Raw genomic sequence first — 72,089 nt, forward strand, 5'->3', positions numbered from 1 at the left:
ATCCGGTAGGCTGTCTGTGTGGCCGATGATGCTGGTGGAGGTCCTGTAGTCTGTGATGTGCTGGACGCCCTGCCACATCCACAGTGGAATAGAAGCCGTCCAGCTTATCTCTGTACTGCTTCTTGGCAGCTGTGATGGCCTTTCTCAGTCCGTACTTCGCAGTTTTGTACTCTGCCTCATCACCTGATCTGAATGTGAGAGAACGAGCACGCAGCATGTGACGTACCTGGCTGTTTATCCAGGGCTTCTGGTTGGGGAACTTCCTCACCTGAAGAACGGGCACGATGTTATCAACACGTGTTGGTGTACCCGGTCACGTAGTCAGCATTGTCCTAGATGCTGACTGAGGAGTCCTCCATTGTGGCAGCAGCTTTAAACACATGACGTCTTGAAGAGAAATGACCAACAGAGGAATGGACATCATGGGTATCAGCGAAATACACTGGAGAGTGGAACTGGCAGAAGGACAAACCATCATCTACTCAGGAAGAGACGAGGACAACCATAGATAAGGTGTAGGCATACTCGTGTCGAAAGCAGCAGCAAGAGCCCTGATTAACTGGACTCCAGTGAACGAAAGAATCATTCAAGCCAGGTACCACTCCCAACACATTAAGTTAACGATTATACACATTTACACACCCACAGAAGATGCAGAAGAGCAAAGAAAGGACGAATTCTACACGAGACTGCAAGATGTACTAGATAGCAGGAACAAACATGACATGTTGATTGTAACAGGAGACATGAATGCCAAAGTAGGAGATGGACACCAAGATTACGACAGGGTCATGGGCAAGCACGGACTCGGAAGGCTGAATAACAACGGAGAAAGGCTGTGCGAAATGTGTGACATGATCGAACTAGTCATAACAGGTACGCTGTTTCCATATAAAGACATTAACAAAGCAACCTGGGTATCTCCAGATGGGAAGACCAGGAATCAGATTGATCACTCACTCATCAATAAATGATTTAGGAACTCAGTGAATGATACAAGACTACACAGGTCTGCAGACATTGGAAGTGACCACTATCTTGTATGTACAACAATTAAGCTAAGAATGAAGAGACGACAAAAAGAAAGGAAAAACACTAGAATCAAGTATGACATTGCAAAATTGAAGAACGAAAATATGTTAAAGACCTTCACTATCATTATTGGGTACACCACGGAAAAAGAAGCCATGGATCAGTGAGGAATCATGGAGCCTCGTAGAGCAAAGAGAATAAATAAATATGAAGATCCTGCAAACACATTCCGAAAGAATCAAGAAGCAGCTAAAAGAGAAGTATGCAGAGAAGAACAAAGAGGTGAAGAGAAGTTTAAAAGCAGACAAAAGGAAATGGATGAAGGACATTGCAAGTGAAACTTTCCACTCTCTTCCCCACCCTGTTTTCTCTCAATAAATACTCTCTTGCAAGAATCCAAAGTCAGACTTCGTTCGAACATCACTGTACGCCCAGTGACGAACATTTTCTCCACTTGCAAGTGTCAAAAGGGCATACTGTCTCCCGTGTGGTTCTTGCAAATAAGTTAGTGAGCACCACTCTAACAACCTCGTTAGTGGAAGGGATGCAATTAAGATGAGATGGACGGAGAAGTGTCAAATAGAACAGAGCCGGAAAATCCAATAACTGAAGAAGACGAATGTGAATTCAGCAACAGAATTAAAGAGATCACGGTAAATGAACCAACACTAAGTGAAGTCAAAGAAACAATAAAAAGACTGCAGAATGGCAAGGCAGCAGTAATTGACTCCATCACAGCCGAATTATATTAAAAGCAGATGTAGAGTTTTCAGCAATGAAGGTACACCAACTGTTACAGAAAACATGAGAAGATCCCAACAAAGTGGAAGAGAGGACTAATCATCAAACTAGCGAAGAAGGAAAATCTCAAAGAATGCAAAAACTCAAGAGGCATAACCCTGCTCTCCATAGTGGGAAAGATACTGGGCAGGATTATAGTAGATCGAATAAAAAATGGAATCGATTGCAGGCTGAGAAAGGAACAAGCAGGTTACAGAACAGGTAGGGGAACAACAGACCAAGTCTTCATATTGAGAAACACAATTGGACAGGTAAATGAGTGGCAAGCAACACTATACTTAAACTTCGTAGACTTTGAAAAAGCCTTCGACTCTGTACATCACGAAAGCCTGTGGATCATAATGAAGAAGTATGGAATTCCGGAGAAGATTGTGAGAATGGTCAGTCTATTTTATGAAAACTTCCAGTGTGCAGTAGAAGACCAAGGGGAAGTATGTGAGTGGTTCAACATCAAAACCGGCATAAAGCAAGGATGCAATAAGTCAGTGTTCTTGTTTTTAATTGTGATGGACTGGATTATGAGAAGAACAGTTCAAGAGGGAGTAAATGGAATTAAATGGAAGCTGACATCAAAACTTGATGATTTGGACTTTGCAGATGATATAGCGTTACTCTGCTCTACAAAACATCATATGCAGAATAAAACAACCTGAATGGATGCAGAAGCCAAGCGGGTAGGACTCAAGATCTATACACAAAAGACAAAAACAATGAGGAGAAATGCAAAAAAACAGGAATATATAAATAACATAAATCAATATTAACGAGCAAGATATTGAAGAAGTAGACCAGTTCTTACTTGGGAGCAATAGTATGTAAAGAGGGAGGCTGTCAGGGTTTTCCAGGTTATCTTTATCGTATGATTATTTTGGAATGCAACCTGTAATAAATAACCTAGCTAGATTAGTTTTATGCTTATGTTGGAATGCAACCTGTAATAAATAACCTAGCTTGTCCCATCCTACACAAAGTCGTAAAACACCCCTTGCTATGTTTTGACTAGAGGTCAAGGGCTTTCTCTATTCAGTCCACTCTTACCCCCACCCTTTTTCTCTTAATAAAAATCCTCTTGCAGAAGCCGAGAGTCAGACCTCCATTCGATCATCGCTGTACGCACAGCGACAAATGGACTCTCCACCTGCAGGTGTCTAAAAGGACTTACTTGTCTCCCGTGTGGTTCTTGCAAAATACGTTGGAGTGAGCACAACTCTAACAAAAGCGGTATGAAAGATCTGAAGAATAGGCTGTCAAAAGCAAGAGGTGCATTTATCAAACTTAAAAAGAACTGGAGCTCCAATGACATATCAAGAAGAACCAAGCTAAATCTTTATAAGACGCTAGTAGTGCCAGTACTGCTGTATGGATGTGAAACATGGAAAATAAATAAAGGAGACAGCAAGGCAGTTGATCCACAACCGATGCCTACGAATAAAACTTCGCATACATTGGCAAGACCACATCAGCACTAAAGACCTACTAGAAAGAGCTGAAATGGAGCCATTGAGTGAGGAAGTTAGGATGAGTAGATAGAAAATGATTGGACACATACTACAGCAGGACCACAACGACTGCAACACAGCCATGACCTGGGCATCAGAAAGAAAAAGAAGGAAAGGAAGACCGAAGACCACCTGGAGGCGTACTGTCGAGAAAGAAAGTAAAGAAGCAGGATGGAAGTCAAGGTCTGAAGTGAGGACTACAGCAGCTGACCGTAACAAGTGGAAGCGCTCTGTGAAGGCTTTATGTGCCACAAGGCACGAAGTGGAATAGACAGATAGACAGACAACAGCCAAATTAAATTACACCACATTCAAAGGCACAGACAGAATGCCATATTTTTTTCAAACAAGACAAAGTTTAGAATGGTTAATTTAAATCTTGCAGCTAACACTTGTTTCATTCTTTGACAGCGGGGATGGTGGAACAAATTGCTAGACATTATGTGACGTTTGGTTTTAATTTGTTTTCAAAAAATATTTGCAGAGCTTGCATGGTGTGCGCTCGACATAATCCGCAGGGAAATTTGCGCCCAAAGCGGGGACAATTTCCTCGGGCTACATATCCGTTCCAACGAATCCATATGGATTTTATTGAATTAAGTAAATGTGAAAGAAAGAAATATTGTCTTGTAATAATAGATGCGTTTTCAAAATGGGTCGAAATATTTCCAACAAAGCAACCAGATACTCTATCAGTAGCAAAATAATTATGCAAAGACATTATACCCAGATACAGGATACCCGAAGCCATTTACAGTGACAATGGGACCCATTTTTTAAACAAAATAATAGATAGAATAGGACAGATGTTTTGCATAAATATTAGGACCCATTGTTCTTACCATCCTCAGTCCATGGGTCTCATGGAGAGGATGAACGGAACAATAAAAAAACAGGTTGAAAGAGTGTATGGAAGAAACTAAGCGGCCATGGGCTCAATGTGTAGATTTGGTCAAATTGTACATTAATATAACAAGTACCTCAGGGTTAACACCCTATGAGGTCTTGTTTGGCAGACCGTTTAAACTGCCTCTCTTTACAACCCAATGGGAATTGGACAATGAGGCAAATCTGGCGGATTATGTGCGGAAAACGTTAGAAAAAAGAGAAGAATTAAAATTACCGGAGGAGGGCGATTGTGTTTCCTCTCAACAGGATTTGGTGTCTCCAGGAGATTGGATCCTGATACGCAGCATAAAAAGAAAGCACTGGCATTCCCCGAAGTGGGAAGGTCCTCATATGGTGCTGCTGACTATGCCAACAGCAGTAAAATTCGACGAAAGAAAGACGTGGATACATCTTGCTCATTGTAAAAAGATCATCTCCGCTGAGTCACCCAAAAAGGAAAGGTGAGCGAAGTCTGACAAGAAGGTGGGAGCAGAATTCTAGATTCTGAAAATACCTGACGGTCAGTGAAATTTTCAAAGACACCCGACCTATTTAGGGGTTTCTCGGTGGACGTGTCTATGTCGGGATATGTTCAATCGTGCACTTATCTGATGTAAGTGACCGGCTCTCCGTTTAAAGGGTAAAATTCTGTACTTTAGCCCCTCTGCAGTAACGCAGTCTGTAGGGGAGACGAGAATTGGTTTAAGCCGGTACGGAAAGAAGATTCGTTCCGAGTCTAACCGCTGTTCAGGTAACTAATCTATTGTTAGATTAATTCCGTCATTTCCGGACGCCAGTCCCGCTGAAATCAAAGAAACCCGAGGGTTGAGTAACTACTTTGTCGAGAACCAGGATCTCCTCGATCGCGGCCGTTTCAGCGGCTCTCCTTTCCTATTAAGATTGTTGCTTTTGTTATCCGCTCGGAATAGTTTAGCTGTCTTCGTTAAGACCGCGGGAACTCGTTTATTTTCATTAGCGTACACTCACACTAGCTGAGCTTAAGTTAACGGTTTCGAACCAGATTCTGACACTCCCTGATGTCAAGGATTAAAGCTGTCTTCATTTAAAAAAGAACTGAACGGTTTAAAGTATGACTATGATAGAGAAACAAAAGAGATTTAAAGCATAAAAGATCAAAATCATCACTAATTGAAATTAAAAGATAATAAAGTAGAAATTTAATGAATAAGCAAGAAAGAGAATTACAAGTTTCAATTGTTCGAGCAACTAACAATAATTTCCACTCACCATTCTCAATAGAGCAAAAATTATTCAGTCTCGAAGTTCTCTCGATTGAAAACTCAAAAATATAGTAAAAAAGGGTAAGAGGCGAGAGGTCTAAAATGCTGTTTGGTGAAAAGTCGAGTGATCAGTTCTCCTTGTTCCAAAATCCGAATTCTGTTTAAAAGAACATGCTGGCCTAAAGAATGGAGATGACGACGCCCTAAAAATGGCTCCTCTCGCCTGCACCGAGGTCTGCATCTCCGAGCCTGTCTTTGAGCTTAAAATTTGACTAAGTCCAATTTGAAGATAGTATAAATTCATTTTAATGGACCTAGGGTTAATCTCATAAAGAATGAAATCTATGTCTAATCTGTGTTCTCGACCCACGGCGGTAGCCGCAGGGGCATACCCCTGACGGGGAGAGCCCACCGGGCGAGAGTGAGTGATGCTCTTTGTCCGAACGAACCTTTTATACCAGTCCAGTTCGTGGGTACTATGCCTGCTTGGTCACGTACCAGTTTTTTTCCATGACGTCATACATTGGCCTCAGATGACACAAATGCTTCCAGAATAGACTGCACCTGCATCTCAACCGGATTCAACCAGATGAGGTTACCATGTTCTCACGGAAGTAACAATTTTCTCAGGGATGCTTCATCCTGTTTCCCACTCCCAAATATTGTCAACTGTCCATCAATGTGACATTTGCAAATGTTTTTTCTCTGACTTGTGTTCCGTCAAGCAGCATTTTGTTTAGGCTTCAACTGGATGAACGTGACCAAGGTCACGCTCATATGTGGAACCTCAGTCTTCCACCACTTAGTATCACCATTAACCCTTTCCGCCCACATTCACACATTCATGTGTAAATGGAACATTAATATTACGTACATGTTTGATACTGATCAAACATCGTGACAATAATAACACATAGAGGCCGCGTCCACACTCCAGATCCGCGAGGAGAAAGTGCGCCAGATGTTCCGGAGACAAAAGATCAGGAAGGCACCCCAGACGGCGTGTCACCTTCCTGCTTGAAAATTTGCGCTGAGCAGCTGGCGCCCATCTTTGCACGGATCTTCAATCGTTCCCTGGAGCTGTGTGAGGTGCCCTCGTGCTTCAAGAGCTCCACCATTGTTCCAGTAGCCAAGAAGCCCGCCATCACAGGTTTGAATGACTATAGACCTGTCACACTGACATCTGTGGTCATGAAATTTTTCGAGAGGTTAGTGCTGAACCACCTGAAGGATGTCACGGGCCCCCTGCTTGACCCCCTCCAGTTTGCCTACCGGGCAAACAGGTCGGTGGATGATGCGGTCAACATGGGACTGCACTACATCCTGCAACACCTGGACACCCCAGGAACGTACGCCAGGATCCTGTTTGTGGACTTCAGCTCGGTGTTCAACACCATCGCTCCGGACATCCTCCAACAGAAGCTCATCCAGCTCGCAGTGCCTGCCTCCACCTGTCAGTGGATCACCAGCTTCCTGAACAACAGGAGACAGTGTGTGAGGCTGGGGAGCATCACATCTAACACCCGGACCACCAATACTGGAGCCCCTCAGGGGTGCGTCCTCTCCCCACTGCTCTTCTCTCTCTACACCAACGATTTCTCCGCAGGTGACTCTCCTGTGAAGCTCCTGAAGTATGCAGACGACACCACTCTCATGGGACTGATCCAGAACGGTGATGAGACTGCGTACAGACAGGAGGTGGAGCGGCCTGTCCACTGGTGCAGCCAAAACCACCTGGAGCTGAACCCGCTCAAGACCGTGGAGATGACAGTGGACTTCAGGCGAGGCCCTTCACCACTTTCACCCCTCACTATCCGCAGTAATACTATTGTCTCCACAGACACCTTCAACCACAATCTCTCAGGACCTGAAATGGACCGGCCACATAGACTCTGTCCGGAAGAAGGCCCAGCAGAGGCTGTACTTCCTGAGACAGCTCAAGAAGTTCAACCTGCCGCGGGAGCTGCTAAAGACGTTCTACGCTGCCATCATCCAGTCTGTCCTCTGCACCTCCATCACTGTCTGGTTTGGATCGGCCTCCAAACAAGACAAACACAGACTGCAACGGACAATAAGGACTGCAGAAAAGATAATTGGAATCAACCTCCCATCTACCCAAGACTTGTATCTGTCCAGGACCAGGAAACGTGCAAGTAACATCTCTACAGACCCTTCTCACCCAGGTTGCAGTCTGTTTGAACTACTCCTCTCCGGACAGCGTTATAGAGCTCTGTGCACTAAAACCAGCAGACACAGAGACAGCTTCATCCCCCAGGCTGTTGCTCTGATGAACTCACACCACTCTTAGAGTCTCAGAGTCATTACTGTGCAATAACATCTTGCTCTCCACATCTTTTTTGAATTGTCTACACTATTTGTACTATGTGTCCTCTCTGCATCCATTGCAGCCTGGTCATCCTAGAAGAGGGACCCTCCCATCTGTGGTCTCTTCTCAAGGTTTCTCATTTCCCCTAGCTGGAGTTTTGAGTTTTTCCTTGCCATCTTGAGAGTTTAAGATCAGGGGATGTTTGAGAATATCTGCCATTTTTCACATGTCCTGAGTGTTGTTGTTAGTCACCTAAATGTTGAACAGAGGCTGTGATTTACCGAAGTCAAATTCCTTGTTTGGCACGCTCAAACATGGCGAATAAAAAACTCTTGAATCTCTTGAATCTTTCACAATAGTCAATTTAACACATAATCATAACTATGATCGTGCATTCTCTTAGTTAGCAAGTTAAAACACTCAAGCATCTTCAAAACGTATTTTGACAAGCTGGTGACCTCTAGGTCAAGCTCAATTGTGGGATTGCAGTCTTCCACCCACGGTACCACTGTCAGCCCCTTGTCCTTACTCAACTCTTAATACATTCATGTGTAAATGAAACATCTGTCACGTCTCGCCCCCAACTGCTCCACTATGTGTCTGTCTTGGTTTCTGTCTGTGTGCTCTCCCCTCCCCTCCTGTGTGCCCATGATCAGTGCGATTGTTCCCACCTGCCTCTCGTTACCTGTCGTGTATAAAAGTCCTGTCTGCCCCTCTCTCCCTGTCGGATCATTGGTTTTGGTTTTGGTTGCTGTTGTTCGGTGTTGTCGTCCTGTCTTGGTGCCGTCATGTCCTGCTGTCTTCTTGTTCCACGTCCCGGTCAGTCAGTCAAGTTATTGTTTAAGTCATGTCAGTTTACCGAGTCTGTATTTTGAGTTGCTTCAATAAACCCTGGTCCAAGCTGCACTTGGTCGTCCTGCTCCATGCTCCACCCCTACCGTGACAGAATGATCCGACCATCACAGCGGCCAGCGCTTGGACCACCCTTCACCACCAGCTCCCGCTGCGACGCCCGATCCACATCCGAGCATGTTCCAGCGCCATGGGCTTGCAGCCGCCATCGGATCTTGCTCCAGCGACGCCGGACTCACGGCCGCCATCGGAATTCCCCCCCGGCGCCATCAGCTCCGCGACCGTCATCGGACTTCGCTCCCGCGACGCCGGACCCGCGGCCGCCATCGGAGTTCCTCCCGGCACCATCGCCTCCGCGACCGTCATCAGACTTTGTTACGGCGAAGCTGGACCCGCGGCCGCCATCGGAGTGCTTCTGGCGCCAGCGGCTTTGCGGCCGCGATCGGACTCTGGTGCCGCGACGCCGGACCCACAGCCGTTGGAGTGCCTCCCGGCATCATCAGACTCACGGCCGCCATCGGGCTCCACCCCAGCGTCGCAGGACCCGCGAACGTCGCCAGACATCCAAGCCAGCTGCGTCGGACCCGCGATCGTCCCTGGCTCCACTCCCACTGCTGCGGCGCGTGATGGCTCTTGCCACCGCGCAGAGCCCCGCCTTCCGAATGTCGCCGATCACTGTACGGACTTTGTGAGTGGCCGCCGATCGCGGTGCAGACTTCCCAAGTCGCCGCCCCAGTGCGGTTGTGTTTCCCCGAGTTTCCGCGGAGTGCGGTTCTGTTTCCCCAAGTCGCCGCCCGTGTGCGGTTGTGTTCCCCAAGTCGCTGCCCGAGCGCGGTTCTGTCCCCGAAGTCGCCACCCAAGTGCGGTTCTGTCCCCGAAGTCGCCGCCCGAGTGCGGTTCTGTTCCCCAAGTCACCGCCAGAGTGCGGCTCTGTCCCCTAAGTCGCCGCCAGAGTGCGGTTCTGTCCCCTAAGTCGCCGCCCGAGTGCGGTTCTGTCCCCCAAGTCACCGCCAGAGTGCGGCTCTGTCCCCTAGGTCGCCGCCGGAGCGCGGTTCGGTCCCCTAGGTCACCGCCAGAGTGCGGATCTGTCCCCGCAGTCGCCGCCCGAGTGCAGTTCTGTCCCCGAAGTCACCGCCAGAGTGCGGATCTGTCCCCGCAGTCGCCGCCCGAGTGCGGATCTGTCCCCGCAGTCGCCGCCAGAGTGCGGATCTGTCCCCGCAGTCGCCGCCCGAGTGCGGATCTGTCGCCGCCAGAGTGCGGATCTGTCCCCGCAGTCGCCGCCAGAGTGCGGATCTGTCCCCTAGGTCGCCGCCAGAGTGCGGCTCTGTCCCCTAGGTCGCCGCCAGAGTGCGGCTCTGTCCCCTAGGTCGCCGCCCGAGTGCGGATCTGTCCCCGCAGTCGCCGCCGGAGTGCGGTTCTGTCCCCTAGGTCGCCGCCGGAGTGCGGTTCGGTTCCCCAAGTCGCCGCCCGAGTGCGGTTCGGTTCCCCAAGTTGCCGCCTGAGTGCGGTTCGGTTCCCCAAGTCGCCGCCCGAGTGCGGTTCGGTTCCCCAAGTCGCCGCCCGAGTGCGGTTCGGTTCCCCAAGTCGCCGCCCGAGTGTGGTGCGGTTCGGTTCCCCAAGTCGCCGCCCGAGTGCGGTGCGGTTCGGTTCCCCAAGTCGCCGCCCGGGTGCGGTGCGGTTCGGTTCCCCAAGTCGCCGCCCGAGTGCGGTGCGGTTCGGTTCCCCAAGTCGCCGCCCGAGTGCGGTGCGGTTCGGTTCCCCAAGTCGCCGCCCGAGTGCGGTGCGGTTCGGTTCCCCAAGTCGCCGCCCGAGTGCGGTGCGGTTCGGTTCCCCTAGTTTTTTTTTTGGGACGTCGGGAGACGTCCCTTGTGGGGGGGGGTTCTGTCACGTCTCGCCCCCAACTGCTCCACTATGTGTCTGTCTTGGTTTCTGTCTGTGTGCTCGCCCCTCCCCTCCTGTGTGCCCATGATCAGTGTGATTGTTCCCACCTGCCTCTCGTTACCTGTCGTGTATAAAAGTCCTGTCTGCCCCTCTCTCCCTGTCGGATCATTGGTTTTGGTTTTGGTTGCTGTTGTTCGGTGTTGTCGTCCTGTCTTGGTGCCGTCATGTCCTGCTGTCTTCTTGTTCCACATCCCGGTCAGTCAGTCAAGTTATTGTTTAAGTCATGTCAGTTTACCGAGTCTGTATTTTGAGTTGCTTCAATAAACCCTGGTCCAAGCTGCACTTGGTCGTCCTGCTCCATGCTCCACCCCTACCGTGACAACATCAGTGCTATGATGCTGCTCAAGTTGTCACTAACTATACAATATTGCAAAGCAGAATAAAATAAAATATATTGCAGCTTACTCTGTGATTAACATGTCTCATTCTCATTACCTAACAATGAGCATGGGCTTCCCTAGTTAGCAAATTGAAATATTCAAGCAGTTTCAAAGTATATTATAGCACAACAAAATAATATAACATAATCCAAAATTGTGTGTTGCTGTGCCTCAGAACAAGTCTTCATCTAATCAATGACTTTTTAAACTATTAATTTACTATGTTAGGTCAATCTGACTTAGGCACCATCTTCTGATGAAATTTGGAACGGGAATGGAGGTTTACTGGTTCAATCAACAAATTCCCCTTTACCAATTAACAATAGTTAATTTTGAAGAAGTAACTTTTAAGTAACCCCTACTCAGGGCCCCTTCTTCAGGTCTTCCATGTCAAGCTTTGAAATTTGGAATTTCATCTTAGCCAATTCGTCTGGGCCAAATCCAATACACACGCACCATCTTTTACCATCCTATCCACCATGTAACTCGACAATATATAAAATTTTCAATACTGGGTTTTTATATCGTTTTGGTGATAAACATCTTGTTGTTCTTTTTCCTACAAGGCTTGGCACCCTTTGAAGCTTTGGCCCCACAAAACCTTACCCATGGGGCAACAGAACAGAACAATGGGGTAACCAAACTTGCTTCTGTTCGGGTCAAGCGCACGGCTCCCATCATGGGTTCACACACGTCAAGACCTGCCCGCTTGCCGACAGAGAAACTGCCAAAATATGGTAATTTCTCAGCCTGTGTGACAAGCGAGGAAAAGGTTAAGATGGGTACTGTGATTTGCCTCCCAAGGGATGACTCAACAACTCTTTTCTTGCCATGGAAACAGATTGTTCTAATGAGCCCGGGGCTGGGGCACTCTGTGTATGCACTGAGTGCTCATAGCGCGCAGTTATGGTCAAAAATATGTGTGGTACTTATTGGCAAAGCATTACCACTGGAGTTCCCTAGTGGCCGAAACAGGACCGGATTGGTCTAGTTGGACCACAGATGAATGTGCTAAAATCCTCCGTCCCCTTATCCAAATGTTTAGAGAACGAAACGGGATTAGACTAACCATCTATACTAAAAAGTGGAATTGCGGGAATGATCTGTTAGGGTTTTTCAAATTATCCTTATCGTATGATTATGTTGGAATGCAACCGGTAATAAATAACCTACCTTGTCTCATCCTACACAAGGTCGTAAAACATCCCCTGATATGTTTTGACTAGAGCACAAGGGCTTCCTATTCAGTCTACTCTTACCCCCACTCTTTCTCTTAATAAATATGTCCTTGCAGTTGGGAGAGTCCCAGACTTCATTCCTGTAGCGAGTGAACTCTCCACCTGCAGGTGTCTAAAAGAACTTGCTTGTCTCCCGTGTGGTTCTTGCAAAATAAGTTGGAGTGAGCAAATCTCTAACATTTTGGTGCCGAAGCCCGGGACCTCTCATACCCATCTGATGGAGGACGACACGCTGTACACCGTCGACGGGCCAGCGTCCACTAGCCGGACCTGGTAAAGAAAGACCTGGGAAGGAAATTCTTCGCTGGGCCAGCATCTTAGGTCTGCCTTCGTCTGACAGAGGTGGATTGACGGGACCCGGCAGTGCAACGAACCAGGGGACAAGTAAGTTAAAGGCCTGAAGTTGTGTGATTGTGTTTGTGAAACGCGTAAAAAAACCACAGGTGCACGAGAGATACGGCTTTGGTTTGTCCGAGCTATGAGATACGGCTTTGGTTTGTCCGAGCTATGAGATACGGCTTTGGTTTGTCTGAGCTATGAGATACGGTTTTGGTTTGTCCGAGCCATGAGAAAAATAAAAAGCGCTTGAGTTTGTGTGGTTGAGAGTGTGACTGGTAGGATAAATTGACTAAATAGCAGTTCTAGCATTGATCCACGGCAATAATACAGGCTAGTAATTTGTTGAAAGGTCAATTTAAACCTGCATTGAGGATCCTCAAAGAGTCAAAGAAATAAATAAGTAATAATAATAATAATAATAATAATAATAATAATAATAATAATATTTTTGAGAAAAAGAAATTGTATAGGGCGGCTCGGTGGCGCACTGGGTAGCACGTCCGCCTCACAGTTAGGAGGGTGCGGGTTCGATTCCACCTCCGGCCCTCCCTGTGTGGAGTTTGCATGTTCTCCCCGGGCCCGCGTGGGTTTTCTCCGGGCACTCCGGTTTCCTCCCACATTCCAAAAACATGCTTGGTAGGCCGATTGATCACTCCAAATTGTCCCTAGGTGTGAGTGTGAGTGCGATTGGTTGTCTGTCTCTGTGTGCCCTGCGATTGGCTGGCAACCAGTTCAGGGTGTCCCCCGCCTACTGCCCGATGACGGCTGGGATAGGCTCCAGCACGCCCGCGACCCCCGTGGGGACTAAGCGGTTCAGAAAATGGATGGATGGATGGAAATTGTATAACCTAAAATTACTAGAATTAAGATGGGAAATAAAAACGGTAAATCTCTACCTCTTGACGGAGATGAGAAGTACATGGCGAGTAGATTTCTTAATTGTATGCAATATATGCCGAAGTGGGGGAAAAAGTATGGAGTAGAAGGGAAGTTGAGAGATGAAGTGTGGAAGATAGTAGTTGATGTTTTAGAAGAGAGTGTGGATAAAAAGAAAAATGGACTGAAAAAGAAAAGAAAAGAGAGAGAATTGGATTGTGCTAAAATGTGGTTGAAAGCTTCACAAGAGAGAAAAGAACAAATTCAAAAGACAAAAGATAGAAAGATGAAAGGTGATGAGGCTGAGACTATGTTTGTCAGGCCGGAAGACAATGCGGCCACGGCTCCAGCCGAAACTGAAGGCGCAGCTCAAGCAGAGGAGCAAGAGGGGCCTTCCGCTCGTACACAAAACTTGTATCCAAGCTTAACAAACCTGCAACCTTTCCAGTCCAAAAGGCCGACAAAATCAATTGGCGAATGATACAAGATTTACGAGCAGTGAATGATGCAGTGCAAACAAGAGCACCCAATGTGCCTGACCCACACACACTTCTGAACACTTTGAAACCTAATCAGAAGTTTTTCACAGTAATTGATCTCAGCAATGCATTTTTCTCAGTGCCAATTCACCCAGACTCACAGTTTTGGTTCGCTTTTACCTTTAAAGGACAAAGCTATACAGATTGCCACAAGGATTTGCTGATAGTCCAACTATTTTCGTTCAAGCTATCATGGCCTTTTTGGCTGATTTTCAGATGTCCAACAAAAGCCAACTTCTAGTTTATGTAGATGATCTCCTGGTAGCCTCTGAAACTGAAGCTGCTTGCAAGGCAGACTCCTTATCATTGTTACACTATCTCTGCAAAACAGGGAATAAAGTGAGCAAAAATAAGTTACAATGGGTCAGACAGGAAGTGAACTATTTAGGTCACACTTTGTCGGCTTCTGGAAGACAGATACAAAGAACCAGAAAGAAATTATTTCAGATACACCAAAACCTGAAACAAAAAAACAAATGATGTCATTTTTGGGGCTCTGCAATTACTGCAGAGCATGGATCCCACATTATGCGGAAAAAACACAACCGCTGCTGGATATTGTGCATGGAGTTCCCATGACAGAAAAAATCATGTGGACACCAGTAGCGGATGATGCTTTTGTAGTGCTGAAACAGGCTCTGATAGAAACCACAACTCTTATCTTGCCAGACTACAATAAAACCTTTGTGCAAACAGCAGACTGCAGGAATGGTTTTATGACCTCAGTGTTGCTGCAGAGTCATGGCAGCAAACTAAGACCAACTGCATTTTATTCAAAAAAAATGGATCCAGTGGCTCTGTCTTTGCCAGACTGTGTCCAAGCAGTATGCGCGGCGGCGCTTGCAGTGAGACAATCTGCAGATGTGGTGCTCTTTCACAAAATGGAGCTGCTGGTTCCACATGCTGTAGATGTGTTGCTGCTGCAAAGCAAAATGAACTTTTTGTCGCCAGCCAGACATCTGTCCTACACTGCTATAATTCTGTCACAACCACACATCGTGATAAAGACGTGCACAATCCTTAACCCGGCAACGTTGATCCCGTTGCCAGGGGATGGAACACCACATAACTGTTTGGATGCTACAGAACATCTACAGCTGCCCAGAGAAGATTTAAGTGACACGCCACTTGACAAGGGGGAAAAGTGGTTTGTGGATGGATCATGTTCAAAGGATCCTAAAGGAAACAATCAAAGTGGTTATGCAATTGTGAAATTGCCAAACCAGATTGTTGAAGCAGAGAAGCTTCCATACACCAGGTCAGCACAGGCGGCTGAGCTAATTGCACTAACAAGAGCTTGTCAATTAGCGGAAGATAAGGAAGTCACTGTATACACAGATAGTCAGTATGCGTTTTCTACTCTGTTCTATTTTGCGAAACAATGGGAGCGCAGAGGGATGACAACATCAACCGGTAAGCCGGTTACCCATGCCTCCTTGTTAAAAGACTTGTTGCAGGCCATTCTTTTAACTGCTAAACTAGCTGTGTGTAAATGTGCTGCTCACACCACTGGCAGAGATGAAGTCTCAAATGGAAACAGATTAGCAGACAAAATTGCAAAAGAAGCAGCTGCAGGGAGACATGGCCATGAATTTTTTTTAATGGGTTCAGAGGACAAACAACTCATAGATAAGACTGTACTGACAGATATGCAGGGCAATGCTCCAATGGTGGAAAAACGAATGTGGACGACAAAAGGTGCAATAGTTGATACAGATAATATCCACCCCATCAATGACAAACCTGTTTTACCAAAATCACTTTTTAAGGCAGCAGCGCTTGCGACACATGGGCCTTGCCATGTGTCGACAGGAGGGATGAAGTCCATCATAGATCAACAATTCACTACCTTTGGTTTAGATGCTTACTTAAAATTTTTTTGTAAAGCATGTCCTGTTTGTGTGAAACATAATCCACAAGGAAACATGAGATCTAAGAGAGGCTCATTTCCAAAACCCTCTTATCCATTTCAAAGCATGCATATGGATTTTATTGAACTCACACAAAGTGGACCTCACAAATACTGCCTAGTGATGATTGATGCATTTTCCAAATGGGTGGAAATAGTTCCATCTAAACACGCAGATGCCTTAACAGTGGCAAAAGCCATCTGCAAAACCATCATACCAACTCATGGCATCCCCCAAACCATTTACAGTGACAATGGTCCACACTTTGTGAACCAAGTTGTGCAGAACATGGCTGTACACCTTGGAATAACGTTAAAAAACCACTGTGCTTGGCATCCTTCGAGCGCAGGCCTGGTTGAACGGGCAAACTTTACCATCAAAAGCAGGTTGAAAAAATGCATGGAAACAACAGGCAGACCTTGGCCAGAGTGCCTCGACTTAGTGAAGCTCTATATGAGAATTACTCCCACTTCCGAAGGACTAACACCTTTTGAAATCATACATGGGAGACCATACAGACTACCAGTGTTCCCTGCAGATTTGCAAAAAGCAGACGAAGAACAGACCTTGGCAGATTATCTAATCAGGACGCTCAAACTGAAAGATGCGTCCAATGCAAATTTACTGCCGCCTGATCTCTCCCCCTCACAGGTGGACAACCCTATCAATCCAGGAGACTGGGTCTACATCAAAGTCATCAAAAGAAAGAACTGGGCCAGCCCACGGTGGGAGGGACCGTTTCAAGTTTTGTTTGCTACTCCCACGGCGGTTAAGATTTCTCAACGGCCCAGTTGGATTCACCTCAGCCACTGCAAGTTGCAGAGAGTGCTGGACCCCTAATTCGGAGTGGTGGGGAAGCCTGACTACAAAGAAGCCCCATCGTTTAGGGTGAGGCGTCTCAATGTTGGTGAAGAATCCATCGATCCCCACTCCGCTAGGCTAGGCTGGTGTCTCTGCCATCCTAGTAGCAACGGGGCTCCATATGCCAGATGGATCCTCTGCTGCGTTGTGGTTGGAGCGTGCTATGGTCTATTGACTCATCTGAACAGACCAAATGACAATGTTGCCCGTGGAAAACGATGGTCGCATGATGAAAACTTTGAGGACTGGTAATGGGACCCCAGAAACCCATACGAAACCAACACTTGGTACCGGTATGTCAAGTTCACTGTGAGACCTCACACACAGGAGGGGTGTTATGTGTGTTCGAAACTCCCCCCTTCCTCCACGCAAGTTCGCTTGGAGGCCAGAGCAATGAATGTCACTGAAGCAAAATGTATGGCATCCATGGGAGGAGTTGGATATCAGCACCGTGCTGTCACAGTCAGTGATGCCGACCCTTACCGCCCTGGACTTGCTGACGGTGCCTGTGATCAGCTATTCTGGACAAATCTCAATGTGACTGTTAGAGGACGAACAATACCACAAGTGGCCTACACAGAGAGACCAGCTGGAGTGAATTACACATGTTACATCCAAGGTAACAGGACCCACGTCTGCATTAACGACGACTGCTTGCCAGGAGGAAACTGGATGGGAGCTTTGGACATCACCGATGAGTGTCAAGATAAGAGAGCCATTTCAGGTGGTGAGGGCTCTCCAACCAACATGGCTACACCATCGAACGGAACATACTTCATACAGAATGGCTGGTGGCTTTGTGGTCACAAGGTTTATCCGATGCTGCCCGCCAACTGGACAGGAGTGTGTGCACCAGTGTGGGTGACAGACCACACCTACAGGATATGACATCATCAGCTGACAGAAGCACACAACTCTTCTGGACGTCGACACAGAGCAGTTGCAACCTTCGACCCTCATGACCCTGTCTGGGGTGCAAACGTTCCAGACGACCATAAAGTATGGTCCGTCGGAGACAAAGTTGTCCTTGCGCTCTTTCCTCAGATTGGGGTTGGGAAACTATCGCTCTTCATCGAGACACTGAACTATCGTTTTCAATCCTTTGTGAATCTCTCACTGCAAATCAACGATGGACAAAATAGAGAGATTCAGGCTATTAGACTGATGGTCTTGCAAAACAGGATGGTTCTGGACTTGTTGACGGCAGCACAAGGTGGTGTGTGCCACATCATTGGGACTTCCTGTTGCACATACATACCAGGAGAAAATGACACCCACATCAACAACGCCATGAATTCACTGAAGAACTTACAGCAGGCCATGTCTAATGACAAGGTCCCACATCAGTTTGATTTCTTTTCGTGGCTATTCTCTGGCAACTGGTGGCAACTGCTTTTGAAATTGCTGTCTCCTGTGCTTGTTGTGCTGGTGGTGTTGTGCTTGTTTACGTCCTGCGTTATCCCATGTTTGAAGTCTGCTGTGTCGAAGTTTGTGTCCTCTACTGTAGCCCAAGTTCATATACAACTTCTTAGACATGATGGATGTGATGACGATAATGAAACGTGGATTGCGTAGATGCTGTTCTGTTGAGCATGTTTTACAGAAACTTGATGATTTGACCATCGAAAATGCTTCGCAAGTGATGGATACTGTTAGAGATTTGCTCACTCCAACTTATTTTGCAAGAACGAAACAGGAGACAAGCAAGTTCTTTTAGACACCTGCAGGTGGAGAGTCCATTCGTCGCTGTCTGAACAGCGATTATCGAATGAAGTCTGAACTCTCCTTCCTGCAAGGGCATATTTATTAGGAAGAACAGAGTGGGGGTGGGAGTGGACAGGTTTGGTGAACCCCCGGCCTCTGATAAGATCAGAGCAGGGGGTGTTTTACACTATAGTGGGAAACAGACTCTGCATTGTGAGGGCCAGACGTGATTGATTCAATTATCACATTGTGAGGGCCAGACGTGATTGATTTAATCATTACAGTCTACATTCCAACATAATCATAGGATCAAACTAACCTGAAAACCCTAACATCTCCCTCCTGATTTATCATATGATTATGCCACCCCAAACAGCAACGATAAGCAAGAAAAAAAACATATATACGTATAATGAAGAAAGTAGAATGGTAAAAATAAAAACAACAAACAATGATAGCAACACTTTCCAGTGAAGATGAGGCATTACCTCAATACCCCAGATCAAACTTATTGTGTAAGCGAAAAACCTGCTGGCCAGATGTCATTAGCAGGAAAATTCTTACACGGCCCCGTTGCCACAGGCGACCAGAATGCTATCAATAAAAAAGAAAAAGAAAAACACAGAAACAGTACATCTGAGGGAAGAGCGCAAGGACAACTTTGTCTCCGACGAACCATACTTTATGGTCATCTGGAACGTTCGCACCCCAGACAGGGTCATGAGGGTCAAAGGTTGCATCTGCTCTGCGTCGAGTCCAGAAGAGTTGTGTGCTCCTGTCAGCTGATGATGTCATATCCTGTAGGTGTGGTCTGTCACCCACACTGGTGCACACACTCCTGTCCAGTTGGCGGGCAGCATCGGATAAACCACCTTGGATGTAACATGTGTAATTCACTCCAGCTGGTCTCTCTGTGTAGGCCACTTGTGGTATTGTTCGTCCTTTAACAGTCACATTGAGATTTGCCCAGAAGTGTTCATCATAGGCACCGTGTTTCGCTTCAGTGACATTCATTGCTCTGGCCTCCAAGCGAACTTGCGTGGAGGAAGGCGGGAGTTTCGAACACACATAGCACGCCTCCTGTGTGTGAGCTCTCACAGTGAACCTGAGGGTTGTCCACCTGTGAGGGGGAGAGATCAGGCGGCAGTAAATTTGCATTGGACACATCTTTCAGTTTGAGCGTCCTGATTAGATAATCTGCCCAGGACTGCTCTTCATCTGTTGCTTGCAACTCTCGTAGTCAATTGTAGTGCCCATTTAACTGGCAAATAGGAGTTTTGTTTTTTTTTTTTGAAACAAGCTCTACAAAAAAAAAATGTTTGTTTTGTTTTGAAAATGTTTTGAATATGAATCAAATCCATATGTTGTATAAAGCTGACTGACCTGCCCCACTATCCCTCCTCTTGAGCCATGTGACGCGCACCATGGCTCAATATTGCAGCCCATTTGCATAGGTTCTTTGGTAGGGTAGGTCATTTATAGATGCCATTCTCTAATCTTGCCCCTGTTTTGACAACTAGCTTAGCAAGTAAATGGATGGCCTCCCCGAATGGGGAGCGACTCAGCTAGCAAATGATTAGACATTTTCACTTTGTTGTAGTTTCTTTAGTTACTTTTCAATCGTTTTCTCATTGTTTATCACAAGAATCTTAGAAATTTGAATACAAATCAAAACGTATGTTTTATTTTACTCAATTGTATGATTTAGAGAATCCATATGTAGTAAAGTTTTGTAGTACTACATATGATTTCATCATCATTTAGTTTGACTTTCTTTCCAAAACGCTTCTTAATTTCTCAGTTCACACATCTTCTACATGTGTTACTGGTTCTCCATTTTTGTCTAGTTAATTATCAATCCAAAAGCTACGTGTTTCTTTCTAACACTCTTTCATCAAAGTCGCTCTAATTTTCCATAGTAGTCGCCAACGACTTCAACCATTCAACCTTTCATTCAGGCAATCATTCATCAATGCTCATCATATGTGTTTCACACAGTCTCCAAAAAGGAGTCTTCCTATCACATCGGTCCCAATTCATCCAAGCTCACCACACAACACTCATATATCACTTTCAACTCAGGTTTCCTGGTAGAACAATCCACCAATTCAAAAAAAAAACTCAACTAAAACAAACAATTGGCAAATTAATCTGAATTTTTCTTTGTTTTTAAATTTGAAGAACTCAATCGCTCAGATTTAGCTTGCAATTAGAATTTTGCATAATCTTATAACACAACCAATCAATTATTCCTATTAAATGTAGCATTGCAAAATCTTAAATTCACAATTTAGCTTCTTCCAATTCCTGAAAGCATGTTCTGTCATTTTTTTTTCTTCGAATTTCTCATGTGGGCTCGACACTTTACATGCACTAGTGTGGATTAGTTTCTGCTTGCAAACAGATTTCTCTCTTTTTCCTCTCATTTTTATCTTTCAAAATCATTTCTGTTCTGCTGTGCAAATTGGATAGACCACAGTCTAGCAAAATTTTTTTTATACTAAAACTTTAGCCAATGTTCATCATTTTAACATACGCACACACATGCACAGCTCTCGCACGCAAAAGGTAGTTCCCAGCACCAATGATTCGTCACAGGCTGGCCATTTCCTGTGGTCGATCATGAGCTGGTCCCTCCCATGCACACGAGGACAGCACATTCTAATTTTATTTATTTATCTTCTAGAAGCAAGTTGCATTTCTTTACCACTTGAACTCTCAACTTCCTTTCTACTCCATACTTTCTCTTCCACTTTGGCATATATTGCATACAATTAAGAAATCTACTTGCCATGAACTTCTCGTTTTAAAAAAGAGCAGAGCAAGAGATTTACCGTTTTTATTTCCCATATTAATTCTAGTAGTTTTAGGTTATACAATCTCTTTGTCTCAAAAATATTATTATTATTATTATTACTATTATTACTTATTTATTTATTTAACTATTGCTTTGAGGATCCTCAATGCAGGTTTAAATTGACCTTTCAACAAATTACTAGCCTGTTTTATTGCCATGGATCAACGCTAGAACTGCTTTTTAGTCAATTTATCCTACCAGTCACACTCTCAATCACACAACTCCAGCGCTTTTTTAGGCCTCATGGCTCGGACAAACCAAAGCCGTATCTCATAGCTCGGATAAACCAAAGCCGAATCTCATAGCTCGGACAAACCAAAGCCGAATCTCATAGCTCGGACAAACCAAAGCCGAATCTCATAGCTCGGACAAACCAAAGCCGTATCTCATAGCTCGGACAAACCAAAGCCGAATCTCATAGCTCGGACAAACCAAAGCCGTATCTTTAGCGCTTTAACTTACTTGTCCCCTGGTTCGTTGCACCGCCGGATCCCGTCAATCCACCTCTGTCAGACGAAGGCAGACCTAAGATGCTGGCCCAGCGAAGAATTCTCTTCCCAGGACTTTCTTTTCCAGGTCCTCCTAATGGACGCTGGCTTGTCGACAATGCAGCACGTCCTCCTTCGCCGGTCAGATGGTGGGTATGAGGATCCCGGGTTTCGGCACCAAAATGTTAGAGATTTGCTCACTCCAACTTATTTTGCAAGAACGAAACAGGAGACAAGCAAGTTCTTTTAGACACCTGCAGGTGGAGAGTCCATTCGTCGCTGTCTGAACAGCGATTATCGAATGAAGTCTGAACTCTCCTTCCTGCAAGGGCATATTTATTAGGAAGAACAGAGTGGGGGTGGGAGTGGACAGGTTTGGTGAACCCCCGGCCTCTGATAAGATCAGAGCAGGGGGTGTTTTACACTATAGTGGGAAACAGACTCTGCATTGTGAGGGCCAGACGTGATTGATTCAATTATCACATTGTGAGGGCCAGACGTGATTGATTTAATCATTACAGTCTACATTCCAACATAATCATAGGATCAAACTAACCTGAAAACCCTAACAGATACAATGATGTACTGTTTCTGTGTTTTTGTTTTTGTTTTTTTATTGTTAGCATTCTGGTCGCCTTAGGCAAAGGGGCCGTGTAAGAATTTTCCTGCTAATAACATCTGGCCGGCAGGTTTTTCGCTTACACAATAAGTTTGATCTGGGGTATCAAGGTAATGCCTCATCTTCACTGGAAAGTGTTGCTATCATTGTTTGTTGTTTTTTATTTTTACTATTCTTCTTTCTTCATTATACATATATATGTGTGTTTTTTTTTGTTTGTTTTTTTTACTTGTCTTTGTTGTTTGCGGTGGCATAATCATATGATAAAACAGGAGGGAGATGTTAGGGTTTTTCAAATTATCCTTATCGTATGATTATGTTGGAATGCAACCGGTAATAAATAACCTACCTTGTCTCATCCTACACAAGGTCGTAAAACATCCCCTGATATGTTTTGACTAGAGCACAAGGGCTTCCTATTCAGTCTACTCTTACCCCCACTCTTTCTCTTAATAAATATGTCCTTGCAGTTGGGAGAGTCCCAGACTTCATTCCTGTAGTGAGTGAACTCTCCACCTGCAGGTGTCTAAAAGAACTTGCTTGTCTCCCGTGTGGTTCTTGCAAAATAAGTTGGAGTGAGCAAATCTCTAACATGATCCTTGTACTGTTTTAGTTCTCAGTCCCTACGCTTACCAAACAGATCCATATCATTTCATTCATGTTTGCGTGTCTTCTAAAATTATAGAACCAAAAGAGGCTGTCTATGTTCCTGCAAACCAGCCTGTTCAGGAGAAAGAAGGGCCTAAAGTCCCTCCCAAAAAAATCATACATCAGGAGAGGTGATAAAATTAAAAAGGAAATTTTCAACTGATGACATGTTTTGGTCGGTGATAGGCATTTCACAGATTGTAAATAATTGGCTCTTATTGACTGAGTCTGCAGCCAAAGTGGTAAAGTATAGCTGCGTCACATGCATGAGGCCTAGGCCGTTGTTGAGAGTGGTGCCTGCTGGAATACCATTATATTGTGTTATAGAAGTGATGACAAAGGCTGTACCAAGAAAGGACTGTAGTTCATGGAATGAAGCGTATCCTATAACTAAAGCGTTGAAAGATGATAAACCTGTATTTTCTACTGACGTAGCAGCAGCAGATTTTATATGTATAAAATTGATGGGATCGCAAAACAAAGTCGGTGTTCTAAATTCTACGTAGTGCAGGACTACAGTGGATCAAACAAGTCCACTGGTGGCACGGAGTGATGTTAGGTTGTGGTATGGGGGGTCTAAATTATATAAACTATTAAAGGACGCCCAGGGTTCTTGTGCTTTGGTGTCATTGCTTTTACCAATCTCGATTTTTCCAGCTACGGCAAATGAGATCCAATTGGCTGCAGCAAAGTTTTATAATCCCGTGGAGCTGCCGGGGGTCCCGGTACTATCCAGAAGGCGTCGTTCTTGGAGGGGGGACGACCCGACATACATCGACGCCATTGGAGTACCATGAGGCGTGCCAGATGAGTATAAATTGGCTAACCAGATTGCGGCAGGGTGGGAGTCCATTTTCTTGTGGGTGACGCCCAACAAGAATGTGGACCGTATCAACTACATCCACTACAATGTGCAAAAGCTGGGGAATTATACAGAGGATGGCTTCATTGCAGTGAAGGAGCAATTGGCTAGCACCTCATTGATAGTTTTCCAAAACCGCATCGCAATTGACATGATTTTGGCCAAGGAAGGAGGTGTCTGTGCTATGTTTGGGAGTGAATGTTGCACATTTATTCCTAATAACATGGCACCTGATGGTCTCTCAGCAGAGCCATAAAGGGACTCCGGATGCTAAATCGCAGACTGAAGGAGCACTCAGGAGTGGCCACCTCTATCTGGTCTGATTGGTTCGACGAGACCTTTGGAAAATATAAAAAATTAGTGCACTCTATCTTAATATCAATCTCTGTTTTCACAGCTCTCCTCACATTGTGCGGTTGTTGCTGCATTCCGTGTATCCGCACTCTGCTAAACCGGCTTATCTCTACGGCCTTGGCACCCACGTACTTTACATTATCGGAAACGTACCCAATGCTTCTGGCAAATCCAGAGCTGGGGGGCGGTGGTGACGCTATGGCCCAGGGCATTGAGAGAGGGTATCTTCCTTTCCTGAATCCTACTTCTCGGCCCCAAAATGTGTACGAGAACTACATTGGTCAACGGGTTGATGAATTGATTGGCTAAAACCTATGCCGGGAGTCTTTTTGAGGATGTTTTCTGAGGGTGAATGTAGAATCAAAATAATAAACAGGGGGGAAATGTTGGAATGATAAATTCATTATGTTTAATTATACATTTGTGATTGCGGTGGTTTAACAATGTATTATGATTGCTGTGGAAAGAGTGTTTTTGATGTGGGACAAAGGTCAGAAGCAGGCTGAGGAATTGAAAGCTGTTGGCCCCAAGCTGACCAGGGAGATGAGGAACGACGCAAGATGACCTTTCTGCTATTTACTGATACGAAGAAATGAAGTGTTTTTATGATGAAATGACGTGCGGAATAGTTTATCTGCCAATGTCTGCTTATGATTACTCTGCTAAAATACATGAGAAAACATGCCAGGGGCGGATGCCGTTTGCTGATCTTGTTGATTCCCCATCCTTTTAGGGGCACCGCCCTAATGTAATCAGGGACCTCTAAATGAATAAAGGTGGGGTGGATAGGAGAGCTGATTAGAATTGTGAGAGAACCATACAGCTTTCTGATTCTCCTTGCAAGAAATCGGAAACGTCTTCTCTCTTCATTATTTGTGAGTTGTTTAGGTAAGTAACCTAACAAACAGCTAGGAAGTGAGTGTAAAACGCCTATGACAGGGAAAAGTAAAGTTTTTTTTAAATGGACATTACAGTCATTTAAAAAGAGGTCATATCTACAGTAATTTAATTGAGTGTTTTATTTCTATTTCTGTTTATTCTCAGAGTTTCTGAAGGTCATCGTAAAGACCCTTCTGGCAATCCCTGGGGTGAGGAGCCTCAACTCTTGTTCATAATGTGACGCGGAGAGTGGACAGTTGCCCATGACTGATCTGGAGACCTTTGACATGATGTCCAAGGAAATAAATGACAAACAAGATGTAAGCCTGAATGACAACAGAATGGTTAAGTTTGGAATCGGTTTGTCAAAATATTGGATGTTGTGGTCCACCCTTCACTCTTGGCAGCTTACAAAAGGAACCTGTAGGTCTCTGTTTGGTTAAATTGCTGTACTATCAAAGTTATTGACGTTTCAGCTATTTTTGCTCGATGTACGAGAAAAAAAGTCCTCAATTCAATTATGTCCCTAAGTAATTCCACTCTTCTGAGACACTGTTCATGATTTGTTATATACAGATTGCAAAGCAGTCTTGTGTCGGGAGGGGCTGATTTGAAGACATGCATGTTTCCAAGAAGACCATGGACAGGTATGATTAGTTTGACATCTATTCTGTAGATCAGGGGTGTCAAACTCATTTTTTTCGCAGGCCGCATTGTAGTCTGTTTCTTTTGGAGGGCCATTATGACTGCCAACCCAAATATGTACAGTGTAAGCTACAAAACAAACTGACAAATAACTCGTTTTCAAATCAGACGAGTAAAAACTGGTAAAATATTTTAATATATATTTAAAAGTGAAGACAATTTGCAATTTGGAATGACACACGAATTTGATGCACAATTTGTCTTCGCGGGCCACATAAAATGATGTGGCGGGCCGTATCTGGCCCCCGGGCCTTGAATTTGACACCTGTGCTGTGGATTACAAAAGACAACAGTGAAGGCTTACAATGTGGTGGTGTAATACCGCTCTCACTGTTGACATTTTTTGTATTGTAGACTCTACACAAATGACAATGATCAATATGTTCAATAGGCGTGGTGGTGGCAGTCGTGCAAAGAGGGCTCTCAAGAAGACTGCTCTTTACTCTTTTAGCGCTGGTAAATTAAAAAAAAAAAAACTGTCTGCTTGTTCCTGTGCGATTGCTTCATGTTCGGAATGTGCAACTGACATGACGTATATATCAAGGAAAAACAATTTTAAAGGTAGTTGTTTTTTTTCAACCCCAAAGTCTACAATGGGTGGTGCCCGATGTCCATTGAGTTCATCTTTGTTTGTAGCTGTTAGGAACACACACAAAGAGGCCACGGATGATAAAACAAGGACAGCAATGGCTTTAAAATTAAAACAGGCTCCAGCGCTGAGTGGCAGAGGGGGCTATCAAAAGCCCACAAGAGAGTGATGTTTATTTTGTTTCCCCCCTGTTTCCCCCAAAATAGGTTGTTTTGTTTATTTAATATGTCCTACATAAAAAGTATTTATATATTTATATTGCAACTTAGTAGTTTTGTTCTCTAGTAAAATAGCCCCCATTTTAAAAAATATTGTATGTATATTTTTTTATTTTTTAAACGTGATATAATTAAAAACATTGCACATTCATGTTTGTGATGGTTGGATAATGTTTGAAAAATGCTTTCATTTAGATTTAATTAATCGTTTTGGTTAATTTTAACATCAAAAGGTGTATTTATATCCACGACTAACGGAAGTATGACTGTTACTGAAAATGATGTAAATTTTCACATCCTGGAAGAACATCAAGAACGTATACTAGACGGCTATGCTACAGACGCATCTAAGCATAGTCGTCTAATAGACGTCTATCTATACATAGACGTCTAATAGACGTCTATCTATACATAGACGTCTATTAGACGGCTATGCTTAGATGTCTAAGCAATAGACGTCTAAAAAACCTTGATATATAGACGTATTGTAGACGGATTTTAGCCTAGATGTCCGGAAGATTCTCAGTTGGGTAGTGCAAGTTCGCAATAGGGAACAGCTGGTTCGGCCTTTGGCACAAATCCTTGGGAAACCGCTGGAATATGTTCACATCTTTCTGGTCCTTTGATCAAATCATGAATTAAGTGTCATAATGCAACACAATGATATAAATGACACGAGGTTGGCAAACATGAGTTTACTTGCATACAATAAAAATGCATCAAACAGTTTGGATACATTCTCTAGAGAAAAGCAACAATTTCTGCTTAATTGTCATGGCGGTTCCTCTACACCTGGAAGTCTGGGCCAAAGTGTCATCGGATCTGGACTTCGGTTGTGGACAGGTAAGTTGTCCTCGTACCGGGTGAGTACTGTGGGGAGAAACCATGAAAATGACGCTTGGCACACCAGCATGCAGCGTGTGGAGGACAATCGGCCCATTTAGAAACAAACATGCAAGAAAGTCCAGTTCAATCACAGTCGACGATGAGAAACAAACAAAGTGGCGAGTGTCAAGTACGTTTATGATCTTCCAATAGCTCAACAACACATTTCTAGGATGAATGCAGTCTGGTGTCACGGCCTTTGTAGGTTTTTTTGCACGCATTTCTCTTTTGAAAGAAACGATGGAAATTAAGGCTAGCCGGATAATGACCCACCAGAGGGCAGTCTTACACCACCTGCACTTCATCCTCGTTTCATGTTGTGAACATCCGGGTGGGGGTGTGTGGTTGGGGTTGGGGGGGGGTTGGCGTGGTCACACTTGGGACACCAGGGCGGCATAGGGCAAACGCACCGACGGGGGTGGGGATCCTCTGCATATCAACGGGACATTCTCGTACCGAGGGCTCCCGCCAAACAGCATGGACTGATTCCTAGGAGGCAACGAGTGGGAAAGATGGTGACATATTAGGAAAGGAAGTAGTAAAGAAATAAAAAAAAAAAAGAAACAATGTGCTAGACTGCAATCGTTTTCAGGGGGCGTTTTCCCCCCGAAAAAAACCCTTTTTGTCACAGTGTATTTGTTAAAGCTGCCAGCCATTACACTAGGGAAATGATCTTGAGGATATAACAGTTCACTCTGGCAGGCGTTTTGAAAACCCATCACACCCGAGGAAAAAGCTACCAATTGGACAAAGAAGGCATTACTGCTATTTGCTGTACACACATGCTGAAACTATGGTAGAATATGCACCTCCGCAAAATAAAAGTAGTCGTGCTACATAACAAATAAGTCATGCTATCAACATAGCAGCCGTGGCTAATGTCACCTTGTTCGCAGAGCTAATGCCAGCTTAGCGCTGGTAGTGCAGCAATTTGGTGGAAGCTAAATGTGCGTTCTATGTGATCATATGAATCTTGCTACCGGTTTGTTGCAAACTCACCCTTAAAAGCAGTGTACCCCAAGGCTTAACTTCAGGACTACATTTGTTTTTCTATCCTATAAGTTTGAATGGTTTTGTTTTGTCTAAGCTCACAGTTAGGTCCGTTACAAAAAAAAACCTTAATTGCGCCGGATGGCCAATTTGGCATCCCCAGTGACAACATTTCCATTGTTCTCAAAGGAAAAATTTGATTTGAAAATTCTCCGTTTACATGTATTCTGGGGCGGGCAGCACAGCGGCGGCCGCCTGAGGCGGAGGATGGATGCTGGCCTGGCTGCCAGCACTGCTGGTGTCGCTGCAGAAGCTGTGGATGTTGGACTTCCTGGCGTTATAGGACATGCGGCGAGCTTGAGGGTTGAACGGGTCCTCCTCGTCTATGTCGTCATATTCTTTGTTTCTATGCGGCGGCAAAGCGCACGAGAGATAAGCAGTGCGGACAGTGTGTGTGTGTGTGTGTCTGTGTGGGGGGGTCGCTCATCACCCGATTAGCGTCCACACTCGCCAAATGGCACACAGCATGGCAGAGCGCGTGCACGCCGCCAGCAGGGAGAACAAAGCCACGTAGAGGAGGCCTTCCACGCCATCGTAGCATATGCCCATTAGGCCGTCCAGGTAGTCCTGCACCACAAAGCCACAGCCAGGTAAGCCGCATCTGTGTGTGCTGCTGAAATCTGAAATGTGTTACTCAAAGCACACACTGTGACTCCAGCCACAGGGTGAGATAAGAGGGCTTTCAGAGAACGAAGGCTTTATCTGGCATGAATCAAAATTCACTCAGTGCTAATGAAGACCACAGCAAATAAATCAGGCCTCATGAGGTCCATCAAAATAGCACTATTTGCGCAGCATCAGGCAAAAAGCTCACCTTGTGCAGTCCGCGACAATCAAGCAAGGCTGTCAGCTGGTGCAGATTGAATTCGCTGGCATTCAACAGGCGCTGGATGCCTAACAGGTCTCTCTGCGTGAAACAAAGAGCGCTGCGTCAAAGATAAGTTAAGGAGTGAGCACACGAGCTGGCCGACTCAACGGTTTTGAAAAACAAATAGGAGCAAAAGGGATCATTGTGTTTGTTTGTCCCCTCCAACAGCCTTCACAGCGGTCTCGTCGACGTCATACCTCGGCGGTGGGGAAGGCGGGCATAGAGAACTGCAGCAAACCCTGGATCTGGATCTGCATGGTGGTTAGCGAGCGCTGGCAGACTGTCAGCGACTGTGGACGCAAAAAAAGCATTATACGCTAAAGGACTGTCGACAAGCAATAGGAAGGCCCACTTGATTCATTCTTCAAAGGAACACCACCCAAACATTGGAGTTGATCAGGAGACCGGATTATCCTTAACAAGCCGCACTTAATCCCTAAATGAGGAGCAGGAGTGCTAAGGCCTGCTATGATCCGCCATGGCTGGCCTGCAATGATTCACCATGGGTGTTGAAAACGCAAAACTAGTGAAAAAGAAAAGGAGGGCATCCGAGAGCATCTCCACTTCTGGAGCGGTTTTCATCAAATGTCTACTCCTTTCCTTCGCTAGTCCTCGTCCTGATCAAGCCTCCCTTTCAAAGAGGTGCACACATCTGAATGGCGCTCTCGTTGCTGTTGCTATCCGTTAACCTGTGAGCTAGGAATGACTCGTGTCGCTTGCGAAGGCAGGTAGCAAGCGACGGGGGGCAAAGAGGAATCGCCTTGCGTGAACTAATTGTGTGTGTATGTGTGTGTGTGTGTGTGTGTACCTGTTGGAAGGGGTTGGGTAGATTCGGACTGCAGAACAAATAATAGTGAGCAATATCTACCGGGGGAGAAGAAACAGTCTAAGTCTGAGCTCATATTTCATGAAGATGGAAAAATGAAGAGTCATTGGAGCAGTTTTCATTTCCTGCCACTTTGCAACTGGCCAGTTGTGATGTCGGCAAAATGTGAGAAAGGTTGCAGCAGTCTCTGTTTTTGTGCCAGAGTGGAACGCCGCTCAATCATTCACCGACGTACCCGCACTGAGGAATTCTTTGCTTCGGTTGACAATAAACTTGTCGGGAGACACGCAGAAGTCGGCGGTGCCCTGTGTGACGACACAACACACACGTGCCGAGAGGCCCGTCAGCACACCAGCCTTTGATCGACACCTTGTACTTTGCAATTTCGAATCAGCGGTCGGCGCGTACGAATATTATGTCGTGCGGCAAGTATTTCATGGCTCCTGTTTGTCATGTGTAGCAAAATGTGCATTGAATGGCAGCGGATGTCTGTGCTGCGCTTTGGGTTAGGTCACCACCCCGGGCTTAGTCCGCCGCATCTGTCCAGACGCCTAATCCGTCAAATGATCCTCAATTCCACAATACCTCCAGGAGATTCAGGGTGGGGATCGCTTAGTACCCCTTACTGTGCCCCAAATGCGGACTCTCCATTACCACGTTAAGCCCAAACGTGTGCGAGACGACACTCAGCTTGAAAACAAGGAGGATTTATTGCAAAACTAAAGCAGCACACAACAAAGACAGATTTCCGAGGTGTAATTAACGCCGGGCAGGGAGTGTTGTTTACAACCATGATTATGCAGAAAAGCTGCTGAGTTTATAATCAGCTTTACGACGTGACTGATTGAGCGAAAGAAACCTAAATAGATGAAGAGACCCCCCCAAAAACAAGAAGCCAGCATCAACTCACCACAGCTGTAGCCCAGCTGGCTCCCAGTGAGACCCAGCTCAGGATCACAGACAGCACCACCAAGGCCATCATCCTGCATGGTGAGCAATATTCACACACAAAGACAAGACGGCTGAGACATGGGCACGCACACACGGATGGGGCATCTTTGTTGGAGTTGGTGTACTTCAGGGGTCACCAACACGGTGCCCGCGGGCACCAGGTCGCCCGTGAGGACAGCACGAGTCGCCCGCAGGACTGTTCTAAAATTAGCTCAAATAGCGGCACTTGTCAGTGAGCTGCATCTATTTATTTTACAGTCAAACCTCGGTTTACGAACGTCCTGGTTCTCGAACAAATCGGAATTTGAACAAAAAATTCTAGATTTTTTTGCTTCGGTTGTCCAACAAAATTCAGAGGTCGAACCTCGCGAGATGAGCCGGGAGGACCCGAGAAAACCCGACTGCGCGGCCCGGATGCCGACTGACTCCGTTGTTATTGTATTTTCGTTACTTTGAGGATTGTATTAACCCCTAATCATGCCTCCAACGAAAGCAAGTGGGAGCAGTAAAGCCATCCTAAAACACAAAAACGCTCTTAAAGTAATGTGACAGTGAGAGCCCGGCGCGCTGCGGTTACGCGATTGGACCATATTAAGCTTCCTGCGCACTTAGGCCCACTTACATTTTGGAAAGTACATCAGGACTTAGATTTAGAGTATTTTGTAAATTTTAGCGACGGCTCTGTTACATTAATGCGACCAGCGCGGTGCAGTTGCGCATTCGGCGGTGCGCTTCAGTTGCGCGATCGGACAAAATTAAGCTCCCTGCGCACTTAGGTCCACTTAAATTTTGGAAAGTACATCAGGATTTTAAAAATATTTTCTAAATTTCAGCGACGGCTCTGTCACAATAATGTGACCAGCGCGATGCAGTTGCGCGGTGCAGTTGTGCGGTGGGCAACGCGCTACGGTTGTGCGTTCGGCGGTGCGCTACAGTTGCGCGATCGGACAAATATGCGCAAGTGAAAAAATGCTTAAAAATTCCATTATTTGTAATGGGAAAAATAGATTCCGAATTCGACCGATTTGCTTCTCGAACCGCCTTCTGGAACGGATTGTGGTAAGAAAACAAGGTTTGACTGTATTTTTGCTATTCTTGTTAAAATCACACTTACATGTGAACTGGAAATGACAATAATAGCACATAGTGAAAGCCAAATTGAGCAAATTGGCTATTTCAGAAGTGTGTGTCAAACTGGTAGCCCTTTGCCTTAATCAGTACCCAGGAAGTAGCTCTCGGTTTAAGAAAGGTTGGTGACCCCTGGTGTACTTTGACCCTTTGCAGCAGCAGCCTTTGCTTCTTCGCCGAATGAAGCGTGCACGTTCCTGATCAATAAGGCGTCAATAAAGAAGTCTGAGAGCACTTCATCATTAGCGAAGGGAGCTGCATGCTCATCCGGCCTCGGGCCCGATCAATAGGCATTAGTGAGCGCCATGAGGAGGAGAAGGAAGCGGCGTCTGGTCTGTTAGCGCCCAAGGCGTGGGCAGTGCTGGATTGGCCAAACGTGATAGGAAGTCTGGAGCGTGTGCTCTGCAATCCATTATTCCCATTCACGCTGTTTTTGTTTAAGCATCGTGTGAATGCACAAGTAAGCTCCACCCGGCCAAATATCCTGAGCGCATCCCCAAATGTTGCACTTTCCACGAAACAAAAGCAAATAATGTCACTGTGCAAAAAAATGCCATCAGAGAGCTACTGCTCTGATGGCTTTACCACACTGCAATCAATTTGCAATTTGTTTTAACGTGGGCTGCTTCTATGACCCACAAGCTAAAGTAAGAAAATGTATCATAAAAGCAATTGCAAAGAGAAAAGAAAATCCTTCTGAATTAAATCAGAGTTGAATTTAATTTATGCCAAAGGCAAGGGCAAAGGCGAGGGCAAAGGCGAGGGCACGCAAGAACAGCAGCAGCAGGGGACTCCAACTCACATGACGAGCAGCCACCGAGACTGCTTGGTCATCCCCAAACAGACGGCCAGACAGATGAGCAGATCCAGGATCAGCAGGAGCAGGTAGGTCAGCCATCTAGAAGCAGACGACACGGAAGCAAACGCTGGTCACTTGTGGCGCGCCACTACAGTCCACTCCAATACTCTTTTTTTTTTCAGCTGGCCCGCTGAGCAAGAAAAGAAGTATCGATTGCTCGCAATTTCAAAGAGTAGACATCCGCCGGCCGCTTCATAAATATGGACATTAAGGTCACCGGGGAGCACGTGAGCGCATGCCGAGGCCTCCGCATACGGACGCTTAGAATCCATCTGTGTGAAGACGGCACTTAGCGGCCAGACGAGGAGGCCATGAGAAGGAGGGAGAGCGCATCAAATGCCCTCGTCAATGATGAGCATGCTTGGCCATCTGTGGGAAAGGAGCCCTGCCAATTGACGGCGACCAGGCCGCCTCTGGCCTAAAGCCAGCCGGGATGAACTACAAGCTAACCTGTGAGCCTAATTGAGACAAGACTTAGATGCAAATATCAACCACGAGACACTTTGCAAGGTTGTAACCTCTGTAAGTCATCCTCCCTGCATTAACATGAAATTTCCAATTCATTTGCACTCATTTTTGCTTGACCAACTTTGAGGTTTTCCTCATGTTTATTAAAAATATTTGGCCGCCTCCAGTTTTATTTTTGTTCATTTTTTCGCCCTTGCGGTTTGAGTCACTGCACTCAATTAGAGGAGCAGCATTCCAGTGGCTCGGAGACAAAACACAAAGGGCACTTCATTTTAGCACCATTAAGTTAGCAATCGGGACAGAACAAAAAGTTCAAAACAGCAAAGCAAGCTCTCAAGGGCGTGCGCACCTGTAATACTCAATGAAGGCGGCGTGGGCCGCGGCGGCCGTCAGCCCCACATTGGCTTTGTCGAGGTTGGGCAGGGCATTCAGCTCCCGGATGATGTTGTTCACCATCAGCCGCACGAAGTGCAGAGCCTGAAGGTAGTCGGCCCGTGCGGCCAAGATCTCATCCAGACGCTCCAGGTGCCGCTGGACGCCCGTTTGCGCACTTCCTAGAGAGTCCGCCGACTAAATGGGGAGGCAGAGATGCCAGTTGGCCCATTCCTCAAAATGTGCTCGCAGACATGTGCCGAGTGCTTTTGCCTGTCTCCATTGACCTGTGTGTCGAGCCGCGGCCGGCATGATTTGGACGGGAAATCTCACGGGAAGCCCGACAGCGATTTTCACGGGTCTGGAGCCCCCGTGGACCGATGGCGCATCTCAAAAGGTCAGAGTAGCGTTCGTCCGCAGCGATCGCTACGTGGGCTGCCAGGCCGGGAAGCACCACTTAGGATCGGATCATCACAAAAGACTCACTCTTGTCTTGTACTCATACAAACACGTGCGCATGCAGCAGTGACGCTGTCGTGTTCTCTTTGGTCGAAAGCTCCACTGAACAGACGTTGTTTTGCTCATCTATGAGACCCCTCCGCGTCTGGTGCTCACGGCTGAGACCCCACGCCGGAGCCACAAAGAAGATAAACACTCCCCTCGAGGCTTGCACTTGATTACATTCGAGCTTTGGAGAGCCAAGGGCGTGAGAAAGAAAGAGGGTGAGAGATGAGCTTGCAAACAGATAGCGGCCCATATTGAAAGCACTCCTGCCGATGTTCTGCAAATGATACGCACACACTCATGCTATCTCGCCCCGTCGCACAGTACAAAGGATTGGCTTAATCAATCCAAGCGCCTCCTTCCCTCTCCCCTCCCCATAGACTCACTTTGCGAATGCAGGTCAGGCCCAACAGGCACGCAGCAAGCATCCCTATTAGGCAAAAAGCGGCCGCCCGGGGGGAGGCGCCACCACGGGGTGCGCTGAATGCCGTTTTCTGTTTAAATAGCTCACAAATGAGGAGCTTGTGCTGCACTGCCACCTAAAAGCTGCATTAAAAGACTTAAAGAGAGCCATTTCAGAAAAGACCAATTTTTGTTTCACACTTTAGACATATTCATTGCCTGGTTAAATCATTAAATCACACACACATACTGAACGGTCGCTACTTAATACATGGAACAAGTCCAAGAGGACAACGATTGTTGATACCGTCGCCAAACTGACAAGCTCCTCCTCGTGTACTCGTTGATTAGTTCGAAACGACGCTAGGCCATTGGAGATAACAAGAGCGAGGAAATCATTTCTTACCAGGCTGTCGATGACGCCCAAAGTCCGATTAGCGTTGGAGATGGAATAGGTGAACCGGTGCACGCCATCGTTGGTCTCGCTGTTTCCATAGAAACCCACTGCCACAGCACAACTGCGAATGCGAAGGGGCGGGCACAGCATCAAAATGGGCGGCAGCACTTCTCCTCCATCCGCTTGCACCTTCGGTGACAACAGCTTACTGCGATACCTCGAGCATTGAAGCGCTCGGCAAATGGGGAGAAAACAGAGGCACGAGACTGCTCCTTTCCCGTGCTGGGAACTGCACTCATCGCCACGAGGTTTGCCCGAAACGGAAACACGGGCGCTCGCGGCGACAATGTGACGTGATAGTCATGAATAGGATATAAATGGAAATAGTTTGCCATCCGTCGTGCCACCAGACGCCTCACAAAGGCCCTGCGACAGCGTCTGCAAACTACAAATCGCTACTTGACGCCGGTTGAGATTGCGACCCAAACCCGCTCTAGCTGCTGTCAGAAGCCACTCGCCTACCTCGCAGTCCCTTATTTTTGTTAGCTATCGCAATTGCCAGCTCCGAGTGGTCCACACGGAGCTCTGAGAGTGGCCGAGTTCCATCGGCATGTCGCGATCAAAGCCTCTGCAGAACATTTAATTCGCCATTCCGTCATTTAATTGAATGTCATATACGGGCGTTTGCGGCCAATATAAAGGCATTAGCGAAGGGAAAAACAAAGCGGAGCGCCTGGCACAGATGCAACGTGCGTAACAAACGCCGCCTTCAACGGCATCACGCTCACTCACTTAGCATCACAACGGGACTTGTGTCTACGCACTCTCCCTGGAATCGTCAAATGGGCTAAGTGCATTAGTGGCCGACACTTAGCGTCACAAGTTGAAGCGGGCGCCAGCTGCCCCGGCATGCGAGACTGCAGCCACGCACATGCAGACCGACAGAGACGGTTGTCGCAGCGAGGCTAAGCGTGATTCTTTGAATTGGCTCGGGTATCGCTCTCCTCCATTCCTCCACGGGTGCGACTGACCATACGATGAGAGCGGTGACGACGACCGACCACGTCGCGCAGCGGGTCCTCTCGGGCCTTTTGACGTCTTCGTGCGCGTCCCTGCGGCAGATACGCGAGCAGACCAAGAAGAGAACCAAAAGCACCAGGCTCAGACTGAGGCCCACCGCTCCTACACAGGCCAGGACCGCCACAGACTGGCAGAATGAGAGAGAGGCAGAAGAAGAAAGACAGATATTTGCTCAACAAAGGCGTGACAGATGTTTGCTTGTTTGTTTGTTTGTTCCCTAAAGGCAACGAGGGTGAGAAAATGCAGGTTTTCTGGTCGATGGCGGCAGGTCGACGAGGCGAGCATAGCCAAAAGGGAAGGCGAGCACGGCACGTGACAGATTGGCTTTCATTTGGTCTTGTGATTAAGGAGCGTGAGCCCGGGGGATGGAGACCAAACCAGTGCTCAGGGAGGCAAAAAGACACAAACATCTCCTGACGAGGCTTCGTTGATGAGCTTGCTCGCTTTGGCCGCCACCCGAGGCTCACTAAGTGGCCGCATGTCATTCTGCATGCAATATTTTGGACTCGACACGCATGTTAAGAACTCGGGAAGGACAAGAACAGATAGAGTGTCATTCCTCTCTTTAAGGTGCCATATCCGTAGTGCATGTGTACATGTTTTTTGGCACCAACATGTGTTGAGTGCATGGCTTTTATTTCCAATTACCCATTGACGTCTGGTATAGATTCCAGCATGCCCGCGATCCCCGTGGGGACAAGCAGTACTGATGATGGATGGATGGATGGATGGATGGATGGATGGATGGATGGATGGATGGATGGATGGATGGATGGATGGATGGATGGACAGACGGATGATGAAATTCTCTATTGAAGGATTGCAGCATGACTCTTTCGCCTTTAGTCAGTCATACAGGGATGAGAATGGCAAATGTGAAAAAGCACGGAAAAGTTGCGGGGGGTGGGTGGGGGGGGGGGGGGGGGGGTTGAATATACGCTGTCGCGGCGGGCGGGGGTATGCCCGCGAGTCACCGAGGCTAACGTTGCCCGGCCAGCTACCCGGCCGCTCCCCCCATCTATAAAAAAATATATTTTTTTTCAATGGATTTACATGATTCACGAAAATACTTTAGACGGAAAAAAACACGGAAATCCGCGGATCCGCGGAAATTTCTCATCCCTGGACATAAGCAAAAGATCTGTCTTTAAAATGACCCGTCACTGGTTTAGTAGAAAAAAATATGTATCAAAAGTACGAGGGGTACCACCCAATATTAAAGAATTGAGTGTTGTCAGTCCGGAAGAAAACTTGGAGTAGCGAACGTCCCTGTGCAGTCAGCTGTCCAAAATTGACACATTGATGCTGTAGCTAGCGCTCGTGTTGATTCAACACAGCCACAAACTGGCACATTGTTTCTTTTTCTTTTCGGGGAGTCGTTTTGATGCCGCTGCGCTACTGCTTCATTTTAGCTTGGCTGGGGACACTTCTCTTGGGAGCGCCTTCGGTGGAGCTCAGCGAAATCCTACTTGCTGGCTTATCACTACACTTTCCAGGTCAGGTCAAAAAACGCTTTTTCAAAGTGGACCATAGACAAATAAAAAGAAGCCAAACAAAACGAGAGCCTTATTTTGCGCTCCCAAAATTTCCCGACTTTAAGCGATGTGAGTGCCTGGTGGTACAGACCTGCTGGTAGTCCTCCTGCTCGGGTCTAAAGGTGCTGTCCACAGGCTTGAGCGACAAGTCAAAGTGAGGCAAATTGTGCAGCCAGTAGATCCACCATGGAGCCACATAGTTGAGACTGGCGGTGGCCATCCCTGCGGCGGCGGCAGGCGAAGGTGCACAGCCAAGCCCCCACGACAATCCACGGCTGAGGGCGGGGGCAAGAGGCAAAGTTGCGGGATTCCACGAGTAGGAGGGTACGTATCAAAGGCGAGTAGTGGCCACGGTTGCTTCCACGATGCGGCTTTCCGTGCTCGGATCCGAGGCACGGGACTTGAGTGATCGCGTCAACTTGGCCGCCTTAACAGGGAAGGCGTGGCGCTCACCCAGGCCCACCTACGTCACGCCTCCCGTCCCATTCCCGAGCCCAAGCTACATACTCAACCCCAACACGCAGAGCTATTCACTTCCGCCATCTATGCACATCGTTTTTATTCATTCGTGAGCGTTTTGGCTCGAGCTCATGCATTCAGCGCCCCTCGTGAATTGACGACTTGTGCTGTTCGTGTCTGACCTCTTGTGGACGACGGGGCAGGCGCACCGAGGTACGATTGGGCCTTCTGAGCGACCCCTTGTTTAGCCCAGCACGGATGAAACCAGCGAGAGGACAGCGGGTGCCGTCGGTGAATCGATGAACTGGTCGAAGAATACAACATCACGGTGCAGACTTTTTTTTCTCCTCTTCCGGAAGAGGTACTCAAGCTGGAGGAAAAAGGATCCTTTTCCCATGTGACATAGTGATGTGCATTCCAGTTCTTTTAGGTGAACTGAATCTTTAGAATCAGTTCACTCAAAAGATTCGTTCAAACGAATCGTTCAATACAAGTCAACTGAAATATTGCAAGCCTTTTATTATTTTAATATAGCTGATTATGGCTTACAGTTTAAAAAGACTGAAAAATCCAATCTCAAAATATTAGAATATTTCCTCAGACCAAGTTAAAAAATATATATTTATAACAGCAAAATCAATTGAAAATGTCCATTAATGCAGTGTTTCCCAACCAGTGTGCCGCGGCACACCGGTGTCACGTGAGAGATGTTCCGTGGGAAATTGTCCAACATTAAATACCGAGCGAATTGTAAACAGGATTACCAAACCACAGGTCAGTTTCCGCAAGGCTAATCGTGCATGCGTGGCAAATCGGAGAATTTTGAGATTTCATGTTGTGGCATCGGCACATACTCAATTTATGTGTGTGTTGCTGTTAGTGTTGGCTCGTGAGTGAACGATTCGTTCAAAAAAGGTTGGGAAACACTGCATTAATGCACTCAGTACTTGGTTGGGAATCCTTTTGCACGGATTAATGCATCATTGCGGCGTGGCATGGAGGCAATCAGCCTGTGGCATTGCTGAGGTGTTATGGTTGCCCAGGATGCTTCAATAGCGGCCTTTAGCTCATTTGCATTGTTGGGTCTGGTGTCTTTTAGCTTCTTCTTCACAATACCCGACAAATTTTCTATCGGGTTCAGGTCAGGAGAATTGGCAGGCCAATCAAGGACAGTAATGCCATGATCAGCACACCATTTACTGGTGGTTTGAGCACTGTGGGCAGGTACCAGATCATGCTGGAAAATGAAAATCCATCATCTCCCTAGAGCTCTTCAGCAGACGGCAGCATGTAGTGCTCTAAAATCTGCATTTATTCTGGACTTGATGAAACACAGTGGACCAACACCAGCAGCTGACATGGCTCCCCAAACCATCGCTGACTGTGGGAACTTCACACTGGATTTCAAGAAACTTGGATTTTGCTCCTCTCCAGCCTTTCTCCAGACTCTGGCGCCTTGACTTCCAAATGAAATACAAAACTTGCTTTCGTCTGAAAAGAGGACTTTGGAGCACTCTGCAACTGTCCAGTGCTTCTTTTCCATAACCCAAGTCAGACGCTTCTTCCGTTGTCTTGAGTTCAGAAGTGGCTTGACCATGGGAATACGGCTATTGTACCCCATTTGCTGGACATGTCTGTGAACAGTGGCTTTTGATACCTGGACTCCAGCTTCAGTCCACTGTCTTTGAAGCTCCCCCAAATTCTGGAAGCGACTCTTCTTCACAATGCTGTTAGGGGTGCGGTCATCTCTCTTGGTTGTGCAGTTTCCTGCCACATTTCCCCCTTCCAACAGACTTTTTGTGGATGTGCTTTGAAACTGCACTCTGTGAACAGCTTGCTCTTTGAGAAATTTCTTTTTGTGTCTTACCCTCCTGATGGAGGGTGTCAATGATGGTCCTCTGGACAGCAGTCAGATCAGCAGTCTTCCCCATGCTTGTGATTTAGTTTACTGAACCAAGCTGAGTGTTTTTCAAGGCTCAGGAAACCCTTGCAGGTGTTCCGAGTTAATTAGACGATCCAAGTGATTAGTTGAATACCCTACTACTATACTTTTTCATGATATTCTAATATTTTGAGATAGGATGTTTGAGTTTTCTTGAGCTGTGTGCCATAATCAGCAATATTAAAATAATAAAAGGCTTGCAATATTTCAGTTGATTTGTAATGAATCCAGAATGTATGACATTTTTGTTTTTTTAATTGCATTACAGAAAATAAAGAACTTTATCACAATATTCTAATTTTCTGAGACAGTCCTGTATACCCATGTTAACCCATGTTTCATGCCAACCTCGCAGCAGGGCAACATGCATTTATGACATGATCAACTTTCTAGACACATAAGGAATGGGTCCAAGTACTAAAGCAGCGGTGTTATATTGATCGGCTTTGCGTTTTAATAGGAGTGTGGAGAGAACACAATTTCACAAATGGTTGTCTGTTGTGCGACGTGCGGAGGGTGAGCGGTGGGATATACAAAAGTTTACCGCTGAAAAGGTGGTTCACTTGCACAGCCCCCCAACCAAGGGTGAGTTATTGTTCTGTTAAGTTTGACATCAGAGCACTCTTTGCACAATGTTGACATTATTAGATTTGGACCACAATTTGGGAAGCGCATTATCCGCGCCTCACGGCAAAAGCCAGAGCCAATCATCTGTTATCCAATTTACTCACTGCGTGTTCGTTTTCTTTTTCAGTTTTAGGAAAAGGCTAAGACACCGAAAACAAAATTTAGACTTACACAGGTTGGTTGAGTTCAATCACAATTCTTGTTAAGAAAGCTGTTTGCAGGAAAGTACAATACAGCGCTGGGCCTTTTGTGCGACAATGCTCAAGAGCAGAAAGTCTCCATTCAAAAAAGGCAACGTTCAAGGTTCTTTGGTCAGCTTATATTCAGTTGCACATGCTGGTGTGGGCCGAGTTTGATGGGTGATGAGTCTTTGGGGTGGGGCAAGTTCGCAGGAGAGTTTGATTCCATGGGAGTGGGTGCTAGTTCGGTGAGAGCTGGTTCCGTGGGGTTGGGTGCTTATTATGGGCGATTCGCTGTGTTTGACTTGGTGGGGGTTGTTGTTCTGCTTCCCGTCTTTGGGCCTTGGCGATCACCTTTGGCTGGGTTCTTGGCTGTCTTCATCCTGGCGTTCTCCCTCTAGCACCTCTGCTGGTTTTATCTCCAAGTGACCTTCCTGTAAACATTTTCCTCTATTCTTGCACATACACTGTCGCACCTCGTCCATTCATCATCCTTCCACTTTTGTCATTTTGTACGGACTTATGTGAAGTTTTGTGTGTGACATCATCAATTCGTTAATGTTCCCTGACCATGCAAAGTTCTTACTCACCACTTACCATGCATTTGTTTGTTCTTTTGACACTCCATGTATTTGCTAACTTTGTCACATTCTTAGTTTAATCATGCTTCCAACCATATCTTTTCATTGTTAGTCAAAATATTTTCCTTCTGTCCAGAACATTCAATAGTAATCCAAGGCTGGCGTCTAGCATTTGTCATGATGGAATTGGGGCTGGGCGACCAAATGCAGCTTGGACCAGGGTTTATTGGAAAACTCAAAAGACTACAAGAAGCTCGACTATGGACGAGTATAACTGAACAAAAGACAAGACCGACGACGACAGCCGAGACGAGAGACAAAGGTCATCAATGATCCGACAGGGAGTGCAGGGCAGACAGGACTTAATGTCCCAGAGACACCGGTATATGTATAAATCGGTTTTGTTAGCTTATGGGCTTATACCGTAATTGCCGGACTATAAACCGCACCGGATTATAAGCCGCACCAGCTAAAATTTAGGGATATTTCATTTTTTTCTTACATAAGCCGCACCGGACTATAAGCCGCACGTGCACACGAGTTTTTTTACAAAGAAAGACAGTACATAGAAAGCCTTTTTAACGTTTTAATAACATACTTGAACATGTCTTTCTTAACATTGCCTGTGATGCAGCAGTAGTACTGCAGCAACGCGGAAGTGTGCACGCGAGTTATTAGCGAAGAAAGACTGGACACAGAAAGTTTTTTTTAAAGCTTTAATAACATACCTTAACATTTCTTTCCAAACACTGCCTGTGACGCGGCAGTAATACCGCAGCAACACGGAAGTAACACAGCACCAACACAGCAGCAACACGGTAGCACAGCATGAACAGGGCTGGTTAAAAAAAACATACCAGTAAAAGTAAAAAAAAGAGCCGTCTTCATCTTCCTCCTGTGCACTGAAACTATCGAAGTCTTCCTCCTTAGTGTCCGATTGGAATAGCGTTAGATATCCCTCGCCTCGCACTTTCTCAGTCTCTCTTTCGTCGTCGGTTTTATGCATTTCTTCGAGTGTGAAGAGGTTCTGTTCATGGTAATCTTATTCATGCACGAAGCGCTAAATTATATTAAACTAGCGAGCGACACGTATTGCATAAAAGAAATGCATATGATGCCGCTCATATGCATTTCTTTCATCCCGCATAATGACGGTTTGTGCATAAAAGCTTCCTGTCTATGTGTGAATGCGGGTGTGTGCGTGATGCGCGAGACGATCGCGTCTTCATCGGCGCATTATCTCTTCTTTGTCTGTCTCGCTCTTACTTCCTGCTAGAGCGCCCCCTGGAGACCGGAGGCCGTAGAAATCCATAAGTACGCTCCAGAGTAGACACAAGATAATGTCATCAACATCGACTGTCTTTGGCTTAAAACCGGCATCATATGCATTTCTTTTGTCCCCCATGATGACGGTTTGTGTATAAAGGCTTCCTTTCAGTAATGTCCGTCTTGATCGCGTGATGCGCGAAATGTAAACACAAACTAGCGCGTCTTCTTCGGCACATTATCTCTTCTTCGCCTGTCCCGCTCTTGCTTCCTGCTAGAGCGCCCCCTGGAGGCCGTAAAAATCCATAAGTACGCCACGCCACCGTTTAAGGTTCAAAGTAACCTTCTGAATAAAATGCATTAAAAGTTCACATTCATTACAACTTGTTTTTGGTGAGCAAAATGTCAGAAGAATTGAATTTAAATGCTGATTGATTGGGTTTTAATACAATGCAGATTACTTCACTGGTTTCTTTTATATCAAACAAGTTGTTATCAAACAACTTGTTTGATTTAAAAGAAACCAGTGAAGTGATTAAAAAAAGGAAAAACAAGATGAACTTAGTACAATTACAATGCAGATTGTCCAAACAGCACCACTTGCTTTGTGTAATCTCTGAGTGATATGGCAGAGTAAGAGAAAGGGTTTAGAGCACAGGTGTCAAACTCAAGGCCCAGGGGCCAGATACGGCCCGCCACATCATTCTATGTGGCCCGCGAAGACAAATTGTGCATCAAATTCGTGTCATTACTAGAATTGCAAATTGTCTTCACTTTTAATAATAGCTTTTTTTTTAAATATTTGACCAGTTTTTACTCGTCTGATTTGAAAACGAGTTATTTGTCAGTTTGTTTTGTAGCTTTTACTGTATATAATAGTGTTAAGAGTAAAAGTGATCAAGTCATCACAAAAATCTCGAAAAAAATCTTATATAAGCCGCAGGGTCCCTTCCCACGGGCTCACCACCTGTGGGAGGGGCCGAAGGGGTCGGGTGCAATGTGAGCTGGGCGGCAGCCAAAGGCAGGGACCTTGGCGGTCTGATCCCCGGCTGCAGAAGCTGGCTCTTGGGACATGGAATGTCACCTCTCTGGCTGGAAAGGAGCCCGAGCTGGTGTGCGAGGCAGAAAGATTCCGACTAGATATAGTCGGACTAGCCTCCACACACAGTTTGGGTTCCGGTACAAGCCCTCTCGAGAGGGGCTGGACTCTCTTCCACTCTGGAGTTGCCCACGGTGAGAGGCGTCGAGCAGGTGTGGGTATACTTATTGCCCCCCGGCTGGGCGCCTGCACATTGGGGTTCACCCCGGTGAACGAGAGGGTAGCCTCCCTCCGCCTTCGGGTGGGGGGACGGGTCCTGACTGTTGTTTGTGTCTATGCACCAAACAGCAGCTCAGAGTACCCACCCTTCTTGGGGTCCCTGGAGGAAGTGCTGGAGAGCGCTCCTTCTGGGGACTCTATCGTTCTACTGGGTGACTTCAATGCTCACGTGGGCAATGACAGTGAGACCTGGAAGGGCGTGATTGGGAGGAACGGCCCCCCTGATCTGAACCCGAGCGGTGTTCTATTGTTGGACTTCTGTGCTCGACACGGATTTTCAATAATGAACACCATGTTCAAACATAAGGGTGTCCATGTGTGCACTTGGCACCAGGACACCCTAGGCCGCAGTTCGATGATCGACTTTGTAGTCGTGTCATCGGATTTGCGGCCGCATGTTTTGGACACTCGGGTGAAGAGAGGGGCGGAGCTGTCAACTGATCACCACCTGGTGGTGGGTTGGCTCCGATGGTGGGGGAAGATGCCGGTCCGACCTGGCAGACCCAAACGCTCTGTGAGGGTCTGCTGGGAACGTCTGGCAGAATCTCCTGTCAGGAAGAGCTTCAACTCCCACCTCCGGCAGAGCTTTTCCCACGTCCCGGGGGAGGCGGGGGACATTGAGTCTGAGTGGACCATGTTCCGCGCCTCCATTGTTGAGGCGGCCGATCGGAGCTGTGGCCGTAAGGTCGTTGGTGCCTGTCGTGGCGGCAACCCCCGAACCCGCTGGTGGACACCGGCGGTAAGGGATGCCGTCAAGCTGAAGAAGGAGTCCTATCGGGCCGTTTTGGCCTGCGGGACTCCGGAGGCAGCTGACAGGTACCGGATGGCCAAGCGGAACGCGGCTTCGGCGGTTGCTGAGGCAAAAACCCGGGCGTGGGAGGAGTTCGGTGAGGCCATGGAGAATGACTTTCGGACGGCTTCGAGGAAATTCTGGTCCACCATCCGGCGTCTCAGGAGGGGGAAGCAGTGCAACGTCAACACTGTTTACAGTGGGGATGGCGTGCTGCTGACCTCGACTCGGGACGTCGTGAGTCGGTGGGGAGAATACTTCGAAGCAGGGCCTAGAGACTCTGAGGCGGATTCTCCAATCTCTGGGGTCGAAGTCACTGAGGTAGTTAAAAAACTCCTCGGTGGCAAGGCCCCGGGGGTGGATGAGATCCGCCCGGAGTTCTTAAAGGCTCTGGATGTTGTGGGGCTGTCATGGCTGACACGCCTCTACAACGTTGCGTGGACATCGGGGACAGTGCCTCTGGATTGGCAGACTGGGGTGGTGGTTCCCCTCTTTAAGAAGGGGGACCGGAGGGTGTGTTCCAATTACAGGGGAATCACACTCCTCAGCCTCCCTGGTAAGGTCTATTCAGGGGTGCTGGAGAGGAGGGTCCGTCGGGAGGTCGAACCTCGGATTCAGGAGGAGCAGTGTGGCTTTCGTCCTGGCCGTGGAACAGTGGACAAGCTCTACACCCTCGGCAGGATCCTCGAGGGTGCATGGGAGTTTGCCCAACCAGTCCACATGTGTTTTGTGGACTTGGAGAAGGCGTTCGACCGTGTCCCTCGGGAGGTTCTGTGGAGGGTGCTTCGGGAGTACGGGGTGCCGAGCCAACTGATAAGGGCGGTTCGGTCCCTGTATCACCGATGCCAGAGTCTGGTCCGCATTTCCGGCAGTAAGTCGGATTCGTTCCCAGTGAGGGTTGGACTCCGCCAAGGCTGCCCTTTGTCACCGATTCTGTTCATAATTTTTATGGACAGAATTTCTAGGCGCAGCCGAGGCGTTGAGGGGGTCCGGTTTGGGGACCTCAGCATCGCGTCTCTGCTTTTTGCAGATGACGTGGTGCTGTTGGCTTCTTCAGGCCGTGATCTCCAGCTCTCGCTGGAACGGTTCGCAGCCGAGTGTGAAGCGGTCGGGATGAGGGTCAGCACCTCCAAATCCGAGTCCATGGTCCTCGATCGGAAAAGGGTGGAATGCCCTCTCCGGATCGGGGATGAGATCCTGCCCCAAGTGGAGGAGTTCAAGTATCTTGGAGTCTTGTTCACGAGTGAGGGGAGGATGGAGCGTGAGATCGACAGGCGGATCGGTGCAGCGTCGGCAGTAATGCGGACCCTGTACCGGTCCGTTGTGGTGAAGAGAGAGCTGAGCCAAAAGGCAAAGCTCTCAATTTACCGGTCGATTTACGCTCCTACCCTCACCTATGGTCACGAGCTATGGGTCGTGACCGAAAGAACGAGATCTCGGATACAAGCGGCCGAAATGAGTTTTCTCCGCAGGATGTCCGGGCTCTCCCTTAGAGATAGGGTGAGAAGCTCGGTCATCCGGGAGAGACTCGGAGTAGAGTCGCTACTCCTCCACGTTGAGAGGAGCCAGATGAGGTGGCTCGGGCATCTTATCAGGATGCCTCCTGGACGCCTCCCTGGGGAGGTGTTCCGGGCATGTCCCACCGGTAGGAGACCCCGGGGACGACCCAGGACGCGCTGGAGAGACTATGTCTCTCAGCTGGCCTGGGAACGCCTTGGGATCCCCCGGGATGAGCTGGATGAAGTGGCTGGGGAGAGGGAAGTCTGGGAGTCCCTCCTGAAGCTGTTGCCCCCGCGACCCGACCCCGGATAAGCGGAAGAAGATGGATGGATGGATGGATGGATAAGCCGCAGGGTCCAAAATTTTGGAAAAAAGTCGCGGCTTATAGTCCGGAAATTACGGTAAATATAAATTGACGATCGAAACAACGAAAAGGAAGCTGTTGCTCTGAAAAATTTAATTTAAATTTGCCGCGCAGACGAGTTTGACTGCACCGAGCAGCCGCCTCCTAGACTGGGGAAGAAGCCGGAAGTGACATTTCACGTTGTTCGCGTTTAGCTTCAGTGAATGTAAACAAAAGTATGTCGAAGCGTGGAGGCAAAAGGTGTATCGCTATGGCATGCAGTAACACCAACGAAGCAGGTGTATCGCTATTTTTGTTTCCAAAAGACGAGGGTTTGAGGAAACAATGGACCAAACAGGTACAAAGGACGCGGAAAGACTGGTCTGGTCCTACAGATTACGCCAGTCACAGACCAAGAGCGGACTCCATTTGGGAAGCCTAGAGGTGCTTTTGTCAAACGAGAGAGGAAAAGGGTAAGTTTAATTTTAATTTAAGTCAGGCCGCTGTACCAAGAATAATACTACTAAATAAATAAATATTTTGCAGACATTACTCATCAGGAAATAATTAATAAATGAATATTATGAATTTTTTAGACATCCTTCTCAGTTCCCAGAGTTGGGAATTTAGACTGGATATGGTCCTTGGAGACAGGATTTTAATAGACAGAAATTCCAAGAAATTGCTTCAAATTTTCTAATCCCCCCCCCCTTATAATAATGATAATTATAATAATAATACAGCATTTATAATGCACCTTTATCAGTGAAATCTTTCAAAGGCGCAGTGTTAAAGATATGATTTGAGAGCTTTGCCTTTGTTGAATTTTTTGCGATTTTGGTTTGTTTCCATTTTTAATGCGTCAAAAGAGGTTTCTGAATCGGATAAAATGATACTAATATTGCCGCTAGAAACGGAGCTGTCGCTATCATCCGCCATGTTGTTTGGGTTTGTTGAGATCCGGATGCACAATTTGTGACGTCACAGTAATGGCGCCACCAGTGTGGCTGCGTGCGGAACCCGATCGATAAACTGGCATTTAATTTTAGCTTTATTCTTAGTAATCGGTGTCCATTTTTAATGTCCAATGCCGTAAATGTGTTCTCTTTATACATTCTATCAAATTCCGTTCTAATTGAAAAAAAAAAAAAAAAGATGTCTCTGGGACTTTAAATACACTACAGGTAACAAGAGGCAGGTGACTGTGATTACATTGATTGTGAGGCAACACAGGAGGGGAGACGCGAGCAGAAACCATGGTAACCTAGACCTTCTGCCCTCTGGGAAGAGGTACAGGAGCCTGCGCTCCCGCACCACCAGACTCGCCAACAGCTTCTTTCTCCAGGCTGTTGGGGCCCTGAACTCGCTACCCCCTTCTGCGTAGCGTGCGGCACTGTTGCGCTATTTTCGGGAATGTCTGCTGTACGCGCACTTGCTCCTTTTTTTTTCTGCTCCTCTTATTTATTTATTTATTGTTGTGTTATTTATTCATTATTTATTCAGCACACTTTTGTTATACTTGTTTACTTGTTTGTCTGTTGTGAGCCATGTCTTGTCACCGTGGGATAGGGGGGAACGAAATTTCGGTTTCTTTGTGTGTCTTTGGCATGTGGAGAAATTGACAATAAAGCTGACTTTGACTTTGACTTTGATAATAAGGCACCCGGTGACGAGACGTGACAGCATTAGGCAAAATACATCACATCAAGCATTAATCAAAACATAAGATATGTGTCTGTGATTTAGAATAACATCAAGCATGCATTAAATAGTTCCTTAAGGGTCGTTGTGCTATCCAGGCAACATATCAACATTGGTTATTTCAAAGTGCACAGAAATACATATCAGATCATGAAGTTATAAAAACCTGTCATTACCTTTGTTGGATTTTTGGTCCACAATTTGGGAAGTGCGCTATCCGCGCCTCACGGCAAAAGCCATAGCCAATCACCTGTTATCCAATTTACTCACCGTGTGCTCGTTTTATTTCTTCAGTTTTAGGAAAAGGCTAAGACACCGAAAACAAAATTTAGACTTTCACAGGTTGGTTGAGTTCAATCACAATTCTTGTTAAGAAAGCTCTGTTTTCAGGAAAGTACAATACAGCGCTGAGCCTTTCGTGCGACGATGCTCAAGGCCAGAAAGTCTCCATTCAGAAAAGGCAACGTTCAAGGTTCTTTGCTCAGCTTATATTCAGTTGCACATGCCAGTATGGGCCGAGTTTGATGGGTGATGAGTCTTTGGGGTGGGGCAAGTTCGCAGGAGAGTTTGATTCCATGGGAGTGGGTGCTGATTTGGTGAGAGCTGGTTCCGTGGGGTTGGGTGCTGATTATGGGCGATTCGATGTGTGTGGGGGCTGGTGTTTTCCTTTCCGTCTTTCAGCCTTGACGATCATCTTTGGCCGGGTTCTTGGCTGTCTCCCTCTGGCACCTCTACCGGTTCTATCTCCAAGTGTCCTTCCTGTAAACCATTCTTGCACATACATCCACTTCGCCCACTGTCGCACACCGCCCATTCATCATTCTTTCAATTTTGTCATTTTGTACGGAATTATGTGAGCTTTTGGCTGTGACATCATCAATTTATTAATGTTCTCTGACTATGCAAAGTTCGTACTCACTACTTACCATGTTTTTGTCTGTTTGTTCTTTTGATACTCCATGTACTTGCTTACGTCATCATATTCTTAGTTTAATCATGCTTCCAACCATATCTTTTCTTTGTTAGGCAAAATATTCCCCTTTGTCCAGAACGTTCAGTAGTAATAGAAAACTGGCGTCTAGCATTGGTCAAAACATAAGATACAATCAAGTACTGAACATTTTTAGACGACTTTGGCAGTGTTCGTGATTTAGAAAATCATCAAGCATGCATTAAACAGTTCCTTAAGGGTCATTAAGCTATTCAGGCAATATATCAAAAAACATTTATTTCAAAGTGCTCAGAAATACGTATCAGATCATAAAGTTATAAAAACCTTTGTCATTATCCCCTATCAAAAATGTCTAGTTATGTCTTCTTTATTGATTTGGTGTGTAGGTATAATTATATGCTTATTGCTATTAGATCCCACATCCCAAAGTCATGCTTGGCAGGGCGATTGAAGACTCCAAATTGTCCCTAGGTGTGAGTGCGAGGGCGAATGGTTGTTTGTCTCTGTGTGCCCTGCGATTGGCTGGCAACCGGTTCAGGGTGTCCCCCGCCTACTGCCCGATGACGGCTGGGATAGGCTCCAGCACACCCGCGACCCCCGTGGGGACTAAGAGTTCAGAAAATGGATGGATGGATGGATGTTTCTTTTATTGATTTAATATGCGAACATACTTATCTGCTTATGTACTTTATTCAATGACGTTTGAGCATATCTGTTTTTGTAGCTAGGCAGGACTTTTTGTATTTCGAACCCACTCCTTCACCATATATAAAAATGTCTAGCTATGTCTTCTTTATTGGTTTGGTGTGCAGCTATAATTATATGCTTAAAATGTTTCTTTTATTGATTTAATATGTGAATACAATTGTCTACTTATGTACTTTATTCAATGAGGTTTGAGCATATCTGATTTTGTAGCTAGGCAGGGCTTTTTGTATTTCGACCCCATTCCTTCAACATTCAAAAGTCAAGTTTGTTTGCACCACCATGTCAGGGATGATGTCAATGCATGGATTTTGAAATAGTAGTGTAAGGACCGTTAAAATGATAAAGACAAGCAACTGTAAAGTCAATAAAGGTGAATTTTACTTGTGTAACACAAACATAACGTAACACAATTATAACTCCCTCTCGTATATAAAAGACAGCTTCGAGTTCTTTTTGTTACTGATCTGTTTATCTTGACTTGACAGAAAAACTGGGCTTTCCTAGCGGAGATTTTCGCCGGTGGTCCGTTACTAAAACGGGTCCGTGTGAAACGACACAGAACAATGTTCCGCCTCATTGATCACCATTAATAGGTAAGAACAAAAATATTTTGAGCTGAAATACTGCCACAGATGCAGTTACGCTCCCACCAAAAACATATCAACTGTACTGAATATGATTTTAAAATTACTACTTGATAGAAAAGGTAAACACATCAACAACTTGGTCTTGGCTTCTTCCAGAATGGTCACCTCATTCTGCACCTGGAGTGAATGACAAAAAGAGGAGAGAAAGAGGAAAAAACTGGAATCGTCAGCTTGCTTCTACCAGTGTCACCGTATTATGGATGGGTCTTTCCAGGTGGACAGGTTTGGAGGAGCGCTTTCCCTTCGCATCAAGGGTGGAGTCACTGATAAGCAACTTGACCTTTCGTACCCTCCCGTCCTTTCCTGGGTACACTTCAGTGACCTTTTCCATTTTCCACTGGTTACATGGTGTAGTATCCTCTTGCAGGAGTACAACATCATCCACACTTGCGTTCCTGTGACCTTTGGTCCACTTCTGTCTCTGCTGGAGGTTCAGGAGGTATTCCTTCTTCCATCTTGTACAGAAGTGGTTCGCTAGTAGTTGAACTCAACGCCATCTCTTGCGGAGGTACAGATCTTCATTGGCAAATTTCCCAGGAGGTGGAGCGAGGATTGTGGACTTCAAGGTCAGTATGTGGTTCGGCGTCAGGGGCTCTGGACTGGACGAATCACTGAGACAGTCAGTGGTCAGAGGTCTGCTGTTCACAACTGCCATGACTTCATACAGGAATGTTCTTAGAGAGGAGCAGTCAAGCTGTGAGGGTGACTGTTCTAGAATGGACGTCAAGACACTTCTGATGGTGTGGATTTGTCTTTCCCAGACACCACCCATGTGACTTAAAGCTGGGGTATTCATGATGAACTCCCAGTCCCTTGAACTCTTCCTGATTCATTTCTTTCAAAGCTTCGGCAAACTCTCGTCTTGCTCCAACGAAGTTGGTTCCTTGATCACTTCTTAATTGGCATACATTTCCATGAATAGCGATGAATGAACGCAGAGCGTTAATGAATGCATCTGTGGACAGGTCGTCGAGCACTTCAATGTGAATAGCTCTGGGACACATGCAGGTAAGTATCAATCCATAGCGTTTAAGCTCTTTCCTTCCTTCCTTTACGTAAAATGGTCCAAAGCAGTCCATCCCGCAGTAAGTGAATGGAGGAGCCGTCTCCATCCGGTCTTCCGGGAGGTCCGCCATTCTTTGTTGTTCAGTGCATCTCCTGAACTTCCGGCACTTGGTGCACTTGTAGATGTGGGAAGATACTGCTTTACTGCAGCCTAGTATCCATATGCCATTGGATTGAAGGGCATTCATGGTCATCCCTCGTCCCTGGTGAAGCACTCTCTCATGATAATGCTTGACAAGTAACATCGATACATGATTGTCCTTTGGAAGGATCGCTGGATGTTTCACTTGTGGATGTAAGGTGGCATGAGTTAAGCGGCCTCCAACTCTGAGAACACCTTGGTCATCCAGGAAGGGACCCAACCGATGCAACTTACTGGCCTTGCCCTTGACTGGTATTTCCTTGTGACTCTGGAGTAGCTGTATTTCTTGCGAGAAAGCTGCTTCCTGAACAATCTTGATTATGGTCAGCTCAGCTTCTCTCCTTTCCTCCAAACTGGTGGCTTCACAGGACCTTGGCTGGAGACGTTGAACTTAATTCACATGGTGTTTGAGTCTGGCGATAGCTTTCACCATTCTGGACCAAACAGAGAACTTGTGCAATCGATTCAGCACCGACCTGACTTCTTTCGCCTGGGTGTCGAGAACCTGGACTTTCTTAAGTTCTGGGTCGTCGCTTGCAATCTCTCCCACCTTGACTTCTCCACTTCGTAACTCCTTCTGCCAAAGACGATCTGGGCCTGTGAACCAGTTGGAGGATAGTAGCTACTCTGCTGTGAGACCTCTTGAGGCGTGGTCGGCTGGATTGTCTTCTGAAGCCACGTACCTCCATTGTGTAGACTCTGTGCTTTGCTTGATGCGTTCTACACGGTTTGGTACAAATACATGAAATCTTCTGGCTTCATTGCTGATGTATCCGAGGACAACCTTTGAATCAGTCCAAAAGATTTCCTGTAGGCATTCCAATTCCAACTCCTTCTTGAGCATGTCACTGGTGCGGACAGCTACAACTGCTGCAGACAGCTCAAGTCTTGGTATGGTTATGACCTTAGTTGGGGCAACTCTTGGCTTTCTCATTACCAAGGAACAGTGAACTTCACCTGTTGTACTCACAGCTCTGAGGTATGAACACGCTCCATAGCCTGATACACTGGCATCGGAGAAATGGTGTAACTCGTAGTGTTGGACCTTGAAGTTTGATGGAACATAACATCTCGGAATCTTCACTCCAGCCAGATTTTGCAGGTCTTGGAGCCAGCTTTCCCACAGAGGTCGTAAATCATCGGGTAAGGTGTCATCCCAGCTAAGCTTGTCACGACACATCTGCTTCAGAATCTGCTTTCCCACCAGGATGAATGGTGCCACAAATCTCAGTGGGTCGTATATGGAAGCAACTGTGGACAAGACTCCTCTTCGGGTAAGTGGGTTCTGCTTGACGGTCACTCTGAACTGGAACTCATCAGAAGCTACGCACCACTCCACACCGAGTGTTCTTTCCATGTGGAGTTCACCGAGTGCCATGTCCTTGTCTTTGACAGCTTCTACACATTCTTCCTTTGGGATTGTAGCTAGGACTTCTTTGCTGTTAGAGACAAACTTATACAGCCGGAGTTTGCCTGTGCTGCAAAGCTCTCTAGCTTCGTTCACCAGTTGTATTGCTTGGTCTTCCGATGCTACGCTTGACAGTCCGTCATCAACGTAGAAGTTCCGTTGGATGAACGTTATGGTGTCTTCACTGAAATGCCTCGTCCTTCAATGGCGATGTGCTTTAACCCGTAATTGGCACAACCAGGTGACGAAGCGGCACCAAACAAGTGGACTTTCATCCGATAGATGGAAGGTTGGCCTTAAAGATTAGCATTCTCCCACCAAAGGAATCGTAAGTAATCTTGGTCTTCTGCCTTGACGTGGAACTGGTGGAACATGCGTTCTATGTCACACATGATTGCCACTGGACCTCCTCGAAAGCGATACAGAACTCCCACCAAAGCGTTTGTCAACTCGGGACCAGTCAGGAGATGGTCATTCAAGGATGCACCCTGGTACTTGGCAGAGGAATCAAACACAACACGTATCTTCTCAGGCTTTTGAGGGTGATACACACCATGATGTGGGATGTACCAAGCTGGGGTTTTGTGAATGTCTTCCTCTGGGACCATTTCTGCATCACCACGGCTAATGGTCTCGTCCATGAAGGTCTTGTAATCTTCGTAATATTGATGATTTCTTTTCATTTTCCTTTCAAGGCACTTCAGGCGTTGAATAGCACAGATCTTGTTATCAGGTAAGTTAGGCCTTTCCTTTTTGAATGGCAGCGGCATTTCATAATGTCCGTCGCTCTTTAATTTGATGCCCGTTTCCATTTCTGACAGGAATTTTAAATCCTCTTGAGAGATGGAACTGACCTCTGATGATCTTTCAATGAAGTCAGACTCCAGCATCTTCATGACATCTGCAGGTAAGATAACCTTTTTTATCTGTGTTCTACAGACATAGTGAACTTCACTTGTGAGGTCTGATGAGGTCTGATGAGGACGATAGCCCTGGCATCACTTGCTTCGCTATCACTTGGTGACTCATTCCAATTGCATCTCCATAGTTGAGACAGGGGTTACCATATCCCACCACACTCCAGCCCAAGTCTGTTCTCTGTGCAAACGGCTGATGGTCTTCCCCAGGCACCACTTGTCTTGGTATAAGGGCCTGAGCACAGTTGTAGCCGATTAACAGGCCGACATCACAGCTTTACAGAGGAGCAATCTCATCAGCGATGTGTTCAAGATGAGGCCATGCCTTTGCCGTCTCTGGTGTGGGAATATGGTCTCTGTTTGCCGGAATAAACTCTCTTGAGTACGTCATTGGCAGAGGAATAAGCTTGTCAGAATAAAATCCTCGTACTTGTAGACCAGTCAGTTTCTGGCAGGACACGACTGTGTTTCTCGAAGCCAGTGTTGAGAGCTTTAACTGAACTGGTGCACTCTTTGTGTTGAGAGCCTTTACTGCCTCCTCGAGGACAAAGGTTGTGTCACTTTGTGTGTCAAGGAGTGCATACACAAGGACTTCACGATTTGGCTCACTTACAGATGACAGCCACACTGGAATTATTGTGGAAGTATGCGTGTCCACGGTATTCTGTACAACTCTATTTGTTGTTGCCTCATTTGATGGTGTTTCTGCTTGTTCTTGTGCCTGTTCAGTTTCCTTCTCTTTGGGCTTTTCACTGTACCTGGATCCATAAGGCTTTGTTAACATTCTTTTTTCCACAGTCCTTGGAGCGATGACCAGACTTCAGATAGCCGAAGCACAACTTCCTTACTTGAACAAACTTAACTTGTTCTAAGATTGTCTTCTGCATGAACCTGCGGCACCTTTGAAGACTGTGTCCGATCTTGTCACAGAAGATACAGTTTGTGGGGACGGATTTCCCATCTGAGCTGGTTGCAAAGACCTTTGCCCCAGGACCTCTGATCTTTGAGCCCTTCTCCAAAACGATTTCCGTTGGTTTTAGAGCATGGAGAGATGTAATAGGACTGCATGCAATTTTGGCTTCACGCGTGAGGAACTTTACAAACTGGCTGAAGCTGAGGAACATGTGAGTTTCTTCTTCTATTTCAATGACCTTTCTGTTCCATCTTGACGTCAACCAGTCTGGTAGTTTGGAGAGTATTTTCTGGTTCTCGTTGCAGTCATTTAGTACTTCAAGACCTCTGATTTGAGACATGGCAGATTCACAGCTGCGCAGGAAGTTGGCAAGTTCTTGAAGCTCTACACTGCCTTTGGAACTTATCTTAGGCCACGAGTCGATCTTGTCTCTGAAAGCCTTGGCGATTAGGAATGGATTGCCATATCGTTCTTTTAGCATTTGCCATGCTGCATAATAGGCGGACTCAGAGCCCAGCAAGAAGTAACTTTCTATGGACCTTTTGGCAGCTCCCCCCACGTACTTGCGAAGATAATATATCTTCTCTTCTGCAGGAATATTCTTTCTGTCAACGAGCGTCTGAAAGGACACCTTCCACTGTGGGTTCAGGTAGAGGAATGCGACTCGCACTGATGGATTCTGCAAGTGCTCTGACAAGAGCTGATGTGCTGTCCTCAACTCTGTCTTCTTGCCTTGTTGGAGAACATTGTAATTCTAGTATTAGTGGAGAACGGTTCTGTGGCGAACTAGTTCGAGACTTAATTTCTCTCTTCACAGAGACACGACGATGTAGAAGCTCATTTATTTCTTCATCTGAGCAGTTGCCCTTAGACACGTGACCTGATCCTTCACTCTGGTCATATACTTGTTGTCGTGCGTTGGCAGCGTTTAGCTTCTTAATAGTCTTCAGTCGCTCTATTTCTCGGCGTTTGGCGTCTACCACTCTTTGTCTCTCTGCATTTTCAGCCTCTTGTTTGGCCTTTAACTCAGCAGCTTCAGCTTTCAGTTTCTGAAGCTCCTCAATACGACGTTCTTGTTCCAGCATTACCTCTAAAGCAGCTTTGTTAGCGGCAACCTCAGCAGCTGCACTTTTCCTGCTTGCAGAGGAGGATTTAGTGTGGTGAGAGGTAGTGCTTGTCTCATGTGAGGCTACCGACAGCCTGTCATCAAGTATTTGTTTTTCAGGCCTTTGATCTTTAGCCCTTTCATCTAGAAGGTCCATTGCTTCCTTGACAATCGTCCCTGTCACTACTTCAGCTCTACGACGTGTTTCATTGTCAGGAACATCAATGCGTCTCCACTCATAATACACATCATTCAGCCTCTTAGATGCATTGCATACTTGAGTGATATATTCATTCAGCTGCTCATCTGAGTACCTTCCAGTGTCTTCACGAAGTGCTTGTTTGGCCACTTTAATTGCATCCTTCCACTCGTCATAGCACACACTGAAACGATGTGCAACTCTTCTTAATTGCTCACCGTGCAGTTCTTGACCCTTTTCTGTCCTATTGCGGACTCTTTGGCCTCGTCGTTGCTCTTCTGAGGTAGTCGGGTTGCTGACCAATGTGCCATCAGTCACTTGTGGCTGCGAGTCTGCGCCCTGCACACTTTCATGCTTTCTGCTACTCTCAGACATCTTACTTGGTTTATGTTGCTCACTGCTGTCTTCTGAAGCAGTAAGTTCTCACTATAACTCCCTCTCGTATATAAAAGACAGCTTCGAGTTCTTTTTGTTACTGATCTGTTTATCTTGACTTGGCAGACCGTGAGAACTGTGTAAACAAAAACATAAACATATAGTGCATTTCTTAACAATAAATAAATATGCTCAAAATAATCTCCTTTGATCTCTTTTCACAACATATTGCACTACTGTTAATAAACTTAATCACAAAACATATAAAACCTATAAGACTATTAAACAAATAAACGTTTAAACATCATCACAATAATCATTACAATATACATATATATACCACCACTAGCAAACATATTCAATACTACAATACTGCAGCAAACACGTGGTTATATTAGCCGTAAGCTTCAATGCTGATAAACAAGGTACATAAATCAAATGCAAACTTTCGCAATGAAACAACACAAAAAACTTCACCCTCATTACCTTATTAGCTGCATATACAGGCGTGAGAGGTGGTTAGTAAGTGAAGGAATGAGGTCGAAATACAAAAAGTCCTGCCTCGCTACAAAAACAGATATGCTCAAACCTCATTGAATAAAGTACATAAGCAGACAAGTATATTCACATATTAAATAAATAAATAAAAGAAACATTTTAAGCATATAATTATACCTACACACCAAATCAATAAAGAAGACATAACTAGACATTTTTGATAAGTGGTGATGAGAAAGGTTTTTATAACTTTATGATCTGATATATTTCTGAGGACTTTGAAATAACAAATGACTTTTGATATATTGCCTAAATAGCTTAATGACCCTTAAGGAACTGTGGAATGCATGCCTGATGTTTTTTTCTCTGAATCATGGACACAGCCAGAGTCGTCTTGACCGTTCCGTACTTGATTGTATCTTATGTTTTCACTAATGCTAGACGCCAGTTTTTGATTACTACTGAACGTTCTGCACAGAGGGAAATATTTTGGCCTAACAAAGAAAAGACACGGTTGGAAACATGATTAAACTAAGAATATAATGACGTAAGCAAAGACATGAAGTATCAAAAGCACAAACTTTACATAGTCAGGTAAGAGCAATAGATTAATGATGTCACAGCCAAAAGCTAACATAAATTCGCACAAGATGACACAATTGGAAGAATGAGGTACGATAGTGTATGTCCAAGATTGGAGGAGAATGTTCACAGGAAGGTCACGTGGAGATAAAACCAGCAGGTGCCAGAAGGAGCCACCCGAGAACTCGGCCAAAGATGATCGCCAAGGCCGAGAGACGGGATGGAAGACAACAGCCCCCTCCACACACACACACACCAACAGCCCCCCACCTACACACCGAATCGCCCATAACCAGCACCACTCCCATGGAAGCAGACTCTCCTTCGAACATGCCCCACCCCGAAGACTCATCGCCCATCAATCCCGGCCCACAATGTGCTACTGAATATAAAACTGATCTAACAACCTTGGACTTTGCCTTTTCTGAATTGAGACTTTCCGCTCTTGAAGGGCCCAGCGCTGTATTGTACTTTCCTGAAAACAGAGCTTTTTGAACAAGAATTGTGATTGAACTCAACCAATCTGTCTAAGTCTAATTTCTGCTTCAGTGTCTTTGCATTTTCCTAAATCTGAAGAAATCAAACGAGCACGCAGTGAGTAAATTGGATAACAGGTGATTGGCAAAGGCTTTTGCCGTGAGGCGCAGATAACGCGCTCCCTAAATTGTGGACAGAATCCAACAAATGGTGACCATCCGACGTGATTTCTTCAGAAGGGAAAGTGCATGCTCCACAAAGGATTCTTCGTTCTCCGCTCTTGCTCAACAGTATTGCAGTCCGATCGGCACAAAAGGTAAGGGGGAAACTTTTTTTCTCTCTCCCAGTTCAGCAATATTGTGGAGTGAAAGCGGAATACAAAAATTAATAATTTCAGCTCTGTGTTCAGGAATGGTGGTTGTATCGAAGTGTGTGTTTGTGTGGAACTTGGTAAAAGTGATTTGTGGAAAAAATTAAAAATACAAAAACAGGTGAAGGTGTCGCTGATATAGCAGGACGGATGCCGAGCGACTCCAATAGTGTGACCTTAGAACATTATAGGGCTGTCTAAGGCGAGGGACATCTGGGATGTCCGAGTCGTGGTGAATTAAGAAAGGTAGTGAGGACTTTGTCTGATCAGCAAAGGGCGCTCACACCGCTGGAACTTGTGAGATGCCAGTGACTAGCATATGGGCACCTGAGTGGCCTCAATAGTAGACACTTAGGAACTTATACTGTTGCCTAAGGTCGGGATCGATTGGATTGGCCAGGCCACCAATACGAGTCGGGGACTCGTGAAAAAAAAAAAGAAAGAAAAAAAAATGGTGAAGGCATCGCTGATATAGCAGGACGGATGCCTGGCGACCTCAATAGTGCGACCTTAGAGACTTATATTGTTGTCTAGGGCGAAGGGTAACTGGGTTAACCAGGTCGCTACATAATTGTTGAAGTGTGTCTATGAGGATATTGTGTGGAAAGCAGGCTTGGCTGTCAGATGGGACAGCGGCGCAGCTGAAGAAGTGAGTGATTAGTTGTGGTGCTGTTCATGGGATGGAAGTGATGATTTGTGGTTCATGAAGAACAATAAGTTGATTTGTATAAAATTGTTGATTTTATTTTGATTTTGCATGAGAGTTGGAGTCAGAAAAATGGCTTAACAAGAATTTGATAAAGAATGTATATTTAATTAGCATGAAGGTTATATCCCATTGTGTGGTGGGGTTAAACTGTAACCATTTTTGTTTTCAAAAGGGTGCGGCTCTAAAGTTTGGGCCAAACGGTCAGGTGGGCACAAATGCATATTTTGGACAGAGGTGGGGGGTTACATTGGTGGCGAGGCTCTCCGCACTTCAGTTGCCTCCCCCCCCCACCCTTGTTATCAGCTGGGAAGATTGTCATGTCTATGTTGTGGGCCCGTGTGTTTGTTTATGTGTATGTTTGTCTTTGTGTATCAGTTCGTTATAAAGGATGGAATTGCGTTAAATTGGTGCACGGAAACGGTATGCTAGACAATGGTTTATCAGATTTGCATTGTTAAATGTAAAAATTAGAAATGATAGAATAATCTGAGGGTTGTGGTCAGAAACTCGTCCAACGAGGAGAGTGCCCAGCCCTCATAAAAATGTGAGAGTAAGAGAGAACATACATTGTAGAATTGGATAAAATTAAATTATGATTGCAGATTTTAAATTTAGGAGGAATTATTGATTGGTTATGACATAAGACTATACAAGGACACATGTAAGGATAAGTCAAAGATTTGAATCACTTACAGTTAAAAACAACAAATAAAAACGACATTGCAAGGGGGGCACTTTTTATCAAAAGAACACCAAGTATTAAGTAGTGGGCATTCGTGATTGGGATTAAATTAAGGATAAAATTAGGTCAATGATTAGAAATCAATGGTGCTCTACACAAAAAGGGCTTAAATTTTAATGGGGAAATATTTGGAGTACTGTGTTGGTCTACATAGGTCATGGGCCTAGTTTATTTGGTTTTGATTGTGGTTTGGGTTTATTTTGTTTATTGTTAAGGTGTTCCTTGTTATTCTCTTATCCCCTGCATTGTAAATGTCTTCTTTATGCAGATAGGTTAACAGGCTGGGAATTTAGTGAGGAGATAATTGATCAATTGATGGGGGTTAATAATTGTCCAAATTCTAGTCACATGTTTTGAGGGACCACAGTAACAACATTATATTTAATTTGCAGGCCATTATTTCGTATGTGATGACAGTCTCTAGATAAGTAGACTGTTTTATCAAAAATGTGAGAGTGAAGGAGGAGGTTTGATTTGTAATCTGGCATTTGGGTGCCACTTTTAAGATTCTGTGCAGGAGCATAGATTGTTTTTGTTTGTTTTTAAAGATATATTTAACAGTTTATCTCGGTGCAGTAAGGATATAGCAATTTTGAAAGACTTAAAATTAAAAGCAAAATTCCATTTTAATTCTGACACATGCCAGCTAACATGAGGATGGGAAATAAATAAAGGAATGAATACTAGCTCAAATGTGGCATGTGTTTTAAATTGGGCGATAAGACATTCACTTCCAAGCACTATCCTTTAGCGCTGCTGACAATAATAACTTATGAGATGTTAAATAAAGGAGGAGTGTCATATTTGGAACACCGGCGCTGTATGACCTATAGATTGAACAATAACATTCACCGCATATACAACCATGTTGGTAGATTGTTAAATTACATTACAGTTTATTACAAAGGATTTCGGAACTTTATTTGATGATAAACACTGGAACAAGGATTTTAGCCGTGTTAATGGGTAGGGTGGATGGATTACTCAAAAAAAAAAAAAAAAAGCTTTTGATAAGGGCGGCTTGATAGTAAGATGATGAGTGTGCGCAACTGATAGGATACAATATGTTAATGGGAAGATTTGGGGTGTAAGGAACAAATACTACACATGAAGACTGATAACACGAAGATAGTTTTGTGAAATTTGTGTCCCAGTGTGTTCTGCCCTAGCGGATGGCACAAGTCCTGAACTGAGTTCTTGTACTCTACTGGCTGCCTCAAAATCAACAGAGGACTGTCTCTGGTCATGAGACACCTTTGACCTTTGGGAGAACAACAGGAACTATTATCATGCTTGAAGGGGGCAAGCACAGCTCTTCACAGGACAAGAACCATATAGTTGGTGGAATACACACAGTTGCAGATCAAAAAGAAAATGGACTGAAAGAACAAAGACAAGATGGACGCATTTGAGAATGGCGGACGGTCCAGCCTTGAATCATCATCATGAGAATCTAAGAGGAGAGGCTGCTAAAGACTTGCACGAGTCACATGAAGTCAAACTGGACACATTGCTAAAGACTGCTGAAGCATTACAAAGTTCGTGGCGTGTGGGACAAAAGGGATGGAAGTGTGTTTGGGTGCTGGGGCAGACATAACTGAGGAGTTTTGATAAAAGAGGGAACAATAAGGCTGCTTATTGACACTGAAACGGGGATAAAAAACAAAATACATAGATATGGACAGTGAAGATGCACTGACAAATTATACGACAGCGTGATCAGAAACTTTGTAAAGTGGACATTGATCAATAGAAATTAAATCATTTGAATCATAAATCTTTATATGTAACTTAGCATTTTGAAGACATAATTAATCTAACTGAAATAATGAAATTTTATAATTGGACCAGTGAAAATTTGGATTCGGGCAACAGAAGGCTGAATTGCTAAACTTAATTAACCTTTATCAAAACAACAGAATTTAATTACACATCAACTGTGACTGATTTATAGGATGCATATTTCAGCTTGAAGGGGTGAGGGGCCATAAGAAAGTTGGAATTCTGGATAGTTGTCAGGCAGGGGACAAGACGGAGGACTCGGATGCAGAGTCGTTTCTTTCTGGGATCTATTCCAGCAAGCACACTGAGCAAAAGTACAAATCAAATCGCCTCTTGCGAGGGAAAACACGTGGCAAAAAGTACAAACAAAAGGTGTCGCACTGAGGCGAGTCAAAAGGCTAAAAGTACAAATCAAAACGCCTCTTACGAGGGAAAACACGTAGCAAAAAGTACCAACTAAAGGAGTCGCACTGGGGCGAGACAAAAAGGCGATGGAGACCAAGGCACAAACAAAAGCGTCGCTCGGTGGCGAGACAAAAAGGAGGGTTCTTACAGAGAGTTCGGACATCAAGGGATCGCTGGTGGTCGGGACGAGGCAAGACACACTGGCACAAGACAAGGGGAAGACACGGACTAAATACACACAAAAGGGCGGGGACACAGGTGATGACAATTAGTGTCGATTACGCAGGTGCACACAATCGGGATCAGGGAAGACAAGACAACCAAACACCGAGGAAGGAAACACGAACTGAAACGGAAGGGATGACAAAATAAAACCGGAAGTAAAGTTACGACAATTGACGAGACAAAAAACTGAAAAAATAAACGCGACCGCATGACAGAACCCCCCCCCCCCCCCTAGGGCCGGATCCCAGACGGCCCAGGAGCCCCAGGGTGAGCCGCATAAAAGTCATCAAACAGTCCCGGGTCCAAAATATAACTAGGCGGCACCCATTGCCGCTCCTCTGGCCCATAACCCTCCCAGTCCACCAGGTACTGCCAGCCCCGGCCTCTTCTGCGCACATCCAATAGTTGTTTTACGGTGTAGACCGTCCCACCTCCCACAGTCCGCGGAGGCGGAGGCGGCGCAGGATCCGGCACCAATGGACTGTCCACCACCGGCTTGACCTTCCCGACGTGAAAGGTGGGGTGGACTGCAAGGGACCTGGGCAAGCGGAGACGCACCGCGGCCGGGTGCACGACCTTGGCGATGGGGAACGGACCCACGAAGCGAGGCGCCAGTTTCCTGGAGTCCCCCCGGTGGGGAAGATCCTTGGCGGACAGCCAGACACGTTGACCTCGCTGGTACACGGGCGCCGGACGTCTCCTCCGGTCCGCCATCCGCTTGACCCGGTCCCCCTGTCGGACCAGCGTGGCCCGAGCCGCCGCCCAGACGCGATGACAGCGGCGCACCAAGGCGTGGGCCGAAGTCACCGTCACCTCCGGCTCACTGTCAGGGAAGACTGGGGGCTGGTAGCCATACACACATTTGAACGGGGACATACCTGTGGCCGTGGTGGGCAGGGAGTTGTGGGCATACTCCACCCAGGAGAGGTTCTTGCTCCATGAGGCGGGGTTCTGGGAGACCAGGCAGCGGAGACTTGTCTCCAACTGCTGGTTGACCCGTTCCGTCTGCCCGTTCGCCTCCGGATGATAACCTGACGTGAGACTCACGGTTGCCCCTATGAGCCTGCAAAACTCCCTCCAAAACCTGGATACGAATTGGGGCCCCCTATCGGAGACAATGTCTTTCGGGAACCCATGAACCCGGAATATGTGGTCCATCATTACTATGGCTGTTCGTCTAGCGGACGGGAGCTTGGGCAAGGCGATGAAGTGAGCCATCTTTGAGAATCTGTTTACTACTGTGAGTATGGTGGTCCGCCCATGCGAGACCGGAAGTCCGGTGACGAAATCCATGGATATCTCTGCCCATGGACGCGAAGGAATGGGTAGGGGATGCAGCAACCCCATACGGGCGCCGTGGGAGTTCTTGTTCCGGGCGCAGACGGGACAGGCTGCCACGTATTCTTTGATGTCAGCCCTCATGGAGGGCCACCAGAATCGCTGCTGGATGACAAACAGTGTTCTGCGCATGCCTGGATGACAAGAGAGTCTGGAGGTGTGAGCCCAATGGATGACTTGGGATCGGAATTGATCTGGGACAAAAAGTCTGTTTTCCGGGCAGCCACTAGGGCAGGGGTCACCAACCTTTCTTAAACCGAGAGCTACTTCCTGGGTACTGATTAAGGCAAAGGGCTACCAGTTTGACACACACTTCTGAAATAGCCAATTTGCTCAATTTGGCTTTCACTATGTGCTATTATTGTCATTTCCAGTTCACATGTAAGTGTGATTTTAACAAGAATAGCAAAAATACAGTCAAACCTTGTTTTCTTACCACAATCCGTTCCAGAAGGCGGTTCGAGAAGCAAATCGGTCGAATTCGGAATCTATTTTTCCCATTACAAATAATGGAATTTTTAAGCATTTTTTCACTTGCGCATATTTGTCCGATCGCGCAATTGTAGCGCACCGCCGAACGCACAACCGTAGCGCGTTGCCCACCGCACAACTGCACCGCGCAACTGCATCGCGCTGGTCACATTATTGTGACAGAGCCGTCGCTGAAATTTAGAAAATATTTTTAAAATCCTGATGTACTTTCCAAAATTTAAGTGGACCTAAGTGCGCAGGGAGCTTAATTTTGTCCGATCGCGCAACTGAAGCGCACCGCCGAATGCGCAACTGCACCGCGCTGGTCGCATTAATGTAACAGAGCCGTCGCTAAAATTTACAAAATACTCTAAATCTAAGTCCTGATGTACTTTCCAAAATGTAAGTGGGCCTAAGTGCGCAGGAAGCTTAATATGGTCCAATCGCGTAACCACAGCGCGCCGGGCTCTCACTGTCACATTACTTTAAGAGCGTTTTTGTGTTTTAGGATGGCTTTACTGCTCCCACTTGCTTTCGTTGGAGGCATGATTAGGGGTTAATACAATCCTCAAAGTAACGAAAATACAATAACAACGGAGTCAGTCGGCATCCGGGCCGCGCAGTCGGGTTTTCTCGGGTCCTCCCGGCTCATCTCGCGAGGTTCGACCTCTGAATTTTGTTGGACAACCGAAGCAAAAAAATCTAGAATTTTTTGTTCAAATTCCGATTTGTTCGAGAACCAGGACGTTCGTAAACCGAGGTTTGACTGTAAAATAAATAGATGCAGCTCACTGACAAGTGCCGCTATTTGAGCTAATTTTAGAACAGTCCTGCGGGCGACTCGTGCTGTCCTCACGGGCGACCTGTTGCCCGCGGGCACCGTGTTGGTGACCCCTGCACTAGGGGGTGGCTTGTTTCCATTGGCCCGCTGTACCCGGCCTTCGATTGGCCAGGTCACTGCTCTCACCAGGCAATGAGGAGGCAGGATGGATTCGGGTTTCTTGAGTTCTGGATCTGAGTTGTAAACACGGGAGAGGGCGTCAGGCTTGGTGTTTTTGGATCCCGGTCTGTAAGATAGAGAAAAGTTAAAGCGATTGAAAAAAAGTGACCAGCGGGCTTGGCGGGAATTCAATCTTTTCGCTGACTTGATGTATTCAAGATTTTTATGGTCTGTCCAAACCAAAAAAGGCTGCTGTGCACCCTCCAGCCAATGTCTCCATTCTTCCAGTGCCAGTTTAACTGCCAACAGTTCGCGATCCCCCACATCATAATTTTGTTCGGCGGGCGTCAGCCGTCGAGACAGGAACGCGCACGGGTGTAGTTTGTTGTCGCTCTTGGCTCTCTGTGATAGGATGGCCCCGACTCCTTGATTGGAGGCGTCCACCTCCACCACAAACTGTCGCGACGGATCAGGAAGCGTGAGGATGGGAGCGGTGCTGAAACGGTTCTTTAGCTCCTGGAAGGCCGCCTCCGCCTCTGCTGACCAGCGGAAGGGGACCTTAGGAGACGTGAGTGCGTGCAAGGGAGCCGCCGTGGCACTGAAGCCCTTGATGAACCGCCGATAAAAATTGGCAAAGCCCAGGAATTGCTGCACCTTTCTGCGTGAGTCGGGGGTAGGCCATTCCTTAACCGCGCTGACTTTCGCCGGGTCCATCTCAACCTTGCCCGGGGCCACGATGAAGCCGAGAAAAGATACGGTGTCCTTGTGGAATTCACTTTTCTCGGCCTTTACGTATAGTTTGTGTGCAAGAAGACGTCGCAGCACCGTCTCGACGTGAATCCTATGGGTCCTCAGATCTGGGGAATAAATCAAAATATCGTCCAAATATACATATACAAAACGGTCCAAACAGTCTCTCAAAACATCATTGATCATGGCCTGAAACACAGCGGGAGCATTGGTGAGACCAAATGGCATGACTAAGTATTCGAAGTGTCCTCGATGGGTGTTGAACCCGGTCTTCCATTCGTCCCCTTCTCGGATGCGCACTAGATGGTATGCGTTGCGCAAATCTAACTTTGTAAACACCCGGGCTTGCTGTAGTTGGTCGAACACGGTCGACATCAGTGGGAGCGGATACCGGTTCTTGATTGTGATCTGATTGAGAGGACTATAATCAATACAGGGGCGTAGGGTGCCGTCCTTTTTGTCCACGAAAAAGAACCCCGCCCCCGCAGGCGACGATGATGGTCGAATCAGTCCTGCTTGCAGGGAGGAGTCTATATATTCGTTCATGGCTTGCTTTTCAGGGCCCGAAAGAGAATAAAGCCTCCCCTTAGGTATAGTTGAACCCGGCAGGAGTTCAATGGCGCAATCATACGGACGGTGGGGAGGTAGGGAGGTAGCCTTGGCCTTGCTGAATACCTCGGCCCATGGGTGGTAACACGCAGGGACCCCGGTTAAGTCGGGGGTTTGCGCGTCTCGAGCAGGAGGCACAGCGCGCGGGTTAGACCTGACACGGGAATCATGACAGTCGGGACCCCATCCCGTTATTTCCCCTGATCCCCAGTCTATGACGGGGTTGTGGCGTTGAAGCCATGGATACCCGAGAATGAGAGGGTTCATTGGAGAGGTCACGACATGTAGCCTTATATTCTCCTGGTGGGGACCTATCGACAACGAGACTGGTTCTGTTATGTGAGTTATTTCAAAAGTGCCTGTCCATTGAGTGCCTTAGCTTTCACGGGGGTGTTCATCAGCTCAGTCTTTACCCCCCACCGGCGAGCAAATGCCCAGTCTATCAGGCTTTCATCTGCTCCTGAGTCTATTAGTACTTCGAGTTCTATTTCTCTTCCCAACAGTGTAATCCTGCCCTTGGGAAGCACTCGCTCCGGGGACGGAGCCGCAGAGAAGGCGCTCACCTTCAGGGTCCTCCTTACTGGACAGGAGAGAAGGAGGTGTCCGAGCTCACCGCAGTAGTAGCATCTTCCCTCTCGGCGTCGCCGTAACTTCTCCTCCTCGGTCAACTTAGCTCTGCCCAACTGCCTCGGTTCTGGCTCCTGGCGCTGCCGATCCCCGTCCAGCCTGGAGTGGTGAACGTCAGGGCCGGCTACTGGGACGAAGGCGGGGGTGGTCCTGCTTCGGTGCTTCCTCCACTCTTGCAGCCGGTTGCCAGTGCGGATAGCCAGAGCGATGAGGGCGTCGAGGTCGGTGGGAAGGTCTAAGGGGATTAGCTGATCCTGTATGGACCCAGAGAGGCCCCGGAGGAAGACGTCATATAGTGCCGTCGCGCTCCAACCGCACTCCGCGGCCAGCGTGCGGAACCGGATGGCGTAGTCCCCGACGGTGTCTTGTCCCTGGACTATCTGACAGAGTTGGCGAGCCTTTTCTCGGTCAGCGGAGATTGGCTCGAACACCGTTCGCAGAGCCTTGATGAACGCGGGGAGAGAGTGACAGGAGACGGAATCCCTGGCCCATTCCGCGGTGGCCCACGTGCGGGCCCTTCCCGTCAGGTATGAAACCATGTAGGCCACCTTGGAGCGCTCGGTGGGGAAATCTGCTGGGGCCCTCTCAAAATGCATCCCGCATTCTGTAATAAATGCCCGGCTAAGGCCGGGTTCACCGGAGTAGCGCTCTGGAGGAGCCAGTCTGGCACCGCCGGTCATGGGAGCTATGGCAAGGGGAGTAACTGAGGAAGCAGCGGGTGTACTGGAAGTCGCTGCTGGTCCCGCGTTTAAGAGCGAGAGCACGTCCTGCATTTGCTGGCCCAGCTGTGCTACTTGGGTGGCGACCGCTCCTCTGAATTCTTCTTGGCACTTAGCGATTCCTCGGATTTCTTCCCTCAAGTCGCCCACTTGCTTCTGGTGCTGGGCGAGCTGTGAGGCCTGGGAACGCACTGCGGCGCACAGGTGCTCTGACTCTGCCGAGTCCATGTCGGGCCAGTGTGTACTGTCAGGCAGGGGACAAGACGGAGGACTCGGATGCAGAGTCGTTTCTTTCTGGGATCTATTCCAGCAAGCACACTGAGCAAAAGTACAAATCAAATCGCCGAAATGCAAGGGAAAACACGTGGCAAAAAGTACAAACAAAAGGTGTCGCACTGAGGCGAGTCAAAAGGCTAAAAGTACAAATCAAAACGCCTCTTACGAGGGAAAACACGTAGCAAAAAGTACCAACTAAAGGAGTCGCACTGGGGCGAGACAAAAAGGCGATGGAGACCAAGGCACAAACAAAAGCGTCGCTCGGTGGCGAGACAAAAAGGAGGGTTCTTACAGAGAGTTCGGACATCAAGGGATCGCTGGTGGTCGGGACGAGGCAAGACACACTGGCACAAGACAAGGGGAAGACACGGACTAAATACACACAAAAGGGCGGGGACACAGGTGATGACAATTAGTGTCGATTACGCAGGTGCACACAATCGGGATCAGGGAAGACAAGACAACCAAACACCGAGGAAGGAAACACGAACGGAAACGGAAGGGATGACAAAATAAAACCGGAAGTAAAGTTACGACAATTGACGAGACAAAAAACTGAAAAAATAAACGCGACCGCATGACAATAGTCAGCAAAATAGTAATACAGTAGGGCTTTAAATAACCAATACAATGACATGACCCTTGCGACAATTGATTCCCTTGCGACAATTGATTTAAATGGCAATTTATGATAGGCACTTGGGGTTAGGATTAACAATCCATCCATCCATCCATTACTGGTGCGGCTTGTCCTTACGAGGGCCACGGATGATTAACAATAATAACTAGAATTATTCATTTCTGTAGAAAATTGGGTGTGAAAGCGAAGAGGCTGAATAAAAATTCGGGGAAAGCTACAAGATTGTTTAAATTTGGAACGTGTTGAATTGGCTAGAAAATTTATAAAAATATAAAAAGAATTTTGTATTGGGCGTGAATTTTAAAGTTGAAAATTTTAAATTTTCCACAAGTGAGAAGTTTTGGAATAGGTAGGCATAAGATGAACAGTTAAAAAATTGAAATGGGTTGAGTCAGTGAAAAAAAAAAAAAAGAAAAAAGGAAAACTAGAAGAAATTCGAAGGGAAAAAATGAAATTTTGCAAAATCTTACCGCAATGTTGGAAGTGAGGATGTGAAATTTGAATTTGAATCTAGGAGGTTAAAAGTGTAATGGAATAAATCAGATGAATTATGTGGAAGTAGTTAAGATAAAAATAAAATAAAAGGAAGAAGAATGCAGAAGAAGTTGAATAATAATAAAGTCAAGGCAATTCAAATTTATTTATATAGCCCACAAGCAAGTCTCAAAGGGCTCCAAATGTACAAAAATTGCCAATTTAAAATACAAGAACAATAAGTGTGAGGGCCACAATGATGATCATGACAGCAAAAATATTTTAATATATAATTGGTTTTGATAGGTACAAAGGGGGAACATGGAAGAAGGTTTTCAAAATTTGTGATATAGCGTGACTCAATTATCAAGAGTAAGTATTTTTTTTAATTCTAAGAATTGGCATCAACAAAAAATGAGAACGATAATCCAAGGTTATAGTGTAAGTGGCAGGAGGAAGCTGTGTATATTATTTAAACATTATTTTCAGTATCATTATTTCTTAGGAGGGTCAGTAATGCTTGTGAGAAGATTGTCACGTCTCGTCCCCAACTGCTCCACTATGTGTCTGTTGTCTTGGTTTCTGTCTGTGGCTCGCCCCTCCCCTCCTGTGTGCCCATGATCAGTGCGATTGTTCCCACCTGCCTCTCGTTACCTGTCGTGTATAAAAGTCCTGTCTGCACCTCACTCCCTGTCGGATCATTGGTTGCTGTCGTTCAGTGTTGTCGTACTGTCTTGATGCCGTCATGTCCTGCTGTCTTCTTGTTTCACGTCCCGGTCAGTCAAGTTATTGTTTAAGTCATGTCAGTTTGCCTTTTGAGTTGCTTCAATAAACCCTGGTCCAAGCTGCACTTGGTCGTCCTGCTCCATGCTCCACCCGACCGTGACAGAGATGAATGAAGGAACAAGGTAAAAGTAAAAGGGAGTGCTCTAAAAATTTTTGGTTCTTTGCCAGAGGTAGTTATTTGGAGGGATGAATTTAAACTGAAAGCAAAATGGAACTGTTTAGTTGAAGAAATATGGGAAGGTGGAAATATTGAAGTTACAGCTCAACACAAAGTGTCAAATAGTCTAAGTGTGAGATGTGAGCAAACTAAATGGGGAGTTAAATCATGTTCCAGTATTATGCATATTGGCAAACGATGTGAGGACAGAAGACCAGACAATTAGATATTAATTTTGGATTTAAAATAAAAAAGGGAAATTTTAATTGAGGAGAAAATTTTGCGTCGGGAGGGTTCTTTTTACAATTTAATATTGTATGTTTTATGTGTGTGTTGTGGGATGACAGTTTGTCTGTAATGCTGTATGAATGTCAAGTCTGTACTTGGGATGGGGTTTGTGTATTGTGAATGGTTAACATGATTCAAGGTTGGGGTGATGTGATCACAGCAGAGGATAACATTCCTCTCACCTGAAAAATATAGAGATACTACAGATTTGAAAAAGCAAGATTGATCAGGGCTCATTTTGGACTAAATATGGGTTTAGGATTACTCTGGGGCACCATTGACAACAAAAGACTTCAATGGAGAAGGCCCATTTCAAGATTGTGACCAGACATGACTATACCAGCATTGACCGTCAAGACTCTGAGCCAAGACAGTGTATGACAACAACTCTGGACTTACCTGACAGTGTGACGAAATGTATGTGACGGAATTTGTGATGACTTGCTTTGTTTTGATGTTTTACCTAATTGTATTGCAGCTTCTAACAGCAACCCAGGGAGCAGATTGTGCTTTATTTGTTAAACTTGCTTTACTTTGCAGGTTGTCAACTGCAGTCTTGGAGAATTTTGCGTCATGTCTGTGAACATGCATTAACAACTAACCCCTTACTTTTCATAAGGAGTTTGTAAATGTGATCGGGTTCATGACAGGCTCGGCAGGCTCCAATTTTCTATTACATGCGCCCGTGTGTGGATTATTATTTTTATCATTATGAATTTTATTTTTTGGTATTATGGATGTTTATTGTACGGAGAGCTGTATGCACAGCTACAGGTGGGTGGTGGCTTTTGTTCATACAGCCATGTGAGGTGCTGCCAGTCGAGTTTCAGGGACTGAGGATTGGTGATTCCAGGCTAGGGTGGCATCTGGAGGTACACCGAAGTCCAGCTGGCGATGGGTATGTCACCATGGACATTGTTATTTTTACTTTTTAACAATGTGTCAAAAGGGGAGGTAGAAAAACAAAACAAAAAAAAAAACAAAGGGGGGAATTGTGAGATTTTAAGTGTTTTCAGATTTGATGATTTTTAAGTCTTCAACATGCTGGACGGAGGAGAAGAAGCAGCTCGGCAGAAATGAAGTGAATGGGAGACAACATCATGAGATGGAGCCAAA

At 46.2% G+C, this 72,089-nt stretch overlaps 1 protein-coding gene across 3 annotated transcripts; it reads right to left on the reverse strand.

The window, feature by feature from the left end:
• Nucleotides 1–27,326: 27,326 nt before the first annotated feature.
• On the reverse strand, nt 27,327–38,901 carry LOC125983645 (protein tweety homolog 2-like). 3 transcript variants are annotated; one of them, XM_049745084.2, is made up of 14 exons: nt 38,613–38,895; nt 38,063–38,246; nt 35,366–35,477; nt 34,031–34,251; nt 33,157–33,252; nt 31,186–31,258; nt 30,511–30,580; nt 30,258–30,313; nt 29,647–29,739; nt 29,396–29,488; nt 29,012–29,148; nt 28,742–28,927; nt 27,942–28,020; nt 27,327–27,516 (listed from the first exon to the last, which is right to left on the reverse strand). In XM_049745084.2, the coding sequence occupies exons 1-14, from the start codon at nt 38,752–38,754 to the stop codon at nt 27,460–27,462; spliced, it is 1,599 nt and encodes a 532-aa protein (XP_049601041.1). In that variant the 5' UTR covers nt 38,755–38,895; the 3' UTR covers nt 27,327–27,459. The 3 variants fall into 3 exon arrangements, 2 of the variants coding, with proteins under 2 accessions (XP_049601041.1, XP_049601042.1); XM_049745085.2 differs by adding an exon at nt 36,388–36,563 and having other exon boundaries at nt 38,063–38,785; XR_011088330.1 differs by having other exon boundaries at nt 27,805–28,020; nt 28,742–29,148; nt 38,613–38,901.
• Between the last annotated feature and the right edge of the window lie 33,188 nt (nt 38,902–72,089).

Source organism: Syngnathus scovelli, chromosome 16 (genome assembly GCF_024217435.2).
Source record: "Syngnathus scovelli strain Florida chromosome 16, RoL_Ssco_1.2, whole genome shotgun sequence".
NCBI classification, from domain to species: domain Eukaryota; kingdom Metazoa; phylum Chordata; class Actinopteri; order Syngnathiformes; family Syngnathidae; genus Syngnathus; species Syngnathus scovelli.

Bases quoted from the DNA above. Each gene is read 5' to 3' on its own strand.
- LOC125983645 (XM_049745084.2), bottom strand. From the start codon at position 38,754: ATGTTGTATTCTTCGACCAGTTCATCGATTCACCGACGGCACCCGCTG. The intron at 31,259-33,156 runs GTGAGTTGGAGT...CTCACCATGCAG, and splicing joins TCTCGGTGGCTGCTCGTCAT to GATGATGGCCTTGGTGGTGC. The intron at 28,021-28,741 runs GTAAACGGAGAA...GTTGCCTCCTAG, and splicing joins CTGCCCGCCCCAGAATACAT to GAATCAGTCCATGCTGTTTG.